The sequence below is a fragment of the Schistocerca cancellata genome, chromosome 8 (genome assembly GCF_023864275.1).
Source record: "Schistocerca cancellata isolate TAMUIC-IGC-003103 chromosome 8, iqSchCanc2.1, whole genome shotgun sequence".
Lineage (NCBI taxonomy): Eukaryota > Metazoa > Arthropoda > Insecta > Orthoptera > Acrididae > Schistocerca > Schistocerca cancellata.
Window position 1 is genome coordinate 201,105,253 of NC_064633.1, and position 60,948 is coordinate 201,166,200.

The 60,948-nt window shown below is 41.2% G+C and overlaps 1 protein-coding gene across 1 annotated transcript; it reads right to left on the reverse strand.

Annotated features, from left to right (window-relative positions):
* Positions 1-19,832: 19,832 nt before the first annotated feature.
* On the reverse strand, positions 19,833-54,760 carry LOC126094724 (splicing factor 3A subunit 2). Its single transcript, XM_049909266.1, has 5 exons — positions 54,613-54,760; positions 54,156-54,316; positions 35,696-35,829; positions 24,846-25,103; positions 19,833-20,409 (listed from the first exon to the last, which is right to left on the reverse strand). Exons 2-5 carry the CDS (start codon positions 54,307-54,309, stop codon positions 20,035-20,037), a joined length of 921 nt encoding a protein of 306 aa, XP_049765223.1. The 5' UTR covers positions 54,310-54,316; positions 54,613-54,760; the 3' UTR covers positions 19,833-20,034.
* Positions 54,761-60,948: the final 6,188 nt, after the last annotated feature.

Here is a 60,948-nt window from a genome sequence, read left to right on the forward strand (position 1 = left end):
TCTATACTTGGGACCACTCTGAGCCAAAATTGCAATGCTACATGAAAAATTCTACATGAAAACCATACTCCAACCATCACCAAAGAAGAAGGAGTGGCTTGACTCTGCAAAAGACCCACTAAAAAGGAACGTTCCTGGAATGTATAACATTGCTTGCTTATATGGCCAACAGTACATTGGGCAAACACAGTGCTGTATTTTGAAACACTGCAAGAAGCACATTAGGCTCATGCATCTGGGGCAGACAGCTAGATCAGTGACACCAAATTGCTTTGCTGATTAACTGGCTGTTGGGACAGTGCCCTAAGTGAATCCATTGAGATATGAGTTCATGAGGATCGGGTCAACAGAGACAGAGCACACCAGCTAAGTGTGACATTGAATCCCAATATGAGAAGAGTGCATCCAGCACTGCCAACTCGCAAGATGCAGCTGGAATGCTCATATGGGGATGGGAACGGCACACCTGCTACAACCACCACTGCCATTTCACCCCTACCCACCCACAGCCAGGGATTACAGCATTCGCATATCTCGACATTTTGCCAGAAGAGGATGAGCGTGACACTTGTCCAAACATCATGGTGTTTTAACACTGCCACCTGGTTTGAAGATCAAGAGCTTCTCACTGAGGGGTAGAATGTTTCAAAACTGTGATAAGTTATATGCAAGATAGTATCATTAATATAAATTCCACGTGCAGAGAGCTGCTGCACCCTGTGAAGAGACAAGGAACAAAATATATTACCAGTTGCAGTAGGAAACATTGTGCCTCTAACAAGTGTTACATAACTTTTGTTAATTTAGTATCTGGCAGTTTGCAAGAAATTATACCATTTCCTAGGCATGGCAGTGCTTTCAGCAGTGTTTTACAGTCATGCCAGATGTAAACATTGATTGATGGCTTTCGGGATTGCATTCTAGGTAAGTGGATGTTGGGTTTTGTGCAGCCTATGTTTTCCATCTGTCTATTGTACTGTGCATGTAACAAGGCGGGTAGTGGGGTAGTGGACAGTAGCAAGGAAGGCAGTGGGAATTGAACACATAACAATAATTTTTGCATTAGAGCATCTATGGCAAAGACTAGTTAGCCATTACAGTCTTGAGTGTGGCTGACAAAAGCAAACACATAAGGAGAATCAGAAACAGAAACAATGTCCTTACAGTGGCAAATCTTGCAGCATTGCCTGTTGAGACATCTGCTGGAGTGTGTGGTGCGGAAGAGGGAAAGAAAGCACACTGGTGATGTGACAAAATGTCCTCATTTTCTCTGTGCACAACACATTCTATAGTCATCAATGCATATATCTGTTTAGCAGTGGTAAAGTTAACTGATGATGTGGATTTCCAAAGGCATAGATGCCTGAACTAATACATGGTACTCAGTCACATGAAAAAGAGTTGGCTGTCAGAAAAACTTTTAACAATACTTTTGCATGGGCACCAACCCAGAACTTGTGTGTGTGTGTGTGTGTGTGTGTGTTGGGGGGGGGGGGGGAGGGGGGGGGAGCAGGGAGGGGTGTTATTCAGAGGAAACGTGATGCACAGAGTGCCTGTGAATGATGGTTAGTACTGACAACACTGCAATCAGTTCTGCCCTCGATCATCACATCAGCTGCTGCCACTGATTAGGCCCATACTCCAGCTCCTTGTCAACAGGACATCATCTTAGCCAGCCTCAACAGCAGATTTACTGTGAGGCCAAATGGAGAAAGCACCACGTCAGAAAAGTAGTAACAACATCAATCTGCACCAGACAGTCAAAATCTGTGCTGCTCATCACCTTTCCAGGAAAAATTCTCAAGAGGCACCATTTTTGGAACTACCTATATTCAACAATAACACATTTATGCCCTCCAGTCACACCGAACAGGCACAACATGGTTACGCACTCATCCTTCTGCTGCGTATGCTACCTGGTCTTTAGCGTTAAAATCTCTTATGAGGCAACTAGATTACTGTGTACAAAAATCTTCACACAGATGCTGAGGTTCTGGAACAGTGATACTAGAGAGGCAATTATATTAAGTTGGTAGAAAATATCATCAACTGAGAAGCTGGCTATAATATGAACAGGGCATGGGATCCAAAATTAAAAGCAATAAAACAATGCTGAAAGCTCAGTCTATGCCATAGACATGGGAGTCGAGGACATATGTAAGACCTTGCACAGGCGGGGAGACTTTGGGAGCAGGCAGAATATGGAACTCTGAAACCATACTGGCTGATAGGTGACGGGACATGTGTAAAAGGAAGAGCAGTGATGATGACAAGAAGCTAGTGTCGAAATACTGAGTCACGGAAACACAACAATCCAACAGCTTGCCCACAAGGACTTTACACATGATCTATCCTGGCAAAGCATGAGACCTTATAATATTTATTCTACAGATGCAGTTCACCTAGGGTTGCTTACCAAGTCACTGTTTTGAATTAGAAGTTTCAGAGACACTAACACTGACAGTGCAACCAAACATCAATAAGTGATCTCAACCAAATCTTATTTCAGTGCCCTCGACATGACAGAAGCAGTAGACAACTTGAACAAATTGGATGGACCTAGGTCACTTGTTACCCCTCTGTGCCTCCAATTTATTACATCACAGAATTTATTGTACCATAACAAAATTTATTCAGGACCAAAAAATATAAATTACAAGGTACATATCTGCAGTTATTGCAATATTTTAGTGACACCGCTAACATGTGTTATAACTGTCATTCATATTTGATAAAAACAAAAGACTAGGAAAAATGAAATATTATGCATAAATGTGTCAGGTGCCTACCCTGAGTGTCCCTGGAGGAATGGTCCATATTCAGGGATATTACAGGAATGATCATTTGAAGCAAAAAACTTTGTATGGACATATGCCCTATGCCGAATGGTTTCTGTGATAGAAAACATTTAATGTACATTGTTATTTTCTACACTATTCAATACATTGTGAGGTTTACTTATGAACAGAAGTTTAATGTTACAACATGCATTTTACAAACTGTCAATTGAAACATAGATATTTTTAACATATTCAGCTCTAAGTATTATTGTACACTTCACATTACCAGTGTTGTACAGTTCACAATAAATGTTCCATGATGCAATCAAGTAGTTTATCTCATGTATTCAGCTTTCGTCTGTACACCTCACATTTTATCCAACCACATAATACAAAAATCTAACGGCATAAGGTGTGAAAGTGTTTTTGGCAAGTCCTAATCTAGCGATTAAACTAAGTGTAGTTGAGATATTTCCTCACACATTCGCTAAAATGTACATTAAATGTTTTATCTTGGAAACCATTTGGAACAGGATACATGTCCATATGAAGTTTTGTTTCAAATGATCATTCCTGTCATATCCCTGAATATTAACCATTCCTCCTCGGACTCCCTAGGTAGAGTATGCTTAGGTCTAATTTAAAAAAGGACACACAATCTCATCTTTACCAGTAATGCTACACAATGATCTAATAACCTGAAACTTAGATAGTGTATGTAAAAATGATAAACACTCATTGGATCTGAGGATAAAAATGGAATTCTTCTTTGTAAATGATTGGCTTTTCTCTTCATGAGAAAAAATTGGTTATATTAGCTTACACTGATATTTTTGTAAGGTTATAAAACAAATAATTTGATTGAGTAAAAAATATCTATTGGGGATAAACAGTTGCTTTACTGTACCATTCTCTCTCTTCTTTTCTCTCTATTGATCGGTCTCTGAACAAGATGTTCAGATACTACAGTATGAAAAGGAGAGTAGTAGAATTTGAAGATGGTCACTGTACAGTCTAAGCTTGTTATGCTTGTCATTATATACTATGCTTGTCATTATATACTATGATTGTATCTAAAATAAAAAGGAGCACTTGAAATCCTTAACATAGATGTGTTTTGTGAAAGAGTAACTCTATTTAGTTGCAGAAATATGAAACACCAATGCACTGATTCTGTTGTCAAAGTAGTAATCTACAGCAGTTGCAGTTTTCACAGTAACCTGCAAAACACTGAATAATTGTTACTTGGGAAATGATAGCACCTAGATACACTGCGCAAACTAAAACTTTACTCCACTTCCAGTACTTCAGAGATTTTCCCTTTCCATTATAGTTCATCTCCTTCAACCTGATCCAAGCAACATTCGTCCACTCACCATATATTTCAGTGTGAAATTATGATGAGTATTTCTGTAAGTAACTGACACCAAATTAACAATTGAGGGCATAGTCAATAGCAAATGAAGGTCAGGAAAAAAGTGTGTATAATTTTAGTAAAGCTTCTTTCTTTGGATTTTTTATATGGTTTTTATAACTCATCACTCTCACTACATATATGCCTCTTTGACTTTACTACAATTCAAGAATATTGTGTGGAAAATTAAAATTTTGTTTATTTATTTGTCCTTTGTGCCAGACACTCTATCCCATACTGAGTAACCAGCCAGTCACTTAAATGTGGCAAGGGAAGTTCTGGAAAACTATAAATAATTTATGTTTGTGGGCCATCTAGATGAAACCCCAAACCACTTGCCTATATCAGGTTCAGAACCCGTAGCCAAGACACCATCTATCATCATTCTCCACAGCCTCAGCACCTTCTCTCCTATTCAATTCACCTGGTCTTACTCAGCCCAGTGTGCCACCTTTCTGGATGCTGACCTGCACCTTTTTGATGGCTCAGTCCATATTTCTAACCATATCAGTTACATTAACCATCAACAGTACCTGCATTTTACAGCTATCACCTCTTCCACACCAAAACATTGCTCCCATGTAGCCTGTTCACCCGTGGATGGTGTTGTTGCTGTGGTGAGAATTCGCTTGCTGAGTACACTGAATGTCTCACAAAAGCTTTCACACAGGGGCACTATACCCCGAAACTAGTCTGCAAACTGATTTCCCATACCATGCCCTTACAAACCCCTAATTCTTGCACTACCGCCAAGAACTGGCTGCAAAGGAGCACCTGCCCCCTCCTCCAGCGTCATCCTGGACTGGAGCAAATGAACCATATTTCTCAACAGGGCTTCAACTATACCATGCACAGAATTGAGGGACATTCTATCCACATTCCTTCCCACCCTTTCTAAAGTGGTATTCCGGGACCCACCCAACCTACATAAATCCTGGTCCACAGCTATAACACTCCCAGTCCCTTGCCATACAGGTCACATTCCTTCCCAGCTTACCCAAGTAGCACATCCCTCTCTAAACCTGTATCTGGCTTATCCTGTCAAGTCAGGGGCAGGTCCACCTGTGAAAGCAGCCCTGTCATGTACTAGCTCTGCTGCAATTTCTGTACTGCCTTTTATGTGGAGATAACCACCAACTAGATGTCCAACAGAATGAACGACCACCATCAAATTGTGACCAAGAGCAGAGTTGACCAACCACTGGCATAACACGCTGCTAAGCACAATACGCTCGAGTTCAACCCGTGCCATCTTGATTGTTCCCTCCAGCAGCAGCTTTTCTGAACTACTTGAACAGGATTTTTTTTTTTGCAACGCATCCTTTGCTCCTGATTAACTGATTAATTGAGAAGGGTGATGTCATCAGTCTCACGATTCCAAAGTGAGTCACAGGAGAAACAGGGTCTGCTAAAAGTGGATGGATCCAGTCAGAGAAGTCAAATTATAAAATAATGATCATTAAACACACACAGTAAAGACATAAAAGGTGAGACCAAATCTAAAAACTAGAAAAAAGGGGGCGGTCATGGGGTCACAGACCCAGAAGACTGTAAAAGAAGTCCCGACCACAACCAACCTGCCCCTGCTCCAAGACTAAAATAGAATCTTATATATGGAAATAAAAACCACTTTCACGGAGGAAACTGAGGACCAGTTCAGCCAGCTGTGGATCGTCTGCTAATATTAAATTTAAGGAATAGGGAAGGCTAAACTTAACATTAAGGGGACATTCCACCAATATGTGAGTTATTGTCAGTCTGGCTCCACAACTACATTGTGGGGGTGGGTCATTATGTAGGAGGAAACAATGGGTAAGCCGAGTATGACCAATGCATAAACAGCATAAAACAGTGGACTCCTTCCGAGAGGAGTGGAAGGAAGAGCACCAAACTGCAGTAGACTCCTTGATTGTGTGGAGTTTATTACTATGAACAGTAGTGTTCCAGATGGCATTCCACTTTTGAGCAAAGAGAGATTCGACGTAGATCCGCATATCTGCAGCTGGAATCATGAAAGGAAATGAAGGGCAACTATCTGCTTCCCTAGCCAAATGGTCATCCAGTTCATTCCCGGGGATACCCACGACTTGGGACCCACAGAAAGATGACTGAACAGGTGGCATGCTCAAGGGCATAGAGGTCATGGATAGCAGAGACCAAAGGGTCTTCATGGAATCTGAACAAATTAAAACACTTTGGAGGGAGGCCTGAGAAACAAAAAGGAGGTCCCTGTGAATGGCTAGAAGCTTTGCTGTGAACACACTACATGATCCTGTCAATAAATGGTGTTCAAAGCCAGTAGAAAACATGAAAGCATATCCCACCTTATCGAATGTCTTAGAACCATCAGTGTAAAAGATGGTGGTACCCTAGAACTCTGCAAGGACGCCACATACAAGACGCCTGTAAACCGTAGGAACGACAGAGACCTTAGGACCCTGGAATAGATTGGTCCTAATCTGTGGTTCCAGGCACCATTCAAGCGAGTGGTGGTGGAGGGGGGGGGGGGGAGAAAAGACATGGGGTGCAGTCCAGTGAGTGGAGGTGGAGATCCTGACAGATGAAGTGAGACGCATGCCAACCCATGGGTGGGTGTTAGTAGGAGACATCCCTCATTGGCAAAGAGCACAGGGTGCACAGGATGGTCAGGGAATTGGCGAATGGTGATTGCTTAAGAAACAAGGAATTGGCTCCATCAAATGTGTAGAAGAGGAATTGCTGCTTCTGCGAGGAGACTATCAACAGGACAAGTGCGAAAAGCACCAATAGCTAGATGTACCCCACAATGATGGACAGGGTCAAGGAGTTTCAAAGTGGAAGGAGCTGCTGAGCCATAAACCTGACTACCATAATCTAGTCTGGACAAGACCAGAGCATGGTAAAGATGGAGAAGATAGGAATGGTCTGCACCCCAAGATGTGTGGGCCAGGAAGTGGAGAGCATTATGCTTCCGCATACATGAAGTCTTTAGGTGGCGAAAGTGGAGCACCCAAGTCAGCTTGTTATCAAAAATAAGGACCACGAAACCAGACGGTGCTACAACATCAAGTAGCTGGTTGCCTAAATAAAGTTCTGGATCGGGGTGTACTGTGGGTCAATGACAAAAATGCATAACCCGCGTTTTGGAGGGAGAAAACTGAAAGCCATGTGTGGTGGCCCATGCAGAGGCCTGCCGGATGGTGCCTTGAAGCTGGCGCTCAGCAGATGCTACCACGTGGGAGCTGCACCAGATGCAAAAATCGTCAACGTATAATGCTGGGGTAACCAGAGGCCCAACAGAGGTCACAAGCCCCTTGATGGCAATGAGGAAGAGTGTGACAGTTAGCACAGAACCCTGTGGGATACCATTCTTCTGAATCAGAGGGACACTGAGTGAATGGACCACGGAAGCCCCAGTCATAGATGTTAACTAAAATGTGATGGCGCCAAGCCACGTCTCACGCCTTATGTAGGCCAAAGAAGACAGTGACATGGTGCCGGTGGTGAGTAAACACCTGTCAAATGGCTGAATGCAATCTGAGTAAATGGTCAACTGGAGATCACCCCGCCCAGAAGCCACACTGGTACAGGGACAGAAGGCCCTGAGATTCGAGTACCCAATACAATCTGTAGCTGGCCTTTCACGCAGTTTGCAAAGTACATTCGTCAGGCTAATTGGGTGGTAGCTGTCTAGAGACGTTGGGTTTTTCCCAGGCTTAAGGATGGGGATAACTATACTGTCCCATCATTGTGACAGAAAATCACCTGTGAGCCAAATGTGGTTAAGACCCTGCCTCTGGGTAACATCCAAGTGTTGGATCATCTGGTTATGGATGAAATCCAGACCTGTGGCTGTATCTCGTGAAGAGCTAAGAGCCTGCACCAATTCCCATTCAGTGAAGGGCTCAACATGGTGCAGGACGAAACAGAGGGGGGGTCTGGTCAGCTCTGCATTTCTGCCAGGGAAAGGTAGTACGGTTGGAAGAGGACGACAACGCCATCGCAAAGTGTGTTGCGAGGTGTTCTGCAAGGATCAATGGATCAGTGCACAGAGCACCTAGGAGGTCCAGACCTTGGACAATTAACTGTCGCTGGCGACCCAGAGGGCTATGGAGCTTGGTCCAAGCCTTCGATGAAGAGGCATATGTCCCCAGGGAGGAAACGTAGCACTCCCAGCATTCCTTTTTACTCCACTTAATAAGGTAAAGGGGCTTAGCATGGATATGCTTAAAAGTGAGGGGGTTGGTCTGAAAATGGTGTTGCTTAAAGCACTGCAGCACCAATCGGTGGTCCTGGACAGTGACTGCGACATCCTTGGACCACCATGGTACCAATCAACAACGGGGGGGAAGACCTGTGGATAGGGGGACAGCAGTGCCAGCAGCATGAAGAATAGCAGCAGAGATGCCTTGCATGACTACGTCAATGGAATTCGAGAGGGAAGTGTCAAAGTTAACAGCACACGTATATAAAGCCCAATTGGCCCTGCGGAATGCCCAACATGGGGGCTTGTCTGCCTGGTGGCAACAGGGGAATGATAGAATCACCAGAAAGCGAACACTGTCACAAAGGTCATCATGGGATAACCAATGCAGGGAAGCCACAATGGCAAGGGAGGAGATTGTGAGATCGATAGTAGAGAAGGTGCCATGAGCTGCACTGAAGTAGGTAGGGGAACCATCATTGAGGAGACACAAATCAAGGTCAGTGATAAGTTGGTCAATTAGGATACCCCTACCCATTGAAGTGACACTCTCCCACAGTGGATGGGGGCACTGAAGTTCCCTAGGAGGAGAAACAGGGGAGTTGCTGGATTAAGATAGACAATGAAACATAAGGAAGTGGTCTACCTGGAGGGAGGTAGACATTGCAAATGGTGATTGCCGGAGTCGTTTGCACTCGAACTGCTATCGCTTCCAAGTTGGTACGTAGGGGGATCCGGTCACCAGTAACATCGGAGTGAACCAAAGTGCAGACCCCACCAGATGCTACCACAAGGCCAGCATGGTTCTGACAGAATGCCTGATAACCACGAAATGTTGGAGAGTGGGCATCATGGAAATGTGTTTCTTAAAGAACAAGACAAAATGCAGAATAGGAGGAGACAAGCCACTGCATTTCCGGTAGGTGACGTTAGTATCCATTGCAATTCCACTGGATGATCATGTGGTGAGAGTTCAAGGTAGACAAGGAGAAGCTGAGGGGGAGGTCAGGTCACTGGTCAGTAGTCGTCATCAACAAGGGTGGGGTGACATCCATAAATAAGATGTCAGACTCAGGTTGCGAGGGGTGGAGATGGCACCTCCGGGGCACCGTTGATGCCTTGTCTTGGGATTTATGTTTCTCCTTTTTCTCTTTCTGAGGTGGAGGAGGGCAGGGCACAGCGGGAATAGAGGCTTCTGCAAGATCTGGAACCAAAAGAGAATGGGCAACCTTGGGGCGAACAGATAGTGTGCCTCATGGACGAGTGATGGTAAGAGTCTTCTGGCCTAAGAGACGCCGGGGAGAGGGGTCCCACAAGGGAGCCCGATCATTGGCAGATGCCGAAGAAGGGGGGCACTTCTTCGGCCGGGGAGGGAGAGCAGCTCCCTGATGGGAGGTTGTGGGAACTGCAGGGGAGGGGGAGAGTAGAGAGCGATGGGCCTGGGCTAAGGATGGCAGAGGAGGAGGAAATGAAGTAAACGAGGTAAAAGTTGAAGATAGTGACACAGGATAGAATCTCTCATACTTTTGGCAAGCCTCAGCATGAGACAGGCGATCCAAGGGCTTGTATTCTTGGATCTTCTTTTCCCTCTTGTAAGTCGGGCAATCCGGCAAGTGAGGGGAGTGGCGGTCAGCACAATTGACTCACACAGGTGGCCGAACACAAGGGGCTTCCCTCATGGAGTGGGTGGCCACAGTCACCACACAAAGGGTCCGCCATACAGTGGGAAGACATATGCCCAAAACGCAATCCCTGAAAGCACCGCATAGGTTGAGGGACGTATGGCTTTAAGTCACATCTGTAGCACATAACTTTGACTTTCTCTGGGAGGGTATCCCCCTCGAAAGCCAGAATGAAGGCACCAGTATAGGTGTGATTGTCTTTGTGACCCTTTGCACACTTCTAACAAAATTAATGCCACGCCACTCTGGATTAGTCTGGAGCTCCTCATGTTTGCAGGACGAGGTCCCTATGAAAAATTACTCCCTGGACCATATTCAGAGATTGGCGATGAGTGATAGACACTGGGACATTGCCAAGATGATCACAAGTAAGAAGAGCTGCAGATTGGGTGGCAGAAGAAGCTGTGATCAACAGGGAGCGCAACCGCATCTTCACCAGACTCCACTTCACCAAACTTATTCTCCATACTTTCTACAAAAAAACAATGGCTTTGTGGCAGTGAATGTGTCTCCATCCATCCTAGTACAGATGAGGTAATGGGAAAAGGGTTTCATCCCAAGATGGTGAGCCTGGCCCTCCTCCCATGGTCTAGCCGGCGAAGGGAAGGTTTCCGGGTCATATGAAACAGAATTCAATGGTCCTTCACCATTCAAAGAGTCAGCCATTGGAGAATGGCCAGATTTTTGCAGCTTGATAAGCTTCATGCGCCAAGCATCCGCACTGATACCACCCATTCTGACCAGGGGCTATGCCCATTGGTGTCACCCAGCCACAGCAAGGGTTGTCTGGCATGGCATCCGTTGCCAGGAGTTCCCATGCTCTAAGAAGATAAGCAACCACTCCCTGGCATACATTGGGAGGGAACAGCTCAGGTATCAGTAGTATGATCCCAGCGTCGTCAGGAGGTTCAGCCATACAGGTAAATAACAGCCCCAACACACGGACTGGCTACTTGTGCTGGTGACGTAAAAGGGCAGAAGGGAGCTGAAGTGAGGAAAGGAGGGGGGGAAGGAAGGGAGAAGAGGAATCCACAATGTAGATGATAGGAAGGGAGATCTTCCCCATATGGCTCACACTTAAAAGAGGAAATTTTGAAGTGGAGGTCAAACTTCAAGTGGGGACCTAACTGCCAAAAAGGATGAGAGAACAGGCAAAAGGAACAAAATTTCAAACAATACAGGAAAGCAGGTGGATAGCCAGGTTGACATAAATCAGAACACCGAGAAAGAGAAGGAGTGGCAATGGGGAAGGAGCGAGGATAAGGAGGGAGGGCAGGATGAAGGAATGCAGCCAGGGAAGGAAGAATTGGCTGCAATAGCTCGGTGCCCAATGTGTGCCATGCACAAACTCACAAAAGAACTGTGAGTCCCCTGGAGGGATCCTTCACTCCTGTAATCCTCCCAGCCTCAATCTCTGCCTACCCCCTGCACCTACATCCTCTACCCAAAGTCTCCCCCTCCCCCTGCCTTGCATTCCCTCCCAATTCACTTCTTCATGTCATTGTCATCTTGCGCTGCACAAACTCACTGGCTCCAGTGCCTGTGTGTAGCATCTCTATCTTGTACACCTGGGTCATTCCACATGAAGTGTCCTAGGGCTCCCAGCTCAGCCATCTTCAGTTTTGATCAATTTTGTACAGTATGTACCTGAGTGCCATACACGAACTTATGCAAGGTCTCAAGTTCACCTGTAACTTGGTCGAGGTGCTAGAGCCACTTTTGTGAAGACCACTTTTACCGAGACCGAAAAGTCGCAAAGAAATCTTCAAGTTTGGCATTCCACTATCCCTAATGTAAAAGAGATCGACTCTTGCTTCTGGGTATAGTGGTACAACTTTTTGTGTTCTACACACAAATGATGGAAGTAGAGTTCAGAAAGCAATGCATTGGTATTATCTCAGTTCAAAGTCGGCAACAAATCATGTCATGAGAAATTTGTCCCATATGTTAATGAGGCATTAGTAGTGGAGAAAGTGCGCTATGGACCTGGTCTTTTGCCAAACTACTGTTTGGCAAGTACATCACAAATTTGGACCTGGATTGTGTGTTTAATTCCTGTGCTACCAGCCTGTAAATTTGCTAAACAACATGAATGTATCAAAATATACCTGTGTTCAAAGTCATGTGTTTGAAAATGGACACCTACCACATTACGTTCATTAACACCATTCAACAGAGCACATTTCATTCTATTAGAAAAACTTGTTTTCACTTTGGTGTCTCTTTGGCTAAGGTGCAAAAATTACACCTGAACTATTGAAATGTTTTGTAATTCGAGAAAAATCCTTGTGTTGGTCCATGGTCGCTATGCCATTACCAATCTCAGTGGCTAGTAGCCCCATCACCAAGGGGCCACACCTTATAGCCATGCAAGGTCAGCCATGCGTGCATTTCCTTACTGCATGTTCCCAAGCCTGAAAGTGGGTATCTAGCAGATTCCCAAGCCTGAATGTGAGTATTCAACAGGTTCCCAAGACTTGTTTGAGTCTCTTTGTGGTTCCCAAGCCATAATGCAGAATTCTTCAGTTGTTAAATGCTTTAAATTTGTTGCTGATGTCCAAAACTATTGCTTCAGGCAACTGTCATTTCTCTGATTTCAAGTGTATTTCTGTCAGTGTGGGTCCATTGTTTGAACTGCTGAATATCTGCAAAAGCGCGTCCAAATAATTCCTTTAGAGCTTTTGTTCCTGGACATACTTCATAGCAATGAAGCATGCAATCCTTTGTTTCCAAATTACAGACAGTTTTGCTCAGTAATATTTTGTGATCTTCTTTTATTGGGCTTTGTGCCAACATTAGTTTCACATTTTCATGTATAGTGCAGTCACAAAATGAAATTGAACCAGCTGGGCCTACTGCCACAGACCATTTTGGCCTTAATTCACAAAATTTGGAAAATCCAATTTCCGGTCCATTTTTTATTGTAGTACGCAACAAACATTTCTTTTAAGTTGCTCAGTAATAAGTATTTTTGTTTTTGGACCTTTTCTCCATCAATCCAAACAGCAATACAGTCCTCTTTTCCTGGACAAATCTGACTAAACTCTTCATCATAAAAATTTTCATTGACTCTTGCCTTCACAGACTCAGAAAGGTTTTTTTCACATTTATCTTTGGGCTTTGCCAATATTCCCCAATAATCTTTTAACTTTCTAGCCTTCCTTACCATTCTTTCTGAAACACTACATTCTTCCATAGTCTTTTTGATAGACCAGCTTTGGGGAACTAAAGTCAAAATTTGAATTTTTGCATTATGATTTGATGTATGTAATTTATCTTTCAATTCTTGGATCAACTGACTGTAATCTGAAAAAGTCAAGCATTGCTTGCTTGTGGATGGTTGCTTCAGTTCACTGGTATCAAGTCCTCCCACTTCTGCAATTTTTTTAATAGCTGAACCTTCAACTTGATGTATTTTGGGCTTTGCATATCCTTTTATATCCCTTGCAGCAGTTTGTTGAAATTTTAATGGTGATATTCCAATAGCTGTTAAGCTCGTATTCAAATGGTGAACATCATTAGTCTCATCATCTTCATCTAACTGAGATGTAACTTCCATTTGCGAATATTTCAGTGTATCAAATTCTTTTCTACAGGAAGGGCACATTTTTTGGCCTGGTTTAATATCAGACACAGTTATCGTTTTTAGTAGGTCAGCTCTTTCTATGTTGACTGAGTGCAAACTTTTTCATGGAGTATGGTTTCTCTTACCAAATGGGTTGCAGCATGATCTTTGCAAAAATTCAAATCTTTGTAGGATTAAAGCCTCATGGTGGAAGTATAGTTGAGCATTTTCAGTAGAGTGTAAACCACTCCATCTAGTAAGTAAATCTTGTTCTTCTAAGGAAAGTTTCTTTGCAGCTTTTAGTCCTTTTAAGGAACTGTATGTTGTTAAATGGCACGGGGAATCAGTCTTTCCAAAACTACACCATTAACTTGATCTTGTTTTTCCATCTTAGCAACAACTTGATATGCTTCGGGCACTAAAATCAAATTGTCGAGTCTTAAATAAAGAAAAGAAATAAAATTAATAAGCATTCAGCTTCACAAAAATTATGTATCAGTCTGTAGTATAGTTAAATTTATCAATAAACCTGTCACAACCTTACACAAAGAGACACCAAAATGAAAATATGTTTTTGTAGTAGCATGAAATGTGCTCTGTTGAATGGTGTTAATGGATGTAATGTGGTACGTGTCCATTTTGAGACATACGACTATGAACGCGGTTACACTTTGATACATTCATGTTTTTTAGGAAATTTACAGGATGGCAGCACAGTAATTAAACACATAAGCCAAGCCCAAATTTGTGATATACTACCGTATTTGCTCAAATCTAAGCCACACCTGAAAAATGAGACTCAAAATCAAGGAAAAAAATTTTCCCGAATCTAAGTCGCACCTAAAATTTCAGACTCGAAATACAAGGGGAGAGAAAAGTTTTAGACCGCACCTCCAAATCGAAACAAAGTGGTCCATTGTAACATGAGACACAATGTAGGTCGAATGGATGAAGATACAGCAAGGGCGTACCCAGGATCTGAACTAGGGGGGGAGGTGGGGCAGGTCATACTAGTCTCAGGAAACAAGGACTTGAGACAACATACAGCACTTCTTATTAAATAAAATACTAAACCAGTGAAAAACTGCTAAACTGCTTTTAATAAACATTTTAAATACAAGAATGCACTTGTACAATCTGAGAAAACATGCAGCATTTCTTATTTAATAAAACAGTAAACTAGTAAAAAACTGAATATCTTTTTTGGGGGGGGGGGGGGGGGGGGCAGCTGCCCCTCGCTGGGTATGCCCATGAGATACAGCTACAGTAGTTTTGCTCGAGTCGTAAGCTAGCAGTTAAGCTTCACCAGGTAGCCATTGCTATGCGTCAGGTGCTCCATCCGTATTTATACGGGTACCCTTCCTTTTCCACATGCTTCATCTGGTTTGAATCTGTTGCTTATTTTGCTCTGATCTGATAAGTGCCGTTCTCTTTGTTATAGGTGTTTACGTCACTCTAAGCTGAAAACGCATTATTGTACTGTCATGCATTGTTTGTCGCATTCTGATAATGAGTGTTGACGACCTGTCGCCACTCGCGGCATGGCTTGCTTTTGCGCGCACTACCGCCGCTTTAAAAAAAAAAAATAAATAAATAAAATAACAGAACGCTTATGATAGATGTTCTGAACGAGAGTTTAGTGAAAATTTTTCTCTAGTTGAAAATCATTGCAGATGCCTCTTTAGTACATTACATTCTGCACGTAAATTACAGACATGTTAGATTTAAAAATCTAGTCAGTTGTCGGACTTCATTTCTGACTGTATCACTATTCAGCATAAGAATAATACGAATATAAACATGACATGATATGTATATTCTGCCGCGTTTGCTGTCATCTCACTCTGGTGTCGTAGTTCATTAGGCAAACAGGATTTAAATGAGATAGCAACAAACACGAAAGAATACATGGCACAATGTTTACATTCGTATTGTTCTTATGGTGAAGAGAATACTGCATGTGATTCACGATTCATAAAAGTTCCTATTAGCAACCATCTCTTGTCATAGGTAGGAAAACATTCAGAACGTAGAGTTGGCCATATTGACATACATTCCAAACAGTCCTGCCTGTCGGATTTTTGAAGTACATTTTTAGTGATGACTTCAAATGCAGAGTGTGTTGTTGTTGTCTTCAGTCCGTAGACAGGTTTGATACAGCTCTCCACGCTTTTCTATACTGTGCAATGCAGAGTAGCAACACTTATAAAATAAGAATGAAAATAACTTATAAATTAAATGCTGAAATTAAAAACAAAATTTTATTAGGTTTGCAATACATCTTATAGGAAATGTTTAAAATATCAGTCATGATTCTGAATCACTTTCACTTGATTCTTTGTTGCTCATTTCTTCATACAGAGCATCGTCCTCCGTACCATCTAGTGCATTGGATATCGAACATTATTTAAATGCTTGTTGCGCAGTCTGATTTGGAACACACTTCCATGCATCATAAACCCATTGGCACACTTGCGCGTTCTACACGTCCTGTTGGTGTCAGTTGTCTGTTGCTTTTCGAAAGCCAGTCTGTGTACAGTCATTTAAGCTTGTCCTTAAAATGTTTATTCAAACAGACGTCAAGTGGCTGCAGAATTGATGTCATCCCATCTGGAATTACTGTCAAGTCCATTTTGCTTTCCTCTAATTTTCGTTTTACTGCAGGTGTTGTATGGCCTGCATACGCATCTAATACCATCAGACCGCGTAAACCAAGGTTGCGCCAGGACGATGATTCCACACACACCTAATACATTCCAGCAGCGTGTGCTCCAAAAACCACCCAGTTTCATTTGCTCGTACAATTACAGTTTTTGGAAACACTTCCGATTTCGGTCAAATCTTTCGCTTGAAAATTATGAATGGGGGTTGTTTATGTCCATCTGCTGTGCAAGGAAGCATGACGGACATCCTCTGTTTTTCACCCCCTGATGTAAGAACACTTATGTCTTTCTTTCCTTTCGTGCCAATCATATAATTTGACGGTATGTCAAAATATACAGGAAATTTGGACAGCATTTCCTATCTGACCAAGAAGGTACTGCTTTTCTCTGTGCCGCCTAATTATGAAGCGCTGAAATTCCACGTTTTTCTTCATAATTTTTCGGCAGCTTCTGTGGAACTGAAGTTCGCCTCCGAAGTGAAAAAAACCCATGTGCTTCATAAACAGATCAATCCAGCAGTGACTAGCCTTAAAATTTTCGATTTTTTGCTGTCTAGCAATTTCATGTGCCTTAATTTTTAAAATTTTGTCATTCACAGGCAGGAATTTCTGGCGCTGTTCCTTAACAAATTCATTTAAAATCATTTCTAAAGCACGATATTGGCCACACTTTGGCCCACTCAATGCTTTCCTGTTACTTGAACATTCAGATAATTTGTCCCTCTGCAGTCGCCATTACCAGACGTTGCTCTCATGAATCCCATTATCACAGACCTGCAGCACGATCAGAATTTTGTTCTGCAAATGAAAGAACTCCCCTCTTGAATCTGGCACTTTCACAAAATTCCACGAAGCAATAGGTGCTGCTACGTAAAATCTTAATGAGCTCCAGCGTATCAACTCGTACAACAATCCTAAAGCCTTGTGCGTTGTTGGTATTTTTGTGTAAAGAAATTTATTTTTGTTGCTTCGAATATTTGAAAGGCTGCTACAGCCGAAGATGAACAATAAGGAATTTTTATTTACTTCGTTGGATAATGTATGAAAATGCAGTGGTCGAAACTTGGGGCGGAGAAAAAAAAACTCATCTTCTACCTTTTTTTTTTTTTAATTTATTTACTTATGCAGAGGTTTTGGCGTCAGTATTTATCTTTGTGCCTGCCAAGCATGCCTGTGTAGCGCTACATATATTCAATGGCAGTAGTTAGTTGTGGCAGCACGTACCAACATTTTTCAGGACTTCCGCTTACTTTGCTCTTGATTCTAAGCTGCAGGTGGTTTTTTGGATTACAAAAGCTGGAAAAAAAGTACGGCTTAGATTCGAGTAAATACAGTAAACACCCAGACAGACAATAGTTTGCCAAAAGACCAGGTCCTTTAGCACACTTTCTCCACTACTTATGCCTCATTAAAGTACGAGACAAATTTCTCATGACATGATTTGTTGCCCATTTGGAACTGAGATTATGCCAAATGCATTGCTTTCTGAACTCTACTTCCGTCATTTATGTGTAGAGCACGAAAAGTTGTACCACTATACCCAGAAGCAGGAGTCTATCTCTTTTACATTAGGGACAGTGGATGGCTAAACTTTAAGATTTCTTCGCGACTTTTCGGTCTCAATGAAAGTGGTCTTCACGAAAGTGGCTGTAGCACCTCAACCGAGTTACAGGTGAGCCTGAAACTTTGCATAAGTTCTGTAGGGCCCTCAGGTACATACTGTACAAGTTTGATCAAAATTGATGATGGCTGAGCTGGATGCATCTTCTAAACTGGGATACTTGACATGGAATGACACACCTGTTGCCTCTTCCTCTCGCATTCCTATCCCGCACATCTGCAGCCTCTCTCCAAGCCTTAAGTCTCCCCGCCCCAATCCTTCCTCCCACCACTTTTTTCCCCTCAACCCACCCCAGCAGAAACAAGCTGTCGAACTTTAGTTGAGTGTTCTGTTCAAGCCAGAATGATGGAGCGCCACAGAGGTAGGTAGGTTCATTCAAAACCCAGCATGGTTTTCATTCATTTTTTGGTACCTGTCACTGACTCAATGCTTCTTCTATCAGGTGAGTTGTCTCCCCAGCTCCTAAATTACGTGCGTGTGCTGAAAAGTAAAGCACATGTACTTGTAAAAAAATAAAAAAAAAAGCAATTAGGAAGATCAGGCAGAAAGATTATTAAAGTATAATTTTTAAGCTTCAAAATGATATATTTATTTTTCAAAATAGTTACAGTTAGGACTAACACATTTCTCCCAACATGTAACAAGTTTTTTCATTCCGTCACTGAATAATTCTTCAGACTTTTCTCAAATCCAAGACTTGACAGCTGCCTTCATCTCATCATCTGCGATGTAACGATTACACTTGTTGTGCTCTCTCTTGGGCAGAGGGAAAAAAATAAAATTCACAAGATGCAATTTTTTTTTTTTTTTTTTTTTTTTTTTTTTTTTTGTGGGGGGGGGGGGGGGGGGGGGTGTAGGAGGAGTGTGGAATCGGTTCAAACTTCAGGTTTCACAGAGCCTCGTCAGTAGCATGTGAGGTATGTGGATGAGCATTATCATATGTTGCAAGATTATTGGTGCCAGGCTACCTCTAGCAAGACAAATTCGACTTCGGAGGTGTTTTAGAGTATCTATGTACTGAGAAGAACTGCCTCTCATACCAGACAATCAGTTACATAAACTCTGTGAGCCTGTCTTTTCTCTTCTTGGTCATAATGATGTACCCATGACTCCTCCCCTATCACAATACTTGACAGGAGGCCATCTCCTCTGTCACAGCAGCACTGCAAAAGTTGCTCACAGTTTTTCAATCAATGCTGTTTGTTCTCGTGTGAGAGACAGCGTGGTACCCATTGTGCACAAATTTTACGATATTCTAATTGTTCAATAATGAAACTGACACATTCCTTGGGTATTCCAATATGGTTTTCACAACACTTTTGAGTGATTTGATAGTCATTTTGAATCAAATCATTGATGAGTTTACAATATTTATCACCTGTAGCAGTGACGGACATCCACTGCATGTTTTGTAAACATTTATGGTTTTCCCAGGCCAGCAATACAGAAATTTTACTACCCACCGATTTACAGTAGACCTATCAACAGTATTGTCACCATAAACAGCCTACAAACAATGATGAACCTCACTAGGAGTCAATTTTTCAGCAGTTAAACATTCAAACAGTTTGCTTTTTAACACACATTGACAAAGCACTAGCACACATCTCCATACTTCCGCAATTCAAAATACATTGGATGAATGCAATTCATTCGAATTGTGCATGTGTATATAGGGAGAAGTTACCGTTCACATGCCACTTGGCACATTTCTCAAGGTAATTTAGGTCATGTTCTACAAGCAAGTGTGCATTACTTTTCAGCCTACCCCCATATTTACATTGTCGTTTAACATAGGCAAACAAAATTCCACCATGTAGATAAGCCTGCAAGCGAAGGATAACAACAATAGTCTATAAAAGTGGAAGAACATATTTTTTGAAACATATTGGAACTAATGACATACAGTGAATAAGAAATGTAAATTGTATTAAAAAATCTTTATTATTTTGAAAATGTGAAGAATATTAAATCTCAACTTCTGTCACTGAGATACGTTCAGTTCTTCTGACTATGTATATAAACTGTAAGGCAACAATAAATGTGTGCAAGTTTTGTGTCCTGTTAACAATCAAATTATTCTCAAAGTCTTTTTGAGATAACCAAAACAGGAAGTTTATGTCGAGTTTAAGCAATCTTAGGAGGGGGAGGAGGAATTATAGATACAGATTTAGGGGGAGGTGGAGGCACTGGATTGAAAACAGGAGGTGCAGGGGGCATTCCCGGCGGAGGCACGAGATTTCGAGGTGGCGGCGGTGGCTGAACGACTGGTGGAGGAGGTGGGACTGGAGGTGGCACTAAGTTGGGAGGTGGGTGCACAGCAAGCATCCCCACACCCACTCCAGACACTGGGGGCGGTGGGCCTGGCACAGCAGGCACTGGAACTTTAGCCACCGGTTTTTGCTCATTTTTAAATGCAAACTGCAAAAAGAACTGTTTTGTGTCTTTATTCCAGTGTGTCCAGAATTTTCCCTCTGTCTTTTCCACTTCACGGCTTGGGACCTGTAAAAGACAAGAGAATTGTGATGATTGTACCAATTATTATATTTCTTTTTATAAAATACTAGACACAGACAATTATGTTTATTATAATGTTCTAATACTATTTTTCTTATTTGGTATTTACATTATTTTTATTTCTGTTATGTGAAGAATATTAATGTTAGAATCACTAATTTCATACATATCAGGAACTTTATATAATGCATCAAATTTTAAAATCAAATATGACTTGAATTTAATTAATTTTTAAAATAAATAAAAAATGAAGCTACATCATTCTGTTAATTATAACTATAGGTTATTATTAGAATAAATATTTTCAATTAGCATTTAGAATAGAAATTTCTTGTTTTGAAGACTTAGATGATGAAAACATCCGCAAGAGGTTAAATAGCAGCAGTGGAAGAAACCAAAGATGTGACTGAGTAACCTGTGCCCCCCCCCCCCCCCCCCCCCTCCATCTGCCACACACTCAACCATGCACATGATCAGAAACAGAGTGAGTATGAGTCAAATGTTGCGGGTTGCACACTTTACATACCGAGGTGCCACTGTTACATCAGTCCTGTAACACCTGCCTTCCTTCCTCCCTTCTGTAGTTCCACAAGTATGACAAGTCTGAGAACTGTGGCACTGCGGTCACTTCATACTTGTCCACTCGTTCTCTCTTACTGAAATGTGCAGGAGTGAAGGCTAATTGTGACTTAGTATGGAAGTTTTGCTCGAGTATCATGTTTTTGGAAACCCAGAATCTACTATGTAGGAATCAACATGGATTCCGGAAACAGCGATCGTGTGAGACCCAACTCGCTTTATTTGTTCACGAGACCCAGAAAATATTCGATACAGGCTCCCAGGTCGATGCTATTTTTCTTGACTTCCGGAAGGCGTTCGATACAGTTCCGCACTGTCGCCTGATAAAACAAAATAAGAGCCTACGGAATATCAGACCAGCTGTGTGGCTGGATTGAAGAGTTTTTAGCAAACAGAACACAGCATGTTGTTATCAATGGAGAGACGTCTACAGACGTTAAAGTAACCTCTGGCTTGCCACAGGGGAGTGTTATGGGACCATTGCTTTTCACAATATATATAAATGACCTAGTAGATAGTGTCGGAAGTTCCATGCGGCTTTTTGCGGAAGATGCTGTAGTATACAGAGAAGTTGCAGCATTAGAAAATTGTAGCGAAATGCAGGAAGATCTGCAGCGGATAGGCACTTGGTGCAGGGAGTGGCAACTGACCCTTAACATAGACAAATGTAATGTATTGCGAATACATAGAAAGAAGGATCCTTTATTGTATGATTATATGATAGCGGAACAAACACTGGTAGCAGTTACTTCTGTAAAATATCTGGGAGTATGCGTGCGGAACGATTTGAAGTGGAATGATCATATAAAATTAATTGTTGGTAAGGCGGGTACCAGGTTGAGATTCATTGGGAGAGTCCTTAGAAAATGTAGTCCATCAACAAAGGAGGTGGCTTACAAAACACTCGTTCGACCTATACTTGCGTATTGCTCATCAGTGTGGGATCCGTACCAGATTGGGTTGACGGAGGAGATAGAGAAGATCCAAAGAAGAGCGGCGCGTATCGTCACAGGGTTATTTGGTAACCTTGATAGCGTTACGGAGATGTTTAACAAACTCAAGTGGCAGACTCTGCAAGAGAGGCGCTCTGCATCGCGGTGTAGCTTGCACGTCAGGTTTCGAGAGGGTGCGTTTCTGGATGAGGTATCGAATATATTGCTTCCCCCTACTTATACCTCCCGAGGAGATCACGAATGTAAAATTAGAGAGATCAGAGCGCGCACGGAGGCTTTCAGACAGTCGTTCTTCCCGCGAACCATACGCGTCTGGAACAGGAAAGGGAGGTAATGACAGTGGCACGTAAAGTGCCCTCCGCCACACACCGTTGGGTGGCTTGCGGAGTATAAATGTAGATGTAGATGTAGAAGTTGAGTACACTATCTTGCTGTTGTAAAGCAGCAGTGACAAGGCGAAATGACCTACTATCATGATCAGATGGCACTCAATGAAGCTGTGCTTTGTTAGAGTGTGGAGGGTGTAAGACAAAATTTAAGTGATGCAGTGTATACAATTGCAAATATGTTTATTACAAGAGAAGTGATGTCTAAGTGTACACTTCAGATGAAAAACATACAAATGTTGTCTAATGCAAACAATGTGGTTGTATTCTTGTTTATTCCATCTCCACCATAAGAAAATGTATGTGACGTGTCAAATGTTGTGTTCCTGCAATCAAAAAGCACAACATTTCTGTATCCTTTTGGTTGTCGCAAGTAGCTCTAACTTTTTTGAAGACTGTTGTAAATTTATTTTCATAATTAATCCCCATTAGAGAATGTACTTCATCCTCATGTCATGTGTTTTGTACTGTCACCACAGACTTGATAATGTCTTGCAAGTGTGTAAATGTCAATGTAATTGTAGACAGTCACTGAATAGACATCATGTAATACAATAAACTTAAAGCTCTCTCTCTCTCTTTCTCACACACTCACACACACACACACACACACACACACACACACACACACACACATACACACACTAACACACACACAAATAATATACACATCTATTTAATGTGTGCATAAACAAAACAATATTTACTGCTAACCAATCAGTCACTGTACTGGTATGTAATAATTATATAGTCCTGTGGTTGTATCTGTAGCAGCAATGCCACAAGTCTGCAATTATACTCATGTACTTGTTCTCCTGTCTATGTGGGATGTGTGTGATTGTACTCGACAACAAACTCAATTGATGAGTTTTTGGTTAAACAGACAGCAGCAGTGACTTGTGAGTCGAGTCACTCAGCACACGGAAATGGCAAGTTTGGAGATGATGTTATGCTGCTTGCTGACATGTTTAAAGCGAGAACACGGAGCTCATTTCTGATCCCTACCCCTCCGCCCATACTCCCCCCCCGCCCCCCAAAAAAATAAAATTCACAGTGTAGGCAGGCCCCCGGTGTAAAACCTGTCCCATTCACCCTCCCACCACCACCACCTACTCCATCCTGTAACCCGGAAGGTGTACACGATCAAAGGCAGAGCCATGTGTGAAAGCACCCACGTGATTTACCAACTGACCTGCCTACACTGTGACGCTTTCTATGTGGGAATAACCAGCAACAAACTGTCCATTCGCATGAATGGACACAGGCAGTGTTTGTTGGTAATGAGGATCACCCTGTGGCTAAACATGCCTTGGTGCACCGCCAGCACATCTTGGCACAGTGTTACACCGTCTGGGTTATCTGGATACTTCCCATTAACACCAACCTGTCAGCACTCCAGAGATGGGAACTTGCCCTTCAGTATATCCTCTCTTCTCGTTACCCACCAGGCCTCAACCTCCGCTAATTTCACGTTGCCGCCGCTCATACCTCACCTGTCATTCAACATCTTTGCCTCTGTACTTCCGCCTCGACTGACATCTCTGCCCAAACTCTTTGCCTTTACAAATGTCTGCTTGTGTCTGTGTATGTGCGGATGGATATGTGTGTGTGCACGAGTGTATACCTGTCCTTTTTTCCCCCCAAGGTAAGTCTTCCCGCTCCCGGGATTGGAATGACTCCTTACCCTCTCCCTTAAAACCCACATCCTTTCGTCTTTCCCTCTCCTTCCCTCTTTCCTGATGAAATAACCGTTGGTTGCGAAAGCTTGAATTTTGTGTGTATGTTTGTGTGTCTATCAACATGCCAGCACTTTTGTTTGGTAAGTCATGTCATCTTTGTTTATATAAAACACTAACTGATGTTTTGATGCTCCAGACTACTCTTTCCCCTAAGTGAATTGACAAAAGCAAGAGATACAAAATTTGTTGTATTTTAAGTTTAATTCTTTTAAATAATTTCCAGGTAGTAATGCATATGTAAAGTAGTGGGATTTCAAATCTGACATGTATCAACTGACTTGCAGCACCTAATTGCTACAAACATTGGAAGTACACAAAAATCACAACACTCTTATTGTGGTCTCCTAGGGTGATTGTTGCGGCTTCTGGCACTGTATATCTTCTCCGCAGTTGAATATGTCACTGTGACTATTCTACCCATGATAAATGTTGTCTAAATATTTCTTGTTATATGTCGCATTTGAAAAAAAAGTGTTTGAGATTATTATGCAAAGTATGTTGCTTTTCAAAAGTAATCTGTGATTCTCTCTTTTAATAAGAAAACATTAAAGACTGCTTCTTTTGTCTCCTTTGTGAAAGGTTTCCTAATAGAAGACACTACGGTTATTTTATATTTTACAATGAAACATGGCTTTGTGTTAGTATAACTTAATGAAGTTCCATTGTCTGACAATGCACTGTGAAATTTTGTCCAACCATGCAGTGTGGAATTCCTTTGTCATCTGCAACCTTAAGCATACACTTAGATTCATAAAATATCATACCTTAAATGCTATTGTTTCATATGGTTCAGCTGCAAATAGGAGATATTGCCACTTTCTGTCTGGAGGTTCAACCTTCTGTTCATATGCAGACATGAAACGATGCCGAGGAAGAACACCTTCTGCAATTTCAGGATAATCTATTTGAAACAGTAAACTCTGCTGCCCTGTTTCAGGATCCCGTTGCTTTGTCACACGGTAACCAGGACGACCAATCTTCACAAACTTCTTGGGTTCAACTCTTGGTTTTTCGGGTGCAGGCTAGAACATTGTGTACAAATACTATTAATTTCTGTTTCACTTTTTCTGCTACCCATGTCTTTCTCAAAACCTGAAAAATCAAAGCTAAGCAGAAAAGTAAGAATAGAGAGACACTAATCATACACTAAGAGAGTGGCACAATGGTTACAGGTATTATAATTTGGCAACTGAACTTCTAAGCACCATATTGCCAAGCTTTGAATAAAAGAGAATGTTCATTATTTTGGCATGGTGTTAGTTTAAAGAGAGTATTTTATTAAGTACCGTATTTACTCGAATCTAAGCCGCATCTGAAAAATGAGACTCGAAATCAAGGAAAAAAAAATTCCCGAATCTAAGCCGCACCTGAATTTGAGAGTCGAAATTCAAGGCGAGAGAAAAGTTTTAGGCCACACCTCCAAACCGAAACAAAGTTGGTCCATTGTAATATGAGACACAATTTAGGTCGAATGAATGACTATACAGCTACAGTAGTTTGGTTCGAGTCGTAAGCTTAGCAGTTAAGCTTTACCAGGTAGCCATTGCTATGCGTCAGGCGCTCCATCCGTATTTATACGGGTACCCTTCCTTTATCACGTGCTTCGTCTGGTTTGAATTAATTGCTTATTTTTCTTTGACCTGATAAGTGTCGTTCTTTTTCTTATAGGTGTTTACGTCACTCTAAGCTGAAAAATGCATTACTGTACTGTGTCATGCATTGTCTGTCTCATTCTGATAATGAGTGTTTACTACCTGTCGCCGCTCGCGGCATTGCTTGCTTTTGTGCGCGATATCGCCACTTAAAAAAAAAAAAAAAAAAAAAAAAAAAAAAAAAAAAAAAGAGGAGGAATCCTCTCATTAGCAAAACAATGGCAAGAGACTGCTATTTGTTGTTACTTACACAGCTGCTTTCTTTGATAATGATCAACAAGAACCAAATAATAGACTGCGTATGATAGAAGATGTTCTGAACAAGAGTTTAGCGAAAATTTTTCTCCGTTTGAAAATCTTTGCAGACGTCTCTTTAGTACATTATATTCTGCACAGAAATTAGAGTCATCTTAGATTTAAAAATCTAGTCAATTACTGTGCTTCATTTCTGACTGTATCACTGTTAGGCATAAGAAGAATACGAATATAAACATGGCATGATATGTATGTTCTTCCGCGTTTGCTGTTGTCTCACTCTAGTTTCGTAGTTTATTAGGCAGACAGGATTTAAATGAGATAGCAGCAAACACAAAAGATTACATGGCAAAATGTTTATTTTCGTATTATTCTTATGCTGAGAGAATACTGCATGTGATTCACAATTCGTAAAAGTTCCTATTAGCAATCACCGCTTCTCAGAGGTAAGAAAAAATTCAGAACGTAGAGTTGGCCATATTGACAAACATCCCAAACAGTCTTGCCAGTCAGATTTTCATAGTACACTGAAACGCTGCAACATTCGAAGATGAACAATACAGAATTTGTATTTACTTCCTTGGATAATGTATGAAAATGCAGTGGTCGAAACTCGGGGCGGAGAAAAAAGCTCGTCTTCCACCTTTTTTAACTTATTTACTGACGCAGAGGTTTTGGCGCCAGTATTTATCTTTGTGTCTGCAAATCATGCCTGTGTAGAGCTACATATATTCGACGGCAGAAGTTAGTTGTGACGGCACCTACCAACATCTCTCAGAACTTCCGCTTACTTTGCACTCGATTCTAAGCCGCAGGCGGTTTTTTGGATTACAAAAACCAGAAAAAAAGTGCAGCTTAGATTTGAGTAAATACGGTACTACTTCCTGGTTTCAAGCAAATGCTCATTCTCAAGTGCACAAATGGATGTTGACATATCATTCTTGTAAATAGATAATAAAGTCATATGACAAGCACAGTTATGTATAGAATGTGATTTTTGTTATACACACTGATTCAGATGCCCTATTGCTGGGTTTTATGCAACCTGCACCATCTTCAAATACCATGAACAAGAAATTCTTTCACTCGCTACACCCAAACTGTTCGTCCTACAGAAAAAGTGAACAGGACATTTTTGTAGGAAATTTAATGTAGTTTTTGCTAGAGGCTATAGTTTTCGAATTTTTTAAAAAAATAACTCCACGCCCATTTATCTCGAATACCTCAACAGTGGCCTCCTGCGAAAACGCATCCCAGTACAAAATTTAACTACATTAAATTTCCTACAAAAAGGTCCTACCCAATTCTTCGATAGGACTAACAGTTTTCACATAGCAGTGAGAGAATATGAAAATCTAGAGCATGTTTTTTGAAGGCATTGCAGGTTGCATAAAACCGATTGGTAAGGGCACATGACTCGCTCTGTATACAGCAAGTGTTATAAGTTTCAAATAATAGCATGAAACAACACAAGCTTACAACATACACTACTTATTTTATAACTTCAATTTTAAGATCAAACTACATGACAACTTGCAACGCAAAAGAAACAAAACCTTTGTAACAGTGTATACATTATCATAAAGAAGGCGAAACCTACATATACAAAAATGCAACTAGTATTTACATTAGAATATACAGGTCTCTGTGTTTTACTGCTGAATAGAATAAATGTAATGGAGCTGACACTAATGCAAACTATGAATGGTGTCTCTCAGCTTCATTAGCAGATAAAGGAGGGATAGGAAAGAGGAAGTGGAGCAGAATGACAGTTTAGCAGGACTGTCACTCTTTATCACTGGTTTAAGAAACAGACACAGAAAAGTATATCACCATCTTCTTCATATCTTCATTTCCCCTACTATGCCATTTATTGCCTGTTATGGGCTCCCTCTTTTCTTTTGCCTGGCATGACATCTTTCTCTCTCTGACTTCAATTTTAAAACTTGCCAATCACTCTGGGTCCATTCACTGCAGGTGTTTCTTCCATCTTCAGTTTTCTTAGAACTTTTCTTGTACACCACCCACTTTTTCCCCCCCTCTAATGGCCTGTGAGTCAACTGTTTGGGCCCAGGGCCAGGCAGCCACCAACACTTCGGCAGGCAAACATGTTGCTGCATACCTCTGTTCATGTGGGCAGATCCTGATGCTACTGTAAGCCATCTTGTCCATGCTGGATAGCCTTTAATCTGCAGTGTGGGCAAACTGCTTGTTGTCCCTGCTGCAGTCAGCATCCCTGTGGGGTAGCTGTCATCATCACTCTACCGACTGCACAACAGTGCCACAGTCGCACCTCTTCAGCACTGATCCTCATGTTGATATGTCAGAACAACCTGGCGTCCATGCACCATTATATTGTTATCTTGTGCAGTGTGATGTACTACCGGCTTCCTGATAATAGAAACTCTTTTCCGCCATCCACTGTAGTGTCTGTCACTCCTGGCCATTATAATTGGTATCAGACACAGGACTGGCAACTACAGTTGCACCTGTTTACTGCCTGAAGAGGAATATTACCTGCCAAATAATTGCATTGTATAAAAGTAGAAAAATCAGTAATGCTAGAATCACTTCAATAGTGAAAAAGATGTAAAACACTCTTTACTATGCTATTTTTCATATCATTCAGCTACATAGATTTAAGGAAACCACAAAAAACCTAAATGGTGATACGAAAAACAGACTTTAAATCCCATTTTTCCTGATAAATAGGCCAGTTATGTCCCAGTGTACATCGTGCCACAATTAATTTTCAGTCTATACGACAATTTAATTCCTATTTTACTTCTCTTCCTTTTGGAACCTAAAAATTTTTGCCACTCGCAGAAAGGGAAACAGATGTGTAACTGTTCCAACACAATTTTCATTCATGAAAGGCAATTTCTGAAGCACTATTTTGACATTTTCAGTCAGATAAAAAATGAATACTATACACTTCATAAGTAATTCATGAAACTCAGTTTGAACAAAAATCAAAGATGCTCGCTCGTTATTATAAGCTGTGTGACAGAAAGAACTATCACCACTTAAATCATAAGATATTGGAAAAAATGACATACGACCTTTGGACATTAAGTGACTGATTATTTACATTGTTTTATTTGTTATATTTTTACCCAGTCACATGATCACTTCACAATGCCACACTGTGGAATGCTGAATGTTGATTGTTTTGTAAAAATATGAAAAATTAAATACTGAGAAAAAGTCATTGCTAAAAACTCTAAACAGGTAACAAGAAATAAAAATTGTTGTAGCAGGTCATGTTGAGGAGACAGTGCAGATCATTTGTTGACAATGAATTGTCAGTTTAGAAACACCCAGCTTCTCAGTGTATGATAAAAGAACTCAACTGACACATTTTCTACTCAATGTTATTTCAGTTACAACTGGCTTTTCTGTTACGGTGGCATACTGCCAGAAGTTGGTGTTATCAAGGAATAAGCATCCTTGCAGTGGACTGTATTTGCTTCTGTGAGGATTTTCAAATTACCGTATGCCAAAAAAGAGAGAGACTGTATTATGAAACTGCAGCATGCTTTTCTTTTTCATGTAATAATTACCATGGTTTGTCATAGCCACTAGACAGCTACCCTTACATATGATAACAAATAAATAAAAAACTCAGTGACACTTTTGTTCACATTCTTGAAGAAATATAAATGCATACATTTACAGAAACAAAGAATGTCTTCCTTACAAGCTATTTTACAGTTACTATATATATACTGGATATAAATTAATTAGTTTTTTGAGAATGTGTGACAATGTCAAAGTTTGGGAGGGTAAAGAGAGCTGTCCCTGTGGGACAGAGCACACCCTCACCCACCACTTCTTCCATTACCAACACAGTCTGTCATTATGCTCTCCCATGTTGGGGGCTTAACACAACATTCTCTATCAACAACCGGAAAAAGTTAAGATGGCTAATTGTATTTTTTTTTTATTTTTTTTGCTGGAACTGATAGTATATGCACAAATAAAAGGGCAATTGTGACTGGTCATGAAGTTACTAAGAATCAACTGACAATCATTGCCCTGCCAGGCATGGCCATACAGACATAATGTATATGACACCTTTCTTCATCTAGCAAGAGAGCTGTTAACAAACCTCAAACCATATGATATGCTGCTTGTGTGGAAAAATGTTCTCAAACTAATCCCGAGAACATAAAATTTCATTCTGATTTGATGAATTCCAAACAGGCACTGAGAGTAGTGGTTCAGGGCCCGGCTATAGCCACAGAATGTAGCACAAAGCTAAATGCAGAGGATCTTGTATTAATGTATGCACACCGGTTTTCAAGGCTGCTCCCTCCAGGAGGCGACGGCACAGCAGAATCAAACAAGCTAATTCTACACTGAAGCTTAATTATTTCCACAAATGCTCACTTGGGCAGAGGACTGGGAGAAAGCCCTACCTAGGCGCACCTCAACTCCAACTACCTCTAAGAGTAGAGCCAGAGGTCATCCTGCCCCCAACAAACACTCTTTCACTTGAACACGACTTGAGGATAAAAGTTATTAACTGACAGGGGGACGTTAAGGACAGCCTTCCTGTGATTTTCTTCACAGGATTTGAAGGCCACAGCCCAGATATCAATATTCTAAAACAGAATGACACATTTCTCAAAAAAGTATAAAATAAATTGTCTGTCAACATTAGAATATTTCGAGTGCTGCTTAGTACAAAACATTTCGAGCTTATTAACATAACTGCTGGTAACTGAACATATAGCAACAAATCTCTATAATATTTTTGTGAGGGTGTTATCAGTCATCTCAGCACTGACTCAATACCAAACGGGTCTCTCGGAACTCCTCTTTTGTGGAGAACCAATCATACCTATAATAGAGTACTACTATAATGGGAATCACCACTACCAAAGGTATCCTATCACGTCCCTTCCTCTTTAGTATGCTTCTAACATAATCGCTTAGTCAAATGCGAGATCATGTTACAAAGTGTTTGGACATCGTGTACCTGAGGTGGGACGTGGGAACCAGCCGGGTATTCATGTAAACAACATACTGGCTGCTTGGTACACTGGCCTTCAGCATGTGTGTGTGGGGGGGGGGGGGGGGGCTGGTGCGTGAGAAGGTGGGGGGGAGGGGTTGAGGGGGAGGGGCGGGGGGACAACAAAGGAATTATGAGACTTAGATATAATGAAAAGTTGGAATTCTCTTTCTGCTACAATTAAACACACAGGAAAACAAGCTGCATATGGAATTATTTAATGTTTATTACACCCGCATTATGATATTTCAATTTCATGTCAATATCATTTAATGATATCTTTTAACTGAAGAAACATTACTCTAAATCTAAATATGGTGGAAACACTTTTGCTTTGTAAATCACATAACAAGAACACTCATGAATAAAGTGAAACTAATAGCTACAGGGACTTTCATGACAAGCAATTAATTTTATTTTTTGCAACATGAAAGAATTAAAAAAAAAATAGATCCTATATTTGTTCAATAGCAGTGGTGAGAAATAACTCATTGACACTTCTTAATGTAAAGAAAGAATATGAATACGCAAAAATAGCTAAATGTATCAAACACTCTGATGGGTAAAAACCCCTAATGCTCTGTGGGATTGAATGCTGCCTGTTGGCATTTTGGGCGCACAATACAGAAAGGAAAGTAAACAAGTGGAGCAGAAATGGAAGGGGAATCATCCCAGTTAGTGTTCAGGGTGCAAATAGGGAAATCCAGGGCATAAGCAACTTTGACAATAGCAGAGCATTACGGCCTGGCACCTGGAAATGAGCACCTCAGAAATAGCAAAGCTGGTTTACTGTTTGCGTGCTACTGTCATGATGATCTACGGATACTGCTCGAAGGACAGTAAAAGAACAGAGTAGGTGTCGGACATCCACACTACGTTATAGGATGTGGAGGTTGGAAGCTCGACGCTCTTTGGAGCATGAGGTGGCGATTTGTGGCAGATCAGACAACAGAGTACAATGCTGGTGTAGGCACAAGTGTGTTGGAGGACATCATTCAGCAAACATTACTGAACATGGCACACTACGATAGATGATCACTGTTACCATGCTGGCCTAACATCAATAATTACGAATGCAATGGGCATGGGGTCACTGAAATTGTTCTGTGAATCCATGGAAACATGTCACATTGTTGGCTGAATCATGTTTCTTGCTACACTAGCTCAAAGATCATGTACAGATATACCATCTTCCAGGCAAATCGTGTCTCACAACATGCACCGTGCCACGGACAAAGGCTGCTGGGAACAGTATTGTGCTACGATAGGGCAGTAACCAAAGGCACAATGACAACTGTGGACAATGTGAACACTGCTGAGGACCACTTGCATCCCTTTACGCTTGAGGTGCTCCCTGATGGTAATGGATATTCCAGCCAGATAACTGCTTATATCACAAGGCCAGAATCACACTACATTTGTTTGAGGAGCACAACAGAGAAATCACATCATCAATGTCTTGGCCACCAGATTCACCTGATCTGAATCTGATTGAACACATATGGAATGCTATCAGGCAACAGCTCCGTTCCCACAAGCCACATGTGCGTAGACATCTGGTGTCACGTACCTCTGGAAACCTACCAAAAACTTGTTGAACCCATGTTATGCAGAACTGCTGCTATATTATGTTCTAAAAGTGGACTAATGCACTATTCAGTAAGTGGTCATCATGTTGTGGCTCATCAGCGTATGCACAAAGTGTCTATCAATATATTTTTTTAAGAAACAGCAACTGTGTTTCTAATTGTGTTGTGACAATTTAACATACGAGCCAGGTACGGACTCAAAGCTGAATTTCCTGCTTTTTGTGAGCAGTAGCCTTAACCTTTAGGCTGTCTGAGAATGCTAAAACCTACATTGTCACTGATTTTTCTGCCTACAACTTTTGAACACAACTACTGGTGCTTCTCTCACGAGGGTGATATGGGAGCAGCACCACTCTGAGGGACCAGAACTGGTGGAGTACATGGCTTTTCCTGCCATAAGGGATATATATGAAATGAATTGAATCTCCTGAAATGAAGTGAATGTTTTGTTGACAAAAATATTGTGTCTACGGAGGTCGAAGTAGAGTGTGATTGTGAAGTTATCTGGACACGTTTAACAGGGCTACGAGAAGTAAAGTTAATTGTTGGGTGTTATTACCGGCCACCAGGTTCTACCGTGACAGTTCTAGAATCATTCAAAGGGAGTCTACACTCTGTATTGCAGAAGTACCCGGATCATGCTATATAAGTCGGAGGCGACTTCAACCTACCTAGTATAGACTGGGATGTCTATGGATTTATTACAGGTGGTACAGACAAGCCGTCATGTGAATTATTTTTGAACACATTATCCGAAAACTGTCTTGAGCAGCTAAATCGACAGCCAACGCGTAATAGAAGTATTTTAGATCTGGTACCACGAACAGACCAGACCTCATCGACGATGTCAGTGTTGAGAGAGGGATTGGTGATCATGATGTTGTCATTACGACTATGGTTACGAAAGTTAAAAAGTCGGTCAAGAAGGTTAGGAGAGTATTCATACTAGAAAGAGCAAATAAGCAGTTGTTTGCATCCCACTTAGTAAATGAATCGACTTCATTTACTTCCTGTACAATGGACGTGGAAGATTTATGGGCAAATTTTAAACACATTGTAAATCACGCATTGGACAAGTATGTGCCGAAAAAGTGGGTTACGGACAGAAAAGACCCACCATGGTTTAACAGCGCAATTTGGGAAATGCTCAGGAAGCAAAGACAGTTGCACTTGCGGTACAAGAAAGATCGGGAGAATGAGGACGGGCAAAAGTTAGTAGAGATTCGTGCTGCTGTAAAGAGAGCGATGCCCGAAGCATACAACCACTACCACCGTCATACCTTAGCAAAAGATCTTGCTGAAAACCCAAGGAAATTCTGGTCTTACGTAAAATCGGTAATCGGTAAGCAGGTCGAAGGCTTCCATCCAGTCATTCACTGATCGGTCTGGCCTGGCAACGAAAGACAGCAAAACGAAAGCTGAAATTTTAAATTTAGCATTTGAGAAATCTTTCACGCAGGAGAATCGTCCAAACCTCCCGCCATTTGAGTCTCGTACTGATTCCCGTATGGAGGACATAGTGATAGACATCCCTGGGGTTGTGAAATAGCTGAATGGGTTGAAAATAAATAAATCGCACAGGTCCTGGTGGGATTCCAATTCGGTTTTACAGAGAGTACTCTACTGCATTGGCTCCTTACTTAACTTGCATTTATTGCGAATCTTTTGCCCAACGTAAATTCCCGAGCGACTGGAAAAAAGCGCAGGTGACGCCTGTATATAAGAAGGGTAGAAGAACGGATCCTCAAAATTACAGACCAATATCCTTAACATCGGTTTGTTGCAGGATTATCGAACAAATTCTCAGTTCGAATATAATGAATTTCCTTGAGACAGAGAAATTGCTGTCCATGCATCATCACAGCTTTAGAAAGCATCGCTCCTGTGAAATGGAACTCGCCCTTTTTTCACATATCATCTTGGGAACCATGAATGAAGGGTATCAGACGGATGCCATATTCCTTGACTTCCGGAAAGCGTTTGACTCGGTGCCCCACTGCAGACTCCTAACTAAGGTACAAGCATATGAGATTGGTTCCCAAATATGTGAATGGCTCGAAGACTTCTAAAGTAATAGAACCCAGTACGTTGTCCTCGATGGTGAGTGTTCATCGGAGGTGAGGGTATCATCTGGAGTGCCACAGGGAAGTGTGGTAGGTCCGCTGTTGTTTTCTATCTACATAAATGATCTTTTGGATAGGGTGGATAGCAATGTGTGGCTGTTTGCTGATGATGCTGTGGTGTACGGGAAGGTGTCACCATTGCGTGCCTGTAGGAGGATACAAGATGATTTGGACAGGATTTGTGATTGGTGTAAAGAATGGCAGCTAACTCTAAATATAGATAAATGTAAATTAATGCAGATGAATAGGAAAAAGAATCCTGTAATGTTTGAGTACTCCATTAGTAGTGTAGCGCTTGACACAGTCACGTCGATTAAATATTTGGGCGTAACATTGTAGAGCGATATGAAGTGGGACAAGCATGTAATGGCAGTTGTGGGGAAGGCGGATAGTCATCTTTGGTTCATTGGCAGAATTTTGGGAAGATGTGGTTCATCTATAAAGGAGACTGCTTATAAAACACTAATACGACCTATTCTTGAGTACTGCTCGATGGTTTGGGATCCCTATCAGGTCAGATTGAGGGAGGATATAGAAGCAATTCAGAGGCGGGCTGCTAGATTTGTTACTGGTAGGTTTGATCATCACGCGAGTGTTACGGAAATGCTTTAGGAACTCGGGTGGAGGAAAGGAGGCGTTCTTTTCGTGAATCGCTACTGAGGAAATTTAGAGAACCAGCATTTGAAGCTGACTGCAGTACAATTTTACTGCCGCCAACTTATATTCCACGGAAAGACCACAAAGATAAGATAAGATAAGAGATTAGGGCTCGTACAGAGGCATATAGGCAGTCATTTTTCCCTCGTTCTGTTTGGGAGTGGAACAGGGAGAGAAGATGCTAGCTGTGGTATGAGGTACCCTCTGCCACGCACCATAAGGTAGATTGCAGAGTATGTATGTAGATGTAGAAGTAGTACAGAAAGCTATGACAAACACTTAAACATAGATCTGTCAGCAATTTGAGCTGCAAGTACAGACCTGTTGTGGTGACTCCTTTGCTTCTTTAGCAGCACGACGAGCCAAATTTGCCTGATGCTTCTTTCCCTGTGTGTGTGCCAAATAGCTCCCTTCATTGTTATGCAGTGTTAGGCAAAGTTTACACTCATATGACCCTGGAAGCAAATAATAAAAAAATAATTATTATGGTTGCCTCACAAAATAGTAAATTTTATCACAGACAATGGGTTAGTTATTGTGGACAATGCAGGAATCAGCTGCAGCCTCGTCCAAAAACGAACTGCGGCACCGAAGTTCCAGAAAATCAATGAGCAGTGGGCCCTTGCTTTCAAAGAAAAATGTCATCGTGACTTTCCTGGAGCTGGCCTGAACAGCTTTGGATTTTTGTGGTAGGGATGAATCCATGCGTTTCCAATGTTGGCCCTGACGATTGCTCTCCAGCTCAAAATGATGACATCTTATTTCATCTCGCATGACAATATGAGACAGGTAACAACAGTCTTCATTGTGATATCATACCAGGTGTCGCAGTGATGGCAACATTCAGTTCAACTTCTGCTCATCCATCACACTGTGGGGAACCCACTGTGCACAGATTTTTTGGACTCTGTCATGATGGCGTGAGCAGTACCAGAGAGCAGTTTTTCACTTCCCACAGAACACCAGTGTTCTGCAGAACACAGTTTGGGAAACACTAACGTAGAGGAATTCTTCCCAGACACTTAGAATCCCAGAACCTTCACTTGGTTCAAATATATTGATGATATCATGACATTGACAGAGTGGGGGCACTCCATCCACTTTCCTCCAAAACCTCAACACTGTCTTCCCAATTCACTTTACCTGATTCTCAGTCCAGCAATCCACTTTCCTCGATGTCAACCTCCACCTCAAGGATGGCTACGTTAGTAACCCCATCCACATCTATCTTACCAACCACTAACAGTACCTCCTCTTAGACCACTGTCACCCTTTCCACACCAAGAAGTCCCACAAAAATACGCAGATGGTCTCAGTGAAGCCTTCACAGGCAGAAATTATCCTCCTAACTTTTCCATAAACTGATCTCCCATGTCTTGCCTCCCAAGTCACTCACTAGTCTTATAAAGCCTCTGTCTGACCACACACTCTTTTCTAACTTATTTTAAATTTGATTATGATTTCTGTGTTATTAGTTATTATTTAAAATTGAAGTAACCAATGAATAAAACAAGTTTTCCTCACTTTTAAAAATGTTATTAAAATAAACATAGTGTTTCTCAAAATATTCTGTGAGAGGAAAAGTTTGGGTACCCCTACTACAGATGGCTCTGAGCACTATGGGACTATGGTCATCAGTCTACTACAGATGGCCAGTGAACAGGTTGATGTAGGATGGTGCCAATGCTTACAATGGATTTGTTTCTGGGCGATACCTTCGATGGAGAAGTATCTTGTCATTTATGTGCTGGGAAAGGAAATGTACAATAGCACCAATGCCCTGGCCACTGTGGATGTTAGTGGAGAGAGAGTTGGTATCAACACTGAAATGAAGTGTGTCAGGTGGTAAGGGAATAGGAAGAATGGAGAATCAGTAGAGGAAAAGGTTAGTGTCCTTTACTTAGAAAAGAAGGTAACAGGCTGAAAGTGTTGGTCCACAGCATCGAAGATTCTCTCTGTGGATGAACAGTAACCAAGCACAATGGAGTGTCCTGGGCGGGTTGGGTTTATTTACTTTAGGTAGAGCCTCTCCACCAGATAACCCCTGCAGTTCATAACCACTGTGGTGGAACCCTCTTAATCAGGTAGGATTATAAGGTCAGGATCAATTTTTAGGTGGTGGATTGCAGTTCTTTCTGTGGATGTGAGGTTGGTTTCCATGGTGGATTTGGTGAATGATGGTGAAGCAAGACTCAAGGTCAGGAAATTCTGGAAAGTTGACAATGAACAACTTGAGGACAATGGGGATGGTTCATGGTTAGAAATAAAAGAGTAAACTGAGTAATACAAGTCACAATATTGGTTATAGATCAGTTTTAATTGGTAGGATTACTGGCAAAAAGTGTTTTCATTTAGGGATCACGAGGAGGAGAGAAGGTCTTTAATAAGACTAGCACGACTGAATTTGGGAGTGAGGCAAAAGATAGGGCCTTTGGGAAAGTCTGATACTTCTGTGAAACTGCAGCTTTTAGAGAACAGGTTCATGATTGTATTGTAGGCCTATTTGTTCTCTGTGTTCTATAGAGTGTCAGGAGGGAGTTTCTGCAGATATAAGAAAAGTAGCATGACTACAACAGAAGTTTGGCAGATATGAGGAGGTGCAGAGAAGGTTTTATGGAGGCTCTTGTTGCTTGGGTCAACCGTTGTAGTCTAGTGCAGGAGCATGAGATGAGTAGATTGAACGGCTTTCTTGACTGTTTGTTTTGTTTGAGGGTGCAAAAACAGCTATGGTCATACGTGCCCATGTCAAAACTGTAGAACAGGAGACAGACAGAGGTGTCAAAAACAACTACATGTTAATCCCAATCGACGGAAGGGATGTGGAGAAAGGTCTAGAAAATACACCACAGAGAAACGGAGATCCTGAACTAAAAATTAAATGGCTCTTGCCATATTGCTACGACGGATAAAAAGTAAAACATGGTCGACAGCCCGCATGTCATTTGCTAAAATAACCGGTAATTCAGACAGCTAACACAATCGAGAATGTAAGTGGTTAAAAAAAGGGCACTCCATCAGGAAATGGTGGACCGTCAAAGGCTGAGCACAAAGAATACAAAGTAGTGGGGGAGCACCACTTAATAAATGGCGATGGCTAAAAAGACAGTGCTCGATACGCAATCTAGCTAAAATGATCTCATGGCGAGAGGGCCAAGAGGAGGTTGTCCAAGCCACTGAGAGAGACTTAATGACCAGGAGCTTGTTCCCATGAAGGGAGGACCAGTGGTGATGCCAAAGTGAGACCATCTGCTGACAGATGACAACACAAAGATCATCGAAGGGAATGTAAGAACCAGCAGGCGAAGAGACGAGGACTGCAGCCTTGGCAGCAGCTTCGTTTCCTGTTGGACCGATGTGACCAGGAACCCACATAAAGATCACAGTTCTCCATCAAGAGTGAAGAAGTGAGAGCTTTCCTGGACCTGTTGTACTAAGGGGTGGATGATGGTGTACAGCACACAGAGGCTTTGAAGGGCACTGAGAGAGTTGGAGGAGATGACACAATTGAAAAGCCTATGTTGCCGGATGTACCGCATGGCCTGAAACAGAGCGAAGAGCTCAGCTGTAAACTCTGAGCAGTGTTCTGGAAGCTGATACCAAAAAATATCGGAGCCAATGACGAAGACACACCTGACACCACAATCAGTCCGAGAGCCACCAGTGTACACAAAGGTACTATTGTGAAGGTCGTGAAACTGAAGGTGATAGAGTGAGGCTAGAGTAGTGTCCTTAGGAAGTGAATGAAGGCCAAGGCGAACACGAGCTGCCGCATGAAGCCAAGATGGCTTCCTCCGGGAAAGTTGCAGGTAGCATGAAGTTAAGCAAGAGACGAAAGTGAACTCAGGAGGTTACAGAGAAGAGGGACGCACACCATACTGCCGATCGAAGGAGTCATTGAATAAGGAGGCATAGGATGGGTGGCCACACATGGCAGACAAATGGCATGCATATTTGCTGAGGAGAAAGTCACAGCGGCAGGACAGTGGTAGTTCAGCAGCTTCTGCATTCAGGCTCTCAATTGGGCTAGTGGAAAAGGCGCCAATGGCCAAATGGATGCCATGATGGTGAATAGTATTGAGATGGTACAAGAGGTACAGACGTACAGATGCATAAACAAAACACCCATACTCTTGTTCCAAACGGACAAGAGACCGTTAGGAACGGAGTAAGGTGGTTCGCTCTGCTCTGCAGAAAACACCACTGAGGATATGTAGGACACTGAAGGACCACATACAGTCGGCTGCCGGATAAGACACATGGGAGGACCAAGAAAGATTCCTATTTAGCATGAGCCCCAGGAATTCCGTAGTTTCAATGAGCGGAAGAGCACCAGGCCCAAGATGTAAAGACGGTGGATGCAACCAACTGCGCCACCAGAAATTCATACAAATGGTTTTGTCAGTGGAAAAATGAAAGCAATTGTGGATGCTCCATGATTAAAGATGAGCGAGACATCACTGAAGACACCGCTCAACGGGACAGGTCCGTGGAGGACTGCAATTGATGGCAAGATTGTCAATGAAAAGGGAGCCAGAGATGCCTGGCAGGAGACAGGCCATTATAGGGTTAACGGCAATAGCAAAGAGGACTACGCTCATTTTTTGACGAAACCCTGAGGCCCACAGTTTTCCTGGATAAAGGTGTCTAACAACGCAGAAACCACATGTACTTCAAAAACTCTGTCTTTTAAAAATTCCTGAAGGAAACGGGGCAGGCAGTCACAGAAGCCCCACGGCTAGAGAGTACAGAGGATACCAGTCCTCCAGCAGGTATCGCAGGCTTTCTTCAAATCGGAAAACATGCCCACAGTCTGGGATTTCCACAGAAAACCATTCACGACATGGGTGGATAAATGACGAGATGGTCAACTGCAGAATGGCACGCTGTGCAGTGGTTAGTAAACTGTGAGACTTGAGCCACCATACCAGCCGGGCATGATTCATACATTACATCACCTTGCAAACATGACTCGTGAGAGAAATGGGGCAGTAGCTAGAAGGAAGATGTTTGTCATTATCGGGCTTAGGTACAGGAATGACAATGGCTTTATGCCAGTGTCTGGGAAATGTGCCCTCTGCCCAGACACGGTTGTATGTGTAAAGCAGAAAGTGATTGCCCACGAGAGAAAGGTGCTGCAACATCTGAATGTGAATATCGACTGGCTCTGTGGCAGAGGATCAGGATGAAGGGAGAGAATGATCTAGCTCCTTCATAGTGAAGGCAGCATTGTAGCACTAATGATTTTGAGAACAGAAGGGTGTCGCTTGAGCCTCCTTTGCTCTTTTCCAATGGAGGAAGGCAGGGTGACATTGGAAGGAGCTCGCAATCTCTGCAAAATGGAGGGCCAAAGTGTTGGATATAGCAATATGGTCCATTATGATATCGTCTGCTACTGTCAGGCCAGAAATTGGGGAATGGATCTCGGTCCCAGAGAGCTGTCAGAAGTTGGCCGACAGGATGGAAGAGGGAATGGAACTATTAAAAGAACTAGTGAATGAAATCCAGCTAGTTTTTTTTTTTTGCTATCCTGAAGAATACGACAACATTGTGCATGCAACTGTTTATAATGAATACAGTTTGCCACCGTAGGATGATAGTTAAAAACGCAGAGAGTGTGTGAATTGCATCTAGGCACGCATCAGTCCACCACAGGACCGGGACATGGCGAGAGGAACAGGAAGTGCGAGGAATGGAATGTTCTGTGGTGGTAAGGATAAGATAAATAAGATATTCTATGTGGTCATCACAACTGGGGAAATGCTGCTCATTGTAGGTCACCAGGAAGAAGTAAAGCCTCTTGTCGATTTTAGTAAGCTGCTATCTGGGGGTGCACTTAGGTGTGGTAGGAGCCAGCAGGCGGAGAGCATACAGGAAATGGCCTCTCAAATACGTGTCAGAGAGAATGGACCACTCGAGATGATGAGCAAGCTGGGCAGTGCAGAAGGAGCCCCCTTCAGAAGGAGGCACAACCACCTTAGGTGATTGTTCATACCTTGTTGGCAATTTGTGAAGGTAGCAGCTCAGGCAAACATCCCTCCATTGGCCTGGCCTGGGGGGGCGGGGGGGGGGGGGGGTGAAGGATGAACGTGGGAACCCTATCTGCCGACCTGGGGCTGGGAATTACGCGTTACCCAGTCACTGGTTAGGCGTCATAGGTGTGGGCTGGTCTTCAGGATTGCACAGGGAGGAAGAAGAAAAAGAGGAACCTCAAATGCTGAAGCGAATAAATATTGTCTACTGAGTAGAAGGCTGAATTAGTGACAAACTGTTTACAACAAATATCATACTGGGACTGCCCGACAGATTAAAACTGTGTGACCAACTGGCACTCTAATTTGGAAACTTGTCTACCAACTGTATTATCTATGCATGGGTAACTCTCAAAGCTCCACTTTTGCCAGAACCTCTTTCCTATTTCCCAAAGTTCACAGAACCTCTCCTGCAAACACCATAGGTCTAGCGCTCCTGGGTGATATTGGTATAGGGGAAATAGCTTAGCCAAAACCCACGGAACTGTTTCCAGAGTGAATCTCTGTTCCAGACCGTGACTTGAACCCAAAATCTTGTCTACCATGGGCTTTATCATGCAGTATGTTTCAAAACAATGCATACTATGCTGCATGAGATTCAGTCTGGAAACAATCTTCTAAGCTATGGATAAGCAATTTCTCCATGAATCTTTCATTTCAAGAATGCTATTCCCATTACATATGCAGGAGGAGTTCTGTGAAGTTTGACAAGTAGAAAAGAAACAGAAATAAAATTGTGATGGCACATCACAAACCTTGCTTAATAACTCAGCTAGTACGAGCATTTCTCACAAAAGGCTCAAACTTGAAGTCAAAGCTGTCAATACATTTTGTTGCTCCAAAATTTTTGCCAAGATTAAGTTGCTTGATTTCTGTTGGTTTAGAAAATTCCTCTTTTGTGACAGTGTGTTTACAAAATTTGGAAGTGTTTGGGACAGGCAAGGGTGAGCTGCCTGAAAACAAATTTATTGCCAGCGTATGTGATCTTTACAACCTCATGTTTCAAAATGGATGCCTGATCCATTTTCTGATAATTACTATTTGAAAGAACACCTTTTTTCTCTACAAAATATCAAATTTCCACAAGTGGTTTTTTTTCTGTGAAAGTCTATAGTTATCCAGTAAAATTTCTTGTGTAAATGAGAACTACGGCATTCCATAATGCGGATAAACATGAAACATTAAATTTTTACTACACTTAGTCTTCTCTCACATTCTACTGTTTCACTATCAGTTTCTTCCAGAAACAAGAAATTTGGGAATATAGCTTGGTGAGCATGTGCTATGAAGTTCACAAAAATATCATAGAAACATTCGTGTGTTGGTAGTCATGTTTTGTTGTTTTTAGAATGAAAGTAATCCTACAATCATTAATTTCAAGCTATGGCAACAATATGTGAAGCATTAACTGTTTCCTCAGATGCATAAATATATTTATATCTGGTTATTTTATTTTCCAAGTGTGAGATGTCCCTCCCACATGTAACAAAAAATCTATGAATATTTATGAACCACTAAGTTTAATCTGTGAGTTATCAACTTTTTAGAGTCATACCACATAGGAAAAAGGTAATTAGCTTTAAAAATTGAATTGAACTTTAATTTTGTATTGATGTAATACAGATGATCTGAGTAAGTGATGTATAATTCCTGTAAAAGTACACGTTGGAAAGTACAGTGATGTGTGGAAGTACTTTCACAAGGCAGCGCATATGGCAGTGCTATGTCATCTGCCGAGGGCACCTCAGACTGTGTGTGTGTGTGTGTGTGTGTGTGTGTGTGTGTGTGTGTGTGTGTGAGGGCCCCAGTCTATTTAAGGCTAGCCTCAGTTCTCCATGTGTACTGCTACAGCTCTTTGTGTATGTATCTGGTTCCTGCTGAATGTTACTTAACTACTATGGTCAAGTTGTTAATGCTTCAGTAGAATAAAGCTGTGTTCAGTCTACTGGTCGAGTTGTACTTACACCAAACTACAACATGATTGGCAGTGAGTGTGGTCCTGTTCTCCATGCAAATTTCTATTCTGGTTGGTCCTCCATTTATTCTCACGATGGCTGATGATGTGTTAGAGAGAATTTTATATCAGTAGGTCGAGCAGCAACAATTATTTGCCATGGTATTGCACACCATAGAGATGGGTAGTTCGCGAATGAACGGTTGCAAAGGAACGGTCCACCAAGATGAACGAAAAGACCGAGGAACGAATTCCTAGGGACAATCGGTTTATAGTTCACTTCGGTCGCGGTGGTCTACTTATAGCTCCCGGGAATGAAGAACGATCGGTTCATAGCTCACTAGTTCACTTCGATCAGGGCGGTCACTTCAGCAGTTCTCGTTCCAGCCTCGGTCGCGTGCTCGTCTCAGTCTCGGTCTCCCTCGGCTGCACTCGTCGTTCTTCGCATGACCACCTGTCTCAGTTCCACTGCCTACTGCTCCTATTTAGTTCAGTATCCAGTTCGTTTCGTTCACTGCGCTCGCCTATTTTCCATGTGTGTCCAAACTATTCTTGCACTTGGGTCTGGCTATTCAGCGTCCACGACCAGTAATCAAAAAGTATTTTATAGATATGTAAATTACATAAAAATTACATTGTATGTAATAGGTACGTCTTTTCAGGTAACAATTCATTATATCGATGAACAGCAGAAGACATAGTTATAACAAGGCAAGTTTTTTTGTTATTCATATATTTTGTGGTTTCATCGACTTGATTTAGCAACTAACTTTCAATAATTTGCTTAATTTTTAGTGTAAGAAAATTCATATAAAACTATTTTCGTGTATCTTTCATATACAAAACATTACATTTAGGAAGGCTCTAATTATTTTGGAATTTGGTTGTTTCCAATTTGCATTACCTGCTAGTTTGGTATCTTTGGAAAAAAAAAAGTGGGTTGTGGGTCATTTTGGCTCAGTAGGAAAAGCGGTGCCTCTCCATTTGAAAAGACATAGATTGCCATAAAATCGTATTTACTTATTATCTCAAAAATATTTGAACAGAAGGACCTTTCAAACCAAATACTTCATTATTATTATTATTATTGCTGCATTAACTTTAATAATGAAACATAAACACCTAATTTTTACTAAGCATGTGCGCAAGTATGATGAGAAAACCACATTTTATTTTATGCTTCCATAAAGTCTACTTCCCCTTCGAACTCAGAGACAACGTGGAGTATATATAGGGTGTAAACGATTATTGTTTACAACTTAGCATAGCTGTGTAGTGGAAGTCGAAACGAATAATTTTATACAAGACATTTGTGGTCTACTAAGTTGGGAAACAGCCACCAACAGGTACATGTGCTATAGCCCATGCGCGTCATGTGAGATTTTCATGTTCTCTTCTCCAGCTCTCTACACATCATCATCGATTGTTTCGCCATTGTTGCTTGCATTAGCTTGTTATTTCTTCACTGCCTAATTATTACATGTTTGTCTGTCTGTTGTATCTGCTCGTAACGGGCAACACATCGTCTGTAACTGGCGAGCAGTCTGTACTTGGCGCCGGTTTTCCATGCTCCACCCTATATTATTTCCCTGCGATCAATCACACAACGCTACAGTTGGCTAAATGAGAGGTTCTGCAGAATCACAGAAACTGCTTCTAAAAGTGTGTAAGAATTCTGTAATGAATAAAAACTCTATACTACAGGGGGGAGGCAAGTGCCCCCTCTTGGTGCCCTCCATCCTTCAGTCACCTACACTACTAGTTTTCAGTTTTTCATAAGAACCATATACCAAGTGTAAATGAACGGTGAACGAGTAAAAATGAACGGTTCCCAAAAAATAACGATCAGCAGTGAACTAGTTCCCAAGGATGAATGAGTTTGCCCATCTCTAGCACACCAATCACAGGTGCTGGACAATCAAACTCAGGTACTTCAATCATAGGCTTAGCACGCTCCTCAGTCTGTGTCACCTAGTGTTTTGCCATCCACAGCCCCCATGGCTTATCCGCTTCCCTTTTCTGCATACAATGAATCCATTGAGGAATGGGGCATATAAGAGAAATGTCTGCGACAACACTTTTGGGATTCCTGATGCTGTTGTGTGTTGTGCCTTGTTCCTTTCATGGATATCACCAAGAATGTATCAAGTCCTATGTCAACTCACCCCTTTGCAGGATTTGTGGTCTTTAAACATTTGACCAAGTGTATGAACTTGTTTCCAAATACTGATGTAAATGCCCCCATGTTATTGCATCCTGGGAGGAGTTTTACTGCTGTAGGAAGCAACTACATTGATCCTATCGAACATGGGTGGCGGAACTCCATGGGTCAAGTCGTCGTCGTCGTCATCATTTTGTGTCCATACAGTGTCTTATGCTGATCAAATGGTGAGAGATGCTATCATTCATTTAGGTCCAGATCATGAGGTGTGAGAACGTGCCCTCCTGTGTGAAAAGCCATCCCTCTCCAAGGTTTTAGCTATTGCACAGTCGTTCAAGGTGTCAAAAGCTGCACATAACAAAATTGAGTCATGGTGTGTGGTATCGGCAATCCAACCCTCTCCCCCGGGCGGCCTCACTCCCAGCAGCAGCTGCGCCAACAAAGTAAAAGGCAACGTATGCATTCCATGCTCCCATCATGCTCTTAGTGTTTCATTAACCATGAGCACCCAGACTGCCCGAAATGCTGAACTACCTGTCACAACTGCAACAAAAAAGGTCACATTGCTTCTCTATGTAATGCAAAAATTCAGGGCAACAATCCTGATGCAGATATGGATGTAAATATTGAATTGGCTATTTCTCTTGCACCAAACAAGCTTTTCATTGATGTTATGTTTTCAGTAAAGTTCTTCACATGCAAGTGGATACAGGAGCTGCAGTATCCTTGTTAAACTCACAAACTTATATGAACTTGGGCTCCTCTCCATTTCCCCGTGTCACGAAAGTTAGTAAATTACAATACACAGAGTATTCGTATTCTTGACCAGTATTCTGCCCCAGTTACATACAAGTCAAGAGTCTGGTCACTTACACAGAAACGTAAGATAATGCACATATGAAGAATCTTTTGGACCAAGTGTTTTTAAGTTGTTTGGTTTTATCACTTCAGATGGAATGAATTTAGTGTTTGAGCAAGTCCTGTGTACACAGTAAGATGCAGTATGTTCCAAGTTTTCCTCTTAGTTCTCTCCTGGATTGGGGTGTGCCAACAATTTTCAAGTGCATATTACCATGAAACCTTCTGTTCAGCCTCATTTTTTCCAGGCCAAATCAGTTCCAGTGGCACTCGTGGAACAAGTCAAAGATGAATTAGGGCACCTCACGGAATCTGGCATTGTTTGGTCTACTGCACCAAGTGAATGGCCTAGCCCCAGATACAGAGTCACTATGTATATTAGTTGTCAATACCCCTTTTCGACAGTACCAGTACTTGCGGTTGCCTTTTGGAGTCACCAGTGCTCCCACTATTTTTCAGCTTTTTTTTTTTTTAACAACTTACACTGACTGTGCCGGGTTGTGCAAATTATTTGGATGATATTGCACTTTCCCATGTCTCCATTGAGAAACATTCACATAATCTCTCCATACTCTTATTTTCTGTTCTCCAAGTAGCCGGGTAGAAGTGTAACTTACAAAACCATTTTTTTTCAATCTTCTATTGTTTATCTTGGGCTTGAAGTTTCTTGTGAGGGTCTCAAACCACTGAATCAACATGTTTCTGCTATTGCTGCCTGCCAGTTGATCTGCACCCAGGATTCGATCAGGAGGAATTGCTTTGTTTCCACACTGATGTCACCGCACAGTAGATGGATGATGGTTTTCCTGTAACTAGCTGACAGATCGCGAAGTCTGTAGTGTTGTCCGAATGCAACTCCTCCCTGTGTGTCCGACCCCCTCCATAACCATTTCATCTTTCAACATCGATTCTCTTTTGTGTACGGTGTTCTGCTTTTAGACACAGATGACGTGGCCCTTCGGATAGTGCTCCCATGAGTACTTTGTTTGGAGGCTCTCCATTATAATATGTAGATCGATGGGGCGTATCATGCACAAAAGTGCCAGTGTGTTGACACGTTTTTGGCCTAGCTTGGACAGTGGTGACATTACCCGCCTGGCTGCCTTCTTTTCACAGTGTGCGATGCAACAAGCAGCTCCCCTGGCATCGTTGTCTCCTTGGCCATTGCTGTCACATGCATAGGCCCATATAAATGTGGATTTCGCTGGCCGTTTTGTCAATGCTTATCGGCTGTTGATTGTTGACACATATTCTCATTTTTTGTATGTTGTTCGTTGAGTTTCCACAGCCACAACTGCCAATGCCACAGCCTTCTTCAATTTTTTTTTCACTCAAAGGGTTGCCTATGACTTTACTGTTCTATAATGGTCCACAAATTTCAATGCACGAGTTTACGGCATTTTGTGATTCCTGTGGTACCTGTCAAATCCTCGCCCCACTGCTCTATCCACATTCTAATGGTGAACACCTAATACGAATGTTCAAAACTCAAAGAAAAGGTATGAAGCCAACTCTTCTTCCGACATTAACTTAGGTCTGATTTCTCTCCTCATAGCATTTCACGCCATTCAGCTGGAAAAGCCAGCAGACCTACTCCATGGGTGCCAGCCAAGGACACAGCTACACCTCCTGCATCCTCCACCCAGACATCAACCTGTGCAACAGCCACGCTTCTTCCTTCCAGCCGGGTGTCGATGTCTGGGCACGGGTTTTCAGACATTACCCTAAACGGCTTTCAACTGTCATCACCAGATGCCGAGGGCGGAACCTCTGCAACATTCGCATTGCCTCTGGTAGAGGCAAGATGATCAGCTCTGCCTTTGTGTTCACAGCCGGGTGCCCCCTGATGTCCTACCATTATCTCTGAGTCCCTCCACATCAGACGTCATATCACCTGCTGCTGCCACCAGTTCTCCACTCCTGAGCGGGCGGGGGCATCCGTCCTCGGTGGTCAAACCAGCAGTTCATTTACGGCTTCCAACACCGCTGTCAGGGATTCCACCACCCATTCACGAGCAACCACTGATACCAGAATCATAAGCACCGTGAGCACCATCACCAGAGCTGATGCCTGAGGTCAACATGGAGACAGCCCTAGCATCACCAGTGCTACAATGTGGCTTGACACATGAAGGTGGGAACAGAATGTGTCTATACATGTGAAGCATTTCAGACCATACGTTCCCACTACAGCATGCCACCTTAGTCAGAGCCCAGTGGACAAGGACAGCATGGACATCTCAAGAATCTGTGATCTCCCCAAGAGAGGAGAAATGCATAACGCGTGCGTGTACTTTCAAAAGGGCACGCATGCGGCAGTGCTATGTTGTCTGCAGAAGGCACCTCGGACTTTTGTGTGTTTGAGAAAGAGAGAGAAAGAGAGAGAGAGAGAGAGAGAATCACCATCAGAGCCCGCCATGGGGCCCAGGCAATTTAAGGCTACCCGAGCTACACTCGGCCTCAACTCTCTATGTGTATTGCTACAGCTATTTGTGTACTAACTGATTCCTCCTGAATGTTACTCAAATACTGTGTTCAAGTTGTTAATGATTTCATGGAATAAAGTTGCGTTCAGTTTACTGGTTGTGTTGTACTTACATCTAATTATAACAGACAGTTTTCTCCACATTAATGAACCCTTGGCAAATCAGTTGCAAAATTTCAGCAAGTATGATTCAATTGGGCAAAATCTGTATACAAACTGCTGCATGGAACTGTGTAGCAAATTGGCTACTGTTACAGTTTCAGTTTCATCTGATGAAAATTTGCAAATGGAAGAATATGATAAGTTTAATAGCAGTTTGTGTGCTCTTAGGGCTTCCTTTTAGTAGCCACGTGACGTCTGGCTGTGGTTCCTGACCTGTTAAATTGCAGCTGCCAGCAGTTTCAGGCAAACAGGAGTGCATGAATTACTCTGATTACATTCAGCTGGTTTCAGACTGCAAAGAAATATGCGCATTTCTATTCATGCTGAGAAAATTCAGATTCTCACATTGCCACCTGGGAGTTCAATAGGGAAAAAGGTGTGCTATCAGCAGTAAGGAAAAAGCTGGGCATACTTCTTTCTGATGAAGCTAAGACTCTAGTGCTTGAAGTTTTTGAGGATGATGAGTTCAGTGGGCTCTGTCCTAGCATGAGGATTTCTGTTTCTGTCAGAATTGATCTAGTAAAGGTTCAGAAAGAGAAAACGACTATTGTCAAGCAATTTGAAAGAAAAGTCCACTGTTCCGTGAAACAAACATGGCCAAGAAGCACTGACAAAGACTATAAATTTTTGATGGCTTTGACAAACTGCAGTACTGAACCAAAATCTGGCATGCTGCATCAATGTGAAAGTTGTCCTGGACGAAATGCACTGGAGTCACACCTAGCTGACAATATACAAGAACACTGACCCAAAGAAACTATACAGTATAAACAGTGGATCTAAACAGATTGAGTATTCCTTTAAACTGCTAGTGTATGAGTTTATCACAAAATAGGATTAAAAATTGCTGAGCTGACCATTTACCACTTTGTGTCAAAAACAAAACACAATATCTCAAAAATGTGGAGTAAAACGTAGAGCCTGGTAAAGTAATTGCGTTGTTCGATTTTGCAGTGATTACTGCTTTGTTGTTCTGGAAGAAGTTCGAGGTTTGCAGTGGAAAACACTCAAGCAACTGTACATTGGTTCAAAAGGAAATGCATAAATGATGGCAAGCGAAGTTAGTACAGATTCATGTGTCTGTGAAAAGATCTGTGTGTGAAGCATCCAACGACTACCACCATCACACCGTAACAAAAAATCTGGCACAGAGCCCAAGAAAATTCTGGTCACATGTAAAATTGCTAAGTGGGTCTAAGGTTTCCTTTCAGTTTCTTGTTGACCAGTCTGGTGTGGCAGTTGAAGATAACAAAATGAAAGATGAAGTTTTAAATTTCACGTTCAAGAAATTGTTCACACAGGAGAATTGTACGACCATACCATCATTTGACCATCAGACAGAGAACCGTATGCACGACATACTTATAAGCATACCTGGCATAGAGAAACAACTGAAAAACTTGAAAGCAAATAAATCACCTGGTCCGGATGAAATCCCAGTTTGATTTTATAAAGAGTACTCCATGACATTGTCCCCTTACCTAACTTGTGTTTATCGTGAATGTCTCACCCAGCACAAAGCCCCAAGCGACTGGAAATAAGTGCAGGGGACTCCAGTATATATTAAGGGTAAAAGAACAGAACTGCAAAATTACAGACCAATCTCCCTAGCTTCTGTGTGCTGCAAAATCCTTGAACATATTCTCAGTTTGAATATAATAAACTTTCTTGAGACTGAGAGGCTTATGTCTGTGAATCAGCATGGTTTTAGAAAGCATCGGTTGTGCAAACTCAGCTTGCCCTTTTCTCACATTATATACTTAGAACTATGGAAGAAGGGCAACAGGCAGATTCCATATTTCTAGATTTCTGGAAAGCATATTGACACGGTGCTCCAGGAATAAGATCAAAGCTATGTTAGTAGCTTGAAGGCTTCTTAAATAATAGGACCCAGTATGCTGTCCTCGACAGCAAGTGTTTATCAGAGACAAGGCTATTGTTAGGAGTGTCAAAGTTGTGTGACTGAAGAAAGATACAAGACAACTTGGACAATACTTCCAGTTGGTGTGATGAAAGGCAGCCAGCCCTAAGTGTGGAAAAATGTAAGTTAATGCAGATGAGTAGGAAGATGAAACATATAATGTTCGGATACAGTATTAGTAGTGTCCTCCTTGACACAGCGAAGTCGTTTAAATGTCTGGACATAACGTTGCCAAGGGATCACCAATTTAGTACTGGAGGGAAGTGTCGAAGGTAAAAATCGTAGAGGGAGACTAAGAGATGAATACACTAAGCAGATTCAGAAGGATGTAGGTTGCAGTAGTTACTTGGAGATGAAGCAGCCTGCACAGGATAGAGTAGCACGGAGAGCTGTATCAAACCGGTCTTTGGACTAAAGACCGCCACCGCCGCCATCACCACAACAAATGTTGCAAAGCAATATAAGGTGGAATGAGCATGTGAGAATTAGGGTAAGGAAGGTGAAAGGTTGACTTCGGTTTATTGGGAGAATTGTAGGAAAGAATGGTCCACCTGTAACAGAGACCAAATATAGGGTGTTGGTGCAACCTATTCCTGAGTACTGCTCAAGTGTTTGGGATCTGTACAAGGCCCTCTGAGACTGTTTCACTGGCCATTTTGAAAAGATACATGCGCAAAGCCTGACAAGCACATTATTATAAATCTACCAGTGCCAGCTAAGGTCAGCAATACAGTGTCAGCACCAGTTAATACTAAAGTTGATGAACAATTTAAATAATCAAAGTATTAATGCTGTTTTTTCATCAATGTCAGTATGTCAACGTGAGCACCGTAAATTACCAAAGTGTGAGGCTTCAGAAACTCTTCTAAATTCCCCAAAGGCTTAGGGATCTGTTTGACAAACCCATACAAGGCTTGAGAACTTCTATTAAGCAGCCTACAAACAACTTGTAAACCTGGGAAAAAGTCCCACATACAAACATAGCTGGAATTTGGTGAGGTATCGATGATGCTTCAATGACATGTAGGCTACATTCATTGACCTTGCAGATAATTCTGCATGTCACATGAAAACATATACGCATCAACATTTCACACAAATAAAAGAATTTTCAGTAGTACAACAAGAGTTACTAAGCCAAAGACAGGAAAAATGTCTGAACTGAAAATTCCCAAATAAGCTTTCATCACAAAGCAATACTTTTGAACAAAGTACAAATTTCTACTGGAATCCTGTTGTAAACATTTTGGTGCAAAGAATTGTACTGTAAATAAAGATTTGTACATTGTTAATGTGGAAACAGCACGTTAACTGAAAGCTGTGACAAAGAGTGATGTGAAACCTAATCAGAAGAAAACAGTTTTCAGCAAAGAAAGCAGAAGTGTCTTAGCCAACTTCAAATCATGCACATTTCCTACTTAGTGATGGGTCAGCAGCACAATACAAAAACCTGAAAAATTTTCTGAATCTTTGCCACAATCAAAATTACTTTGGAATCTTTGCTGAATGGATTGTTGTTATTATTTTGTGCTATACGCCATGGAAAATCTCCATGTGATGGAGTTGGAGAAACAGTAAAGCATCTGGCAGCAAAAGCAAGCCTTCAAAGACCAATTCAGGAAGCAGATTTTGACACAAACACCACTGCAATCCAATTCATGCTTCTTTGGAAAGAAGAAACTCAAGTATTAAAAACTGAGCAGGAATAAAGGTTCCTAAATGGCTGCACACAATTGGTATCAAGAAGACAGAATCACAACTGTGTGCGATTAAATAGAAAATAAACTTGCATTAAAGAGTATCCAGTAATATAAATTGTTTTGTGGCAGATGTTGACCAAAGTCGAATAACAGTTTCTTACAGAAATATGGCAGCATTACAACTAAGCCAATACATTGAGTCTATTTAAAATGGAAAATGGCGGACTGGTAATGTCTCTGAAGTTTCAAATGATGAAAATAATGTATTAGTCAGGTTCACGCATTCCAATGGAACTGCACATTCATTCTACTGGCTAGCCAGGCACCATATTTATTGTATTCCAAACCAACACAATATTTCCGTCATTCCACCTCCATCAGCAACAAGACTGGGCTGACAATACAGCTTCCCAGAATCAACTGTAATTGCTCATTATCAACACATTTCAGTAACTGAATCAATGCAAACTGAAACACTATGGTTTGTGTACCATAATCACTAAGACTGCAGTAGTTGCAAAGCCATCATGGACCAACGCAAGTTTGTGCGAATGTATATGTTTTTAACCTAATAAAAACAGAAGTTTGTTTGTTCTTAAACACAATGTCTCAAAAACAAAAATCTTTTTCTGATCAAACAATGTGAACTTTTTTTAATAGTGCCAAGAAAAACGATTTGAACAACACCTTTTGAAATATGGCCTCCTGAAAGTAAGCCAAATTTCACTTATAAAATTTTTGAGTAGACCTTTAACTTGGATTCAAGGTGCCACCTACAAAGTTTTCTGGCATGCTACAAATGACTAAAGAATCGACTTTAGTAAGTTATTCTTTCAGTAGATACAAGCTGATAAAGTATAGGACAAATCTGTTTGGACAGGATTTATGAGCCACCATGATAGAACATTATGATAAATTTACCACAACTTGGGCTTTTGTTCTACAACTAAACTACTGAACTGAAAAACTTCAAGAGGATCACTAAGTATCAGCATGACAGGTCCCTTAGATCATGAGGAATGATAAAATGAAGTTGAGGAGTTATTCACTTAAGTCACAAGGTCAAACAAGTCGGTTCCACAAATAGATCACTAGTGGCCCAACCATACAGCTTATGGACTGTAATTTCTTAAGGGCCCATGAAAGTATGTACATTCTGTAAAAATTTCATCCAAAATTAAGATGGGTCTGATTAGGAGCTTAACTAAATGTAGGCTACTTGACATGAGATGACTTCAGTGCAGCCTTTATGCATAATTTAAATTACGAGCACAAGGCATTAAAATTTCTGAATTATATATGTGTAAATGTTCCTTGGTCTGTTAGCAAACTTACGTAGCAAATCTGAACAATGGGACCATCTCTAAGATTAGACCAACTGACATGGAGCGTAGACTTTTTTACGTTATTACACAAAGCCCACACATCAACATACACAAAAAGATGGCCCTTAAAATTAATTAAGACGACACGATATTTAAATCATAAACGATTCAAGAACTTCTACTAACCAAGATGATTTTTCATAAAATAAGGATCCTTATTGAGATCAATGGTCTCAAGGGCCAACTGACGAAGCCTTTCACGACGGTCACGATTACTTTCTGACCATGATGCTTGACCACCTCCTCCAGTCTTCCCACCGGGTCGGTTCTGGAAATCCATATCCTACCTATCAACATTAAAACAAAAATTGGTTATGTCACATAATGACCATGACAGGAATAACTGTTAAAATAAGGCTTTCGAGGGGTGATGTTTCAAAGCAACAAAGTACATCTACGAATATTACAAGTATAATTTATCCTAAAAGTATGAGCGAAACCGGCTTCCAAGTTATTACAAAATTGTTTGACATTACTAAACACGGATATAAAAAAAGAAGCCTGTAAAATTTATCTCTGTAATAATAGCAACTTTCAGGTAATTGCTACTTTAAAACTGTTACAAAAAGTTAGAAGGACTAACTGTTTAATTCGAACTTCGGTAAAGTAAACACAAAGCATCAACAAGCATCCATCTTCGACACACAATCGAAAACAACAAAACAGAATTGCAGACACCAGACAGTAGACACACACATTAAACAAAGACAGTACAACCAACTGTTGCCAAAGTATGTCTTTGAAACGAGCGAAGCATCTATCACTGGAGCGAAGCTACCAAGGAAATATTATAACCTCCATGGAAACCACAAAACCTCACGTAAAGAAGTGCGATTATTTACATAACTCATGATATGTTCTGGTGTGTGCGATGGTACTTATTTATTTAGATCCCATAAATGCAACACAGGGAGACATTGACATGGATTTAGGACGCGTCACATTATCACAAATTATACAAAACGAACACATAAAGAACCCTTAGCAAGAGGAGATATAAGAGAAAATACACATTAATCAGTATAGATAAAATTACACTTAAAAAAGTTAAAATATAGGTAGATCTTGATAATCATGGTAAAATGACGACATGTGTATTATTACAAACTGTTGTATTACAAAGTGTTGTTCATGTGACATTAAAGTGGAAAAAGGGTATTAGAGGGTGTTCATTAACGCGTTAATGGTACCACACAAGTGTTTTTTTTTAAATTAAACTTTGATATAATCTTGCGCGACTGTGGTCAACTGTGCAATGGTATTCAATCTGCAACGGAAATGTGCAGTGCCGGAATCGAACTAAATGTGTTACATGTGCTTTGCTGTGGTATAAATGTAGCTATAAAATACGTAGAATTTCTGGAGAATTTAAAGCAGCTATTGAGGGATGCTCGTAAAAACAAAAACTATGAAATAGCCTAGGCCTAAAAAGCTACCGAACAATTTCTAGACGGTGGAAAGGTAAACGAGTAAAACTTTAATGATATTGGTTGAAATCAAACAGACGCTGCCGATATACGAAAATATAGCAATAACATAGCCCCAAACGGCAGTAATGGTACAAATACGTATCCAATGAAATCCAAATTAGTTGTTTCTTCAGACAGTCAAGGGTGCGATCTCGCAAAAATATTGCAAAACGAACATAATATTAGAGCTACCAGTTATGTAATATCTGGGACCCCTATGCACGAAGTGTGATAACACTACACAAGAAACTCGGTTTTTGGTCATAATTGGTGGTGTAAACTATGTCTACTGCAATGAAATAAAAAGTGCCATCCGCGACTTAAGGAAAGCCCTTGATTCAGTGAACAACGAAAGTGTACTAGTGACTGGAATGGCGCACAAATATGACCTAACAGAAACGTCACGTGTAAACCAGGAAATTATTAAGGCCAACGGGTAATTTCATAAAATATGCGAAGCATGCAGGAACACAAACTTCCTAGATGTGCAATGCCTTGAAAGGCATGGACTTCGCCAGGCATGGTATGCATTTAAATGTTCATGCAAAAAGTTCATAGGTTCTAGAATAAATGAGATGTTGAAACGATGTGGATAAATAACAACATACTGCCTATTATTGTACCAACTCATAACGGAGAAGCTACCTAATCACAGGTGAACAATTACAACCAACTGCAGTAACACTAAACGCAGCAATACACACAATAATTGGAGCAGAAATGCCAACAACAGCACCACTGTAAACTGCAGCATCACAGACAACAGTAACAGCAGTAATCCAGCAATAGTAGGAGCAGCAGGCATGTCATCACAACAAAAATAACCACACATTCATCATCTACCAGAGTTCATGTAACTACAGATGCACTTGTTAAAAATCTGGGACTGTCATACCATCTATGTCAGAATATAAGAGTAAAAGCTTGTGTAGAAAAAGAATCCAAACTGCATGTATATAGAAGAGACTACTGTCCATCAGCTTTGCAAGTATTTTCCTTATAGTTAACACATGAAAGTTGGGAAGTAGTTTATACAAAAACTGAAGTGAATTGGAAATTCTCCAATTTTATGTCTGAGATTAAACTAAAATTTGAAAAAGAAACATTCCCCAAAACATTAATTCCTATTGCAACACCAACCAAAAGTAAATGGATTACTAAAGGAATTAGAAAATCTGCTCAAACTTGTAAATACATAACCTCCATTAAAAACGACAATAGTATCCAGCCTGTTATAACTATAAAGCTACATGGGAGGCATAAAACAAGAAACAGGAACTGTGAAGCATAGGTGTACAAACCTGCAAATCAAGAGCAGGAAAAACTTGGCAAGTAACTTGAAAGAATTAGCAAATTTTTGAATACCTACCTTAGCAGCATTGCAACAAACTTACAGAAAAATTTTCTAGGAAGTGTTAATCAACCAATACATAATCATACAGCTAACGCAATGGTAGTGTATCTAACTACTGAGGAGGAAGTGTGGGATGTTGTAAGGCAATTAAAGAACAAAAACTCAGCAGTTTTAGATAAAGTCCCAGTGTGTGTGTGCTAAAAAGTGCAAAAATGGTATCAAAGCTCCACTAACAGAAATCATAAATGAATCCTTCAAAACTGTTTGCTGCCCTGACTATCTGAAGCAGGAAAAAATTTTACCAGTTCACAAGAAAGGTTACACAGAAAACATTGAAAACTACAGACCAATAGCCCTTTGCCATAGTGATAGAGAAAATAATGAAAATCAGGCTTATCAGCTATCAAAGCAAATCCAGCTTCCTCTGCAATGCCCTGTATGGTTTCACGCCTGGCAGAGGCACAGCAGCCATAATAGCACTATTCACAAAAACAGTACAGACATTAGCGAACAGATGTAACTGACCTTTTCCTAGACCTGGACCTGTCGAAGGCATTTGATACAGTTGACACCAGAAACAGTTGCATAAGTTAGAGGCACTACGAGTAAGGGGGGTGGTTAACAAATGGTTTGGTTAATATCTAGAAAACACAATATAGTCAGTAGAGATCACATCAAAATACATTAAGAAACATATATCAGATCCACAATATGTCAATAGTGGCATCCCTCAAGGAAGTGTACTGGACCCAGTATTGTATCTGGTGTATACAGGGTGGTCCATTGATAGTGACTGCACCAAATATCTCACGAAATAAGCGTCAAACGAAAAAACTACAAAGAACCAAACTTGTCTAGCTTGAAGGGGGAAACCAGATAGCTCTATGGTTGGCCCACTAGATGGCGCTGCCATAGGTCAAACGGATATCAACTGGGTTTTTTAAAGCAGGAACCCCCATTTTTTATTACATATTCTTGTAGTACATAAAGAAATATCAACGTTTTAGTTGGACCACTGTTTTCAATTTGTGATAGATGGCGCTGTAATAGTCACAAACGTATGGCTCACAATTTTAGAGGAACAGTTGGTAACAGGTAGGTTTTTTAAATTAAAATACAAAACGTAGGTGCGTTTGAACATTTTATTTCGGTTGTTCCAATGTGACACATGTACCTCTGTGAACTTATCATTTCTGAAAAAGCATGCCGTTACAGCGTGATTATCTGTAAATACCACATTAATGCAATAAACGCTCAAAATTATGTCCATCAACCTCAATCCATTTGGCAATACGTGTAACGACATTCCTCTCAACAGCAAATAGTTCGCCTTTCGTAATGTTAGCAGATGCATTGACAATACATTGATGCATGTTGTCAGGCGTTGTTCGTGGATCACAATAGCAAATATCCTTCAACTTTCCCCACAGAAAGAAATCCGGGGACGTCAGATCCAGTGAACGTGTGGACTATGGTATGGTGCTTCGATGACCAATCCACCTGTCATGAAATATGCTAATCGACACCGCTTCAACAGCACGTGAGCTATGTGCCGGTCATCCATCATGTTGGGAGCACATCGCCTTTCTGTCATGTAGTGAAACATCTTGTAGTAACATCGGTAGAACATTACATAGGAAATCAGCATACATACCCCTATTTCGATTGCCATCGATAAAATGGGGGCAATTATCCTTCCTCCAATAATGCTGCACCATACGTTAGCTGCTGAGTGGTCTAAACCGCTGTTCTCATGGACTGTGCAGCTGGTCCCGGTGGAGATTTGAGTCCTCCCTCGGGCATGGGTGTGTGTGTTTGTCTTTAGGATAATATAGGTTAAGTAGTGTGTCAGCTTAGGGACTGATGACCTTAGCAGATTTCACACACATTTGAACATTTTTGAAAATACATTAACCCACTAAGGTTGCTGATGTTCCACTTGTTGCAGCCATCGTGGATTTTCTGTTGCCCAGTAGTGCATATTATGGATTTTTATGATACCGCTGTTGGTGAATGATGCTTCGTCACTAAATAGAATGCATACAAAAAAAAACTGTCATCGTCCCATAATTTCTCTTGTGCCCAGTGGCAGAACTGTACATGATTTTCAAAGTCCTGGTGCGTAGAAATATGGTACAGGTGCAATCGATTTTGATGTGCATTATCAACATCGACGTTTTTGAGATTCCCGAGCCTCGCGCAATTGGTCTGCTACTGATGTGCGGATTAGCCGTGACAGCTGCTAAAACACCTACTTAGGCATCATCATTTGTTGCAGGTCGTAGCTGACATTTCACATTTGGGTGAACGCTTCCTGTTTCCTTAAATAACGTGACTATCTGGCGAACGGTCTGGACACTTGGATGATGTCGTCCAGGATACTGAGCAGCATACGTATAGCACACGCCCGTTGGGCATTTTGATCACAATAGCCATACATCAACACGATATCGACCTTTCCGCAATTGGTAAACGGTCCATTTTAACACGGGTAATGTATCACAATGCAAATACCGTCCGCACTGGCGGAATGTTACGAGATACCACGTACTTATACGTTTGTGACTATTACATCGCCATCTATCACAAAGTGAAAAAAGTGGTCCAACTAAAACATTCATATTTCTTTACATACTACACAAATATGTAATAAAAATGGTGGTTCCTATTTAAAAAAAAACGCAGTTGATATCCGTTTGACCTATGGCAGCACCATCAAGCGGGCCAACCATAGCACCATCTGGTTTCCCCCTTCAAGCTAGACTAGTTTCGTTCTTTGTAGTTTTTTCGTTTGATTCTTATTTCGTGAGATATTTGGTCTGGTCACTATCAATGGACCACACTGTACAAATGATTTCCCACAACATATCATCCATGGAGAGAAGATGTTTTTTGCTGATGACAGCAACGTATTAATCACCAGGAAGGCACAAGCACAAATGCTGGAAAATTCTACTGAAGTGCTGAGGGATTTTTACAAATGGTCACAGGAAAACAAAGTAACGCTTAACATAAAGAAAACAAATACAATATGCTTTAGAAAGAATAGGAAACATAGTCCCTTAAATTTAAAACTGGATAACTCCTCCACAGATGATGAAACTACAATAAAATTCTTAGGGTTGCACATTGACAGCCAAATGAAGTGGAATGAACATGCTATGGAACTCTTGAGAAAGATATCCACAACACATTATGTATTATGCATCCACCTGCAGTGATGAATGTCTGAGAACCGTATACTTTAGTTATGTTCATTCAGTAATCAGTTATGGTATAATTTTCTGGGGAAACAGTGCTCAGAATTTACAAACAGTATTTAAAATGCAAAAGTGAGCAGTAAGAATTATAACGAAAAGCAGTAATTGGGCCCACTGCAGAGAACTTGCTAGAAATTCTGTTCCTTGTGAATTTATGTTCCAAACCGTTGTGCATATCAAGAAAATTATAGTACAAATAGCAGTTTTCATAACTACAGTAAAAGAACAAGCCACTGTTTTCATCTAGACAGGAAAAATAAACATAAGACTCAAAATAGTTTCTTGTATTATCTGTATAATAAACTGCTGCAGAAAATAAAAGAAACAGATAACATATACTATTTTCGGAAAAATCTTAAATTGTATTAGCAGAAACACTATTTTTACACAATAACTGAATTCCTTTTTCGTCTCACAATGTTTAACTATATGTAATGTTTTGATAGGAGCAAAAACGATTGTAAATAACTTATGTATCACAGTTTTTAACTTCATTTAATGGAAAACTGTATGAATATGTGAATGTACACAAACTGACAACATCCATACATTTTAAAAAGTCTACATATAGCTAAATAAATAAATAAAAGACACATTGGTGTTAACAATGAATCCACCTCTCGTAATGGATAAGAGTATATTGGAGTTAATTAAAAGAAAAAATCAATTAAACTTCAACCAAATAAAAGGAATTATCTATTAGACAGTGTTTGAGCTGCTGTTTGATTTTGGGAAGCACGTGGACAAGTGATTTCAGTGATGGGGGGTGGGAGGGGGGGGGGGAGAGCATTGAACACCATGCAGCTCATGTAATGGCCTCGTTTTTGTACAATACC

Excerpts from the sequence above, each read along its gene's own strand:
- LOC126094724 (XM_049909266.1), bottom strand. The coding sequence starts at position 54,309 with ATGGATTTCCAGAACCGACCCGGTGGGAAGACTGGAGGAGGTGGTCAA. Across the intron at positions 35,830-54,155 it reads TTTTATGAAAAATCATCTTG|GGTCATATGAGTGTAAACTT; the intron begins GTTAGTAGAAGT and ends ATTTGCTTCCAG. Across the intron at positions 25,104-35,695 it reads CAAAGGAGTCACCACAACAG|CCTGCACCCGAAAAACCAAG; the intron begins GTCTGTACTTGC and ends ACAATGTTCTAG.